Source organism: Amblyomma mixtum, chromosome 2 (assembly GCF_055824585.1).
Source record: "Amblyomma mixtum isolate Tamu chromosome 2, ASM5582458v1, whole genome shotgun sequence".
Taxonomy (NCBI): Eukaryota; Metazoa; Arthropoda; class Arachnida; order Ixodida; family Ixodidae; genus Amblyomma; species Amblyomma mixtum.
Window position 1 is genome coordinate 122572162 of NC_143013.1, and position 71620 is coordinate 122643781.

The 71620-nt window shown below is 49.7% G+C and overlaps 2 protein-coding genes across 2 annotated transcripts; both read right to left on the reverse strand.

The window, feature by feature from the left end:
* Window positions 1-12199: 12199 nt before the first annotated feature.
* On the reverse strand, window positions 12200-21352 carry LOC149360754 (uncharacterized). Its single transcript, XM_089567911.1, has 3 exons — window positions 20942-21352; window positions 12315-12924; window positions 12200-12270 (listed from the first exon to the last, which is right to left on the reverse strand). The coding sequence occupies exons 1-3, from the start codon at window positions 21350-21352 to the stop codon at window positions 12200-12202; spliced, it is 1092 nt and encodes a 363-aa protein (XP_089424037.1).
* A 22850-nt stretch (window positions 21353-44202) lies between these two features.
* LOC149360755 (uncharacterized) lies at window positions 44203-60624 on the reverse strand. The gene is made up of 5 exons (XM_089567912.1): window positions 60606-60624; window positions 56999-57102; window positions 56332-56517; window positions 50709-50795; window positions 44203-44289 (listed from the first exon to the last, which is right to left on the reverse strand). The coding sequence occupies exons 1-5, from the start codon at window positions 60622-60624 to the stop codon at window positions 44203-44205; spliced, it is 483 nt and encodes a 160-aa protein (XP_089424038.1).
* Window positions 60625-71620: the final 10996 nt, after the last annotated feature.

Below are 71620 nucleotides of genomic sequence, written 5' to 3' on the forward strand. Positions count from 1 at the left end.
CGGCCGCTGCTGCTAAACGAGCAGCGCCGTCGTCGGCGGAATTCAGAGGTTTGTACTTCCGTCAGCGTCGTCGAAATGATCCAGGAGTGCGCTTCGCTGAGGCACAGGTTAAGCGCCGCCGCCGAGAAGACCCTGCCTTTCACGCCGCCGAAGTGGGGCATTAATGTAGATATAAAGACAAGCGGGAATTTCTTATCACTTATGCGGAAGAACATCCTGTTCCTCTCGCTCTTAACGGCTCCCACAGCTGTGACAACCTCGCGAAATACTTACGCTGACCTCATTTTTGAGAACAAGGTATCGGCGCAGCAAGTCGAGCTATACCCATCTACTTCTCCGTCCTTAAAGCTTCCTTCATAACAATCAAAAATTGTTAGCGGAGTGTTTCTTAAGGAAGGAATATGAACGAAAGATGACAAGTTGTCTGAAATTGTACATGCATGTCTTGCTCAAAACCTTTGCCTCAATCTATAAAAAAGGTGAAACAGCTGATGAGCTGCACTCAAAGTTCGCATTAGGAAGTAACGTAATCATCGGCAATTTTTTCCTATATCCTGCGCCAAACCGCCGCCGGAAAACCCGGTACTCTACCAACCTCACAGCGTCTCTGCAGATCCTGTCCAACCTACTGAAGAAAACCAGTAATCAGCCGGCTTCCCTTGATATTGGGTATCTACATAATTCGGCTACTGCCGCAGGGCACTGCATAACATTTCAGTGGGTACCACCACCCTGTGGCATCCTGGCCAATGAAAAATCAGATGAAGCTGCCCGTAAAAGCCACCGACATCGGAGCTCCATTCGAAGTTTCTTCACGAAATTTGATGCATCCCAAATGGATAGAAGATTTGCTTCCGAAGAAACATATCAGCTATGGAGCTTGCTGACACATCACTACCAATTTCTTTCTTTCATCATTACCAATTTGATACATACGGAAAGCAACAGCCACCGAAACAAAAAGCATAGAGCATGTTTTTTTTTCCAATTTGTGGCGTTATGTCACTGGAGATTAAAAGTGCAAATATTCAATAACATTAAGACAATGCATAAGAAAGCCGAAGAAAAAGCAACCATATGCCACCGGTGGGTCCAAAAACACGACCTCCGAATTTCGCGTCCGCTGTTCTACCAACTGAGCTACGTTGATGGCTGTTCAATCTTCTGCTTCGGGTATTTATGTGAAGTGTAAGTGAACGTTGAGAGTGTTCACCAGTGCCACACTCGTCCATAGCGGCGGACGTAGTGTGTCCTGTATTACGGCGAGTGACGCGTGGCAACGTGGTGGAACGGTTAGGTTAGCTGTGCGAGCTCTCTCTTATGCTACCTATGGCATCTAGGCTCGCAGGCTCGAGGCCCTCGTTAAACTGTTAAGCCTACAATTCAAGGGAAAAGAGATGCTCGTTATGACATACATGATGGAAGCCAACAGCCACCGAAACCATGAAGCATAGGGGATGTTTTTTACACTTCGCATTAATTAATTGGATAGCTATAGTGTCAATATTCAGTCCCTTAAAGGAAACTACTAAGAAAGCAGAAGAAAAAACAACGACATACCGCCGCTGGGATCCGAACCCACGACTTCCGAAGTTTCTCTGTAGGTAGTCAAGTGCGCCCGGAGCTGAGGTTGTAGTACCACTATTTGATTTGCACAGAGCAAACAGGAAGCCGTACGATAGCAGCTAAAAGCGGAAATTGAGTTTCCGTTGAGAGGTCAAATATTTTAGTACTATTGATGCTTTCTGTAGAAAGGAAGAAGGAATTTTCTTTTTTACTTAATTTTCAGGAATAGCTGTTCTTACCCAGCTACCCAGGTCGTCGCATTCTGTGCGTCAGCGTACGCTGCGGTTGGCGTTGAAAAACAAGTACCGTGCGCTGACCCCTATACAATACGAGGCATAATCAGTGTAAGCTGGCTCGTGGCGTGTTTAATGCAGTGACGACGTCGTGCATATTGGTATAAAAATTCTGTTTCTGTTACTGGACGGCTACAAAAAGCGCTCTATGGTCTGAGAGATATCTGTGCACGAACTGCCACAGCTTGTCTCGTTTCGCGTTCGCGGGCAGTGTCCCGAATGTGCACCCTGCGTCTGACCCGGCGCACGTTTGCGTGCTCTTGTCTCCTGCTTACATGTAGCGTCTCGAAAACCACTCTACGCCACAACATTTAGTGCATGCTTTCCCCTCCTCGCTAAGCAGCTTAAAGTCCCACGCAGCCAGTGGCGTAGCCAGAAATTTTGTTCGGGGGGGTCTCATGCTGTAGCGTGGCCTCCTCATAGAATTTGTGGAGGGATCAAACAGAAGAATGGTAACTGCATTGCCATTGCCACTGACAAAGCCACTGTGTATTAGATAACGCTACGCACTGTCTAGAAAAGTGTAATATGCATTTTTTAAATAAAAGAATATGTTCGTATGCCATAAAAACCTCGGCAACATAACTGATACCAATGCTTCCATATTTTTGCGCATTTAATAACTAAAGAAAACATCACACGAAGTCTAGAACTTTCTCAGTTTGAAACCAGCAGAGCAGTGTATGCCGCTGATATGAAAACGTATTAAAGGCCATGAAATGAGCAAATAGAGGATAAATATATTAAAGAATCTTTATCGTTCAAGAACCTTAACATTTTTGTACATACATATGCAACGGCCAGGGAAAAACTCAACGACTCTGTCCTTTGTTTCAGTGTACTGCGCAGAAGCAGTTGCTACCGGTCATGTATTGCGAGTAACCGCACCGCAAGTTTAGTCGCAACAGCGATCAGTTGTATAAACGTGGAGTTCTGCAAAATATACCTTGGAAGTGCGAAGATACAACTTGATAAAAGACAGAAAAGCGTCACTGGAAACAAAGCAACTGCATGTATATACAAAACGTCGCAACAAGAAATTTAAATACACGTATGTCTCCATTAATGTACAGTCTTTGTCAAAAGTAACCACGCTACATCGTTTGCGTCTAGCTTGTACAGTAGAGCCCTTACAGCTTCCCTGAAGCTGAAATGGTAGTTTATTTATTTATTTATTTATTTATTTATTTATTTATTTATTTATTTATTTATTTATTTATTTATTTATTGTACCCTCAGGGCCCGAAGGCATTACAGAGGGGAGTGGGAATACAAAAAATTTCAGTCTAAACAGCAACACAAGAGAAAACAAAAATAAACCAGGAATACATGACAAATTGAAAACACAGGAAGGCAATAAAATTAGAATGCAGTAGGGATATTAAAACAGTGTGTAGACAGTGAAAGGCAATTTTTATACAGTAATAAACGACACATACTCAGAAAGAAACATTAAGGACTTGACGAAATGCATTGTTATCAGAAATACCTGCGATGTCGTGGGGAAGGTGATTCCAGCTGGCACAAGTTCGAGGTATGAATGAGTCATGAAAACATTTGGTGTGACAAGATGGAATTCCAACTTTATGACGGTGATCAACGCGTGCTGATATGTAACATGGTCTTGACAGTAACTTAGGATTGAGAAAGCTGTTGTGGTAAATTTTATGAAAAAGACACAATGAGGCTATTGATCTGCGGTGGGAAAGAAGTGGTAGGGACAAACTTGATTTCATGGCGGTTACACTGCTTGTTCGGTGATAATTAGAAAGAATGAAACGGCATGCGCGGTTCTGCACAGCTTCCAAATCTGAAACAAGTGAATCGATGCCAGGGCTCCAGACAGATGCAGCATATTCTAACTTGGACCGTACCAATGTTTTATAAAATGAAGAGGGGTTTATTGGCAAGTTCGAAGGACTGGCAGCGAAACGATGGCACAGGCTGTTCGAGTAGCGGCGGCACCAGAACAGAACCAAGAGCGAGCTCGAGCTCTCCACGCGCGCGGCCGCCGGAATCGGAGGACGCACAAATCGCTTCGTCGTCGTTGGTGCTGGCGCTCTGCCTTCTTCATTGCAACTGCCCCGGCGAAAACAGGGAGCCATCCTGGCGACTCAGGGCGAGCAGATGACGACAGGGTCGTAGTATGGTTTTAGCCGGCTCACGTGAACAATTTCGCGGCCGCGACGGCGGTGGTCCGAGGAAGGCGTGACCGGTTCGACTATGTAGTTCACAGGTGAAGTGCGCTGCACGACACGGTAGGGACCGAGGTACTTAGCCGCAAACTTGGATGCAGCCGGCACAGACAGCCAGACGAGCGAGTCAGTTGGAAAGTCATGGGTGGGCTTGCCTTGGTCAGTCTCATATTTGCGGAGGCTTTGAGTGGCGGATGTCAACGAGCGAGCCAGCTGGCGGCACTGCTCGGCATGACGGGCAGCGTCGGAGAAAAAGGTGCATTCAGAACTGTCGGGGTTGTAAGGAAGGATAGTATCCAGAAGACAGGAAGGTTCACGGCCGTATAAAAGAAAGTAAGGGGAAAATCCGGTGGTGGCCTGGGAAGCAGTATTGTATGCATGAGTTACGAATGGTAGGACTTGATCCCAATTAGTGGCGTCAGAGGAAATATACATGGCGAGCATGTCACCAAGAGTCCGGTTGAATCTTTCAGTGAGGCCGTTCGTTTGTGGATGATAGGCGGTGGTCGTGCGATGAACTGTGTGGCACGCATCCAGAACCTCGTGAACGACTTCGGATAAGAAAACGCGGCCGCGATCGCTGAGTAGTTCCCGAGGGGCCCCGTGGCGTAGGACGAAGTGATGAAGGAAAAAGGATGCGACGTCGCGAGCAGTAGCCGAGGGCAGGGCGGCCGTCTCCGCGTATCTTGTGAGGTGGTCCACGGCTACGATAATCCAGCGATTCCCGGCAGGCGTGCACGGGAGCGGACCATACAGGTCGATGCCCACGCGATCGAAGGGACGAGCTGGGCAAGGCAATGGCTGTAACGGGCCGGCGGAAAGACGAGGTGGTGACTTCCGCTGCTGACAGGCGGTGCACGAGCGTATATAGCGGCGGACAAAAGTGTACATTCCGCGCCAGTAGTATCGCTGACGCAGACGCTCGTAGGTTTTCAGCAATCCAGCATGTGCACATTGTGGGTCGGCATGGTGATGCATACAAACATCAGAGCGAAGGTGGCGAGGGATGACCAAGAGCCATTTGCGGCCATCCGGGCGATAGTTGCGGCGATACAGTACAGAGTCTCGAATTGTGAAATGGCAAGCTTGACGACGAAGTGACCGAGGGAACGATGCCGTAGACGGTGCGCTGAGGAGGTCGAGGAGCGAAGAAATCCATGGGTCTCGTCGTTGTTCGAAAGGGAGATCCGTGGCGGTGAGAGCGGCCAGCGTCGAGTCGGATATGGACGAAACGGGCGCAGGAGATGGCAAAGGTGAGCGCGACAAGGCGTCAGCGTCGGAATGTTTGCGGCCCGACCGATACACAACGTTAATGGCATATTCCTGCAGACGAAGGGCCCAGCGGCCGAGGCGTCCAGAAGGGTCTTTCAGTGTAGCCAACCAGCAGAGGGCATGGTGATCAGTAACAACGTCCAGGGGGCGGCCGTATAAGTAGGGACGAAATTTTGTTAACGCCCACACTATGGCGAGGCACTCCTTTTCTGTAACAGTGTAATTGGCTTCCGCTTTGGTGAGGGCACGGCTGGCGTAAGCAACAACGTATTCGGAAAAGCCCGGTTTACGCTGCGCAAGGACTGCCCCGAGGCCGATGCCGCTGGCGTCGGTGTGGAGCTCAGTAGGCGCGCTGGGGTCGTAATGGCGAAGGATCGGTGGTGAAGTCAGAAGACGACGGAGTGTATTGAAAGCATCGTCGCAGGTTGAGTTCCAAGCAGATAGCTTGGTGGGACCATTCAAAAGCTTTGTAAGCGGCGCAATGATAGAGGCGAAGTTGCGCACAAAACGGCGGAAATACGAGCACAGGCCCACGAAGCTTCGCAGCTCTTTAACAGAAGTCGGCTTGGGAAAGTGCGTGACAGCACGTAGCTTCTCTGGATCGGGCAGGACGCCATCCTTGGAGACAACGTGGCCGAGTATGGTCAGCTGGCGGGCGCCAAATCGGCATTTCTTTAGGTTCAGTTGGAGACCGGCGCCGGTGAGACAGGTCAGTACCTTGTGCAACCGCGTGAGATGAGTCGGAAAATCGGGCGAAAAAACGACAACATCGTCTAGGTAGCATAGGCAAATATTCCACTTTAGTCCACGCAAGATATTGTCCATCATTCTCTCAAACGTAGCGGGAGCGTTGCAGAGTCCGAATGGCATGACGGTAAACTCATAAAGGCCGTCAGGTGTGACGAAACCGGTTTTAGGGCGGTCCGACTCAGCCATGGGCACTTGCCAATAGCCGGATCGGAGATCCAAGGAAGAGAAGAACTCGGCTCCTTGCAAACAGTCGAGGGCGTCGTCAATACGTGGTAGCGGGTAGACGTCCTTGCGCGTAATTTTGTTCAGGCGGCGGTAGTCAACGCAAAATCGAATCGAACCATCCTTCTTTTTGACCAGCACGACGGGAGACGACCACGGACTAGAAGAGGGCTGAATAACGCCGCGCTGCAGCATGTCGTCAACCTGCTCAGCGATGACGCGGCGCTCCGGAGGCGACACACGATAGGGCCGCTGGCGTAGAGGGGCATGAGTTCCGGTGTCGATGTGGTGGACAATAGTGGTCGCGCGGCCCAGGGAAGTTGTCTGGTGGTCGAATGATGAGCGGAACTTGTTAAGCAGGGCGAGGAGCTGCTCGCGGTGAGGTGGGTCGAGGTCGCTGGCAACTGAGCGGTGAAAAATCGCCGAGGACAGCGGGTCGCAGGTAGCGTTAGGCAGCGTGAGGGCGGCGATTGGTGTACTTTCGGAAAGAGCATCATCGTCGAAGGGTGCGATCAGGTCAACGGGTTCAACATGTCCAAGGCACTCTCCACGGAGCAACCTGAACCCAGAGGGTGAGGGATTCGAGACGACGATCGCGGCGGCACCGTGGCGCATGTCGACGACGGCAAACGGAAGAGGAAGGTGTCGGCGAGAAGCAAAGATAGGCGAAGGGGCGAAGAGTACAGGCTCGCAGGAACCAGAAATTGAGGAAACGGGAACGAGCACGGCACTGCCGGGGGGAACATCGGTGTCGGCGGCGACAACGCATTTGGCACCAGAGCAAGGCGGCTCTTCGTCGACGGGCGCATCGCAGAGCATGGAAAAGGAGACGTGAGCACGGGCACAGTCTATGACGGCATGGTGGCGCGATAGAAAATCCCAGCCAAGGATGAGGTCATGGGAGCAAGAGCTGAGCACTAAAAATTCGACGACATATAAAACGTCCGCGATGACGACACGTGCCGTGCAAGCGGCAGAAGGATGAATGGGCTCGGCGCTAGCGGTGCAAAGAGAGAGTCCAGAAGTAGAAGTGGTGACTTTACGAAGTGAACGGCAGAAGCTTTCGTCTATCACGGAAACGGCAGCACCAGTGTCCACAAGCGCAAGTGCTCGAATGCCGTCAACTAACACGTCTAAAAAGTTCGGTGGTGAAAGGCGAGGTCTTGAGCAGGTCGAAGTGTGCGCAGTTCGTGCCCCCAGAACTGCGGCTCCTAGTTTTCCGGGTTGTCAGTCATGTTACGACGCCGCATAGGTGACAAAGACCGACGACGAGGGGAAGGTGACCGATCAGAAGGGACGTGGGGCCGGCGTGGCAAGTGGTCAGCAAAAGCCTCCCCAGGCAGCCCTGAAGGTGTGCGAGCGGCGCGAGACGGGTAGTAGTTCGGCACAGCGGGCACAGGCGCAGCCAGAACCTGACGACAGTGGCGGGCGACGTGGCCTGGTAGACCGCACGTGTAACAAATCGGCCGGTTGTCAGCAGTGCGCCAAGAACTGTAGGAAGCAGGCGCCGGTCGGAGCCGGGGAGCACGAGGTGTAGGCGGCGTTGTCCGGACGTATGGAAAAGCCAGTGGTTGCGGTGGTAGGGCGACGGCTTCGGCATACGTGAGAGGCGCACGCATAGGGGCAGGCGGCGTAGCAATAGGAGTGCCGTAGCTCAAAGGTGCAGCGACGGGGGCCCCAGGTAGCACACGGCAGCGGGCCAATATTGGAAATCCACTGGCAAAGCGTGGCCCTAACTAGGCCCAGAGTTGCCAGTGAGCATCCGATATTGGTTGTGCCACTCCTTAGCACATCCAACAATGGCCCTGGTTGTCCATCGCTTTACCAGTATTGGCTGAGCCATAATTAGATCCTGGCTATCATGGGCCAGGTTAGCCAGGATTGCCCCACTGTTTGCCATTGCTGGCTGTGCCATCATCGAATCCTGGCTATCATGGGCCATGTTAGCCAGTGTTGTTCCACTCTTTGCCAGAATTGGCTATGCCATTTCCGGGAGCTGGCTATATTGGCCTAGGATTGCCACCGCTTATCCAGTGTTCAAAGTATACTGGCAAACGTTGGTAAACATTGTGTCATCCATTAAAATGGGTTCAAAATTATTTTTATTGTCGAGTACCATATCGGCAGTTCATAATTTTCGAACGCGCTAAAACATGCGAGTTCAAAGATTTGGTTTTATTTATTATTATATTTTAACCGAACACTTTTGCACTTTGTGAGCAAAGCTACCCATGATTCCGTTGGAAAAGCTGCACTCTGGTTGCGCAGTGAGCAGCAATAATACGTTTAGGAGAATTGCGATCGAAGTCCTGTTGATCAGAATTAACGTTCTGATTACACCCGACACGCCTTCAACAAAAATTGTCAACAGGTGCCTTCAACAAAAATCAAATAAGTTTCATTTGATTAAATTTTTGGAATAAAAAAATCACTTTTTTTTGTTCGCTCTAGGAATTCACTGCCGCAGTACGCAGCTGGTGTCTGCTTCAGGGAGATCGCGATACAAACGTAATAGATTAGAGCAAGTGCATTCGCTAAACCGAAATTGTGCTCAGTTTTGGCAACGTCCAGAAACGAAGCAGTCGCCTCGTAATTTCGAATTATGCGTTGCGCTCGTGAAATATTAGGCGGATGCTTCATAAACGCACGCGGACACGTGCTAAGCGATTCCTACGCTTCCCTACGTCTTGCCCTGTGATCGCGCCTTTCCCGTGTTTTCTGATTTGCTATTTCCTTCCTTTTCTGCAAATCGTTGTATTGGAAATTTTTGTTTTTGACTATTTTATTCTTCTGTTGCGTAATTTGCATTGGGGGCTATATAGCTCTTGCTCACGTCTTTGCATATTTACTCGCAGGTTCTTTTTTTCTTTCGAACATCACCTTTATTGATGAAAACCATCGAAAGTAGTTGCGAACCACAATTCAACATGCCTTTGTTTGTTTTTGCTTTTTTTGCGCGAAACTTCCACCCCAACAAACAATTTGAGGATTCTTCGACGACCACTGAATAAATGGACTGACAACTGGCGTTAGACGTATCTTAACCTAGCTTGTTTGGCGCATGTACGGTACATGAAACTATGAAAGAGCGCGCATTCTGCTTGGATATTTTTTTTGCTTTATATTTTTGTTATGTGGTAACATTTTAAGCTATCTTGAACTGACAGAAGCCACATCATACGGCCCCACAAAATACGCGAGTGTCTCAAGTCGTTTTGGCGAAATGCATCTTGAAGCTCCAAGTTTTTCACTTCAAAATTTTCAGGCTTTTGCTGCAGCTTTGTAGCAATACTTTGACGCTTCCGTGTTTCCCATCCACTTCTCTCTTGTAGATATTGCTTTCTGTACTGCCTGTGGCCATGTGACTCATTCTCCAAAAATTCCAAACCCTTTTCACGTGTTCTGGCCTCTTTCCCTCTCTCTTTCAAGTCTTCAAGTCCAATATCTCCCCACCTGTTCTCCCGGCCGTGCCCTTTTCCAGGGAGCGGGCTAACCCCCCACCCCGCGAAGCGCTATTTTTTCTTTTTGGTTGTCACTTTCTCAAACCTGTTTTCCCTCGCACGCAGCTACGCGCTTCGCTGTTCCTCCACCTCCCTGTCTCCACCTTTCAGCTCGAGGACTTTTCTCGGAACCACAAAACCTGTTTAAAGGAAAATTACTCTCTCCCCTCCAGCCAACCCCCCCCCCCCCCACACACACACCATCGTCTCCACTGCTCGTCTTGGAACCGCGCGACTCATCACAATAAGACATTCTTGACTGCACGGCGGAGCTCAACCACGTGCACAACCAACGCGACGAAAATGCATGCACACTCGAGCTAGTACCGTTCATAGTCTGTGCACGCGAAAAGCCACACTCATATATTAGGAGAGCTCCGACGCTGTTCGTACCGCCTGCAAGATCTTTTGTAAGTACTAAAACTCTTTTACCTTGATATACGCCTGGAAGTTAAAGTGGTTTTTGTAGTAAATGTTGCTTCGACTACATGCGCCTTTATTTTTTAGGCAGGAGAAGAGAGCGAGTCAAAAAGCACGAGGACGACTTCTGTGTACCCACTCTCATTGCGAAATGGCTTGCTTGACGTCGTGCGCAGTGGAATTGTGGCCGAATGGTGAGAATTTAATTTTTCGTCTTTGGTGAGATGAACTCACTAAAGATTCACTACTTTGGCTAACAGCGGGTTTGAACTCATATGACTTGAGATAGGATGCATTCGGGAATATGTCCTTTACCGCTTATGCACGACGGAAATCAGAACCGCTTAATTAATTTTCCACTGCAGACTAGTTGGTAAGGATATGTGTAATACTTTCGTAGTGTTTCTTTTTGCCTTCTACTCTTGCAGACTCAATAGAAAATCCGCAATTACTGGTTAAAGCTTTTGCCCAAGTTCTCTCGCAATGAGAAAGGGCATTACTCTGGACTATAAGACTAGTATTTTTGTGTGGTTTTCAAGTTGCAGTTTCGAATCCAACTATAGCATGCATGCGAAGCAACTAAGGTAAAACAAAGGTGCCCTGAGTTCCTCGCGTTCAGCGTATTTCGTCAAAAATCGCAAGCCGCATTTTTAACCCCATTAAATAAAACTAATCAAAAATGTTGTTTTGACGTCCATGTGGAAGAGACGCTACAACCTGTGCATGTTTACTGGAATAAAAAATTACTTCGCAATTTAGAGATACGAGTTATATTAAAACAAAATAATACATTAATCTGTTTTCAATATCACATTAATTTGCTTATCTCGCATTGAATATATTTACTGGGAGTGCGACACGACGCATTAAACTAAATTAAACCATTTGGTATAAGGGAAGTTTAGTAAATTAAATTCCACTTTGCGCAACTAATGTGGTGCTGGTTCTTAAGAATAAATTAAAAATTATCCTGTAAAATATGTTGCTAGTGTCTTCACGATGACTGTGTTTCACAAAATTCGGTGTTATTTAATCATTTTTGTTTTTGTTCTGTTATGGCCATAATTCAACTTACCATGACATCATGCATCTCTTTGCAGGCTTGGCGCTTCGTGAGGCCATCGTGCAAGAACTGGACAGGAATTTCTTTGAATGCAGTCCAGCAGTCCCCATGCAAGTGGAGTGCAACGATTACTTTGGATATGACTGATCAGTTCAATGGAGGACAGCTCCGTTGAGCGCTTTATGGATGCCTTAGCCGTGCCGCAGCAGCTTGCCGAGATGCTTTGTCCAACCTGATCGGCACGCACCAAACTTGAAAATAAATTGTTTTCCCACAGCCTCTGCCACCATGCTCTTGGGCCCCTTTTCTTTACTCCCCACGGTGGCTGGTGGTAGCGCAAACCATCCTGTGTGCGCTAGAAGCGTGATTCTTGTAACTCAAAGCAATAAACGGGTCTTTTTTCTGGAATTCTTTCGCAACCTCATTTATGAATATTTGCTAGGTAGAATGGTATGTATGTACATCCATCCACAGTGCCGGTCATTGCCGAGTGGGTTAATTGCATGTGCCAGCGTTCGAAAGCTGGATGCCATTATTCGAAAGCTGGAAACCATTATTCGAAAGCTGGAAACCATTATTCGAAAGCTGGATGCCAATATTCGAAAGCTGGAAACCATTATTCGAAAGCTGGCTACCAATGTTTGAAAGTTGGCTACCAATGTTTCAAAATTGGATGCCAGTATGAGACCTTTGCTGGTCCATGCTGCAGAACGAACATCGGGACTGCGTTGGCCGCTTGATCGGCCGAGCGTTGGCCCAAAACTGGCATGAAAGTAAGGCCAATGTGTGAAGTGGTAGCGCTCGGCACAAATGCCAGTGTAGGACCGATGTTCGTGCCAAGTTTTGCCAACACTTGCGCGACGTTCGGCCAATGTTGTTGTGCTGCCTGGGGCGGTCTGCATCGAGAGGAGGTTGACTTCAGGAGCCAGTGGAGCCGGAGCCGGCTGCCGACGAACGGGAAGCGCATCGGCTACCTCCTGTGCTATAGTCTGCCGTATCTCAGGGGTCAGGGTATGGGGCGTAGAGTGCGCGCCAGAGAGTAGCGAAAGCTGCCGGGCCACGTCATGACGCACGAAGTCTTTGATGTGATCCAAAAGGTCACTATTGACGGCCAGGCCGGAGATGGACTCAGCAGGTGCGGGCGGGCGACGAGCGTTAAGTCGCTGCTTGCGCAACTCGTCGAAGCTCTGGCACAGGTTGTACACGGAGGCGACGGTTGTGGGACTTTTGGCCACCAGCATATGGAAAGCGTCGTCGTCGATGCCCTTCATAATATGGTTGATCTTGTCGGCCTCAAGCATAGACGGGTCGACACGCTTGCATAGATCGACCACATCTTCGATGTAGGCGGTGAAACTTTCACCCGCACACTGAACACGAGCGCGCAAGCATTGCTCAGCGCTAAGTTTACGCACGGCGGGACGGCCAAAAACTTCGGCAAACGTTGTCTTGAAAGTAGGCCATGTTGGAATATCAGCCTCGTGATTGCGAAACCAGAGATTCGCGACGTCGCTCAGGTAAAATATTACGTTGTTTAGTTTCATGCGGTCATCCCAATTGTTGTGACGGCTCACCCGCTCATACGAAGCCAGCCAATCCTCGACATCCTGGTCGCAGTGCCCGTTGAAAACGACGGGGTCTCTCTGCCGGACGGCACCGGAGCAAATGACGGGCTGCGATGGGACTGCTGGCTGCTGGCTTTCGTTGGTCGTCGCCATCGGAATTGTGCGGCTGCGGAGCTCCACGTTGGTAGTGTACTAGGCGAACCCGCACGCTCCACCAAATGAAGAGGGGTTTATTGGCAAGTTCGAAGGACTGGCAGCGAAACGATGGCACAGGCTGTTCGAGTAGCGGCGGCACCAGAACAGAACCAAGAGCGAGCTCGAGCTCTCCACGCGCGCGGCCGCCGGAATCGGAGGACGCACAAATCGCTTCGTCGTCGTTGGTGCTGGCGCTCTGCCTTCTTCATTGCAAAAGTAATAATTTTATTGAACTAGATGAACGTGAGAAATTTCTGCGAAGGTACCCAAGCATGCGATCAGCGTTATTTATTATGTATTCAACGTGAGTTTTCCAAGACAGGTTACAAGAAACGTAAACACCCAGATATTTATAACATGACACGGTTTCGAGAGACACGTTGTTAATGTGATAAGAGGAAGGGGCATTAGAGAGACGAGAAATGCGTACATGTTTACACTTATTAATGTTTAGTTGCATGTTCCAAATAAAACACAAGTCAAGAATCTTGTTAATATCGGATTGAAGACAAGAGACATCATTATCATCTTTAATTTCGCGGTAAATAACACAATCATCGGCAAAAAGATTAATTGAAGAAGAAATGTTAGCCGGTAAGTCATTTATATAGATGAGAAAGAGGAGGGGCCCAAGAACTGACCCCTGAGGCACTCCGGAACGGACAGGCAAAGAATGCGAGTTTATATTGTTCGCTGTTACGAATTGTGAACGGTTAGAAAGAAAGCATTGTAGCCATGCAAGGACATTAGGGTCTATGTTAAGATTGCTTAATTTAAGAAAGAGAAGCTCATGCGAAACAGTGTCAAACGCTTTCGAGAAGTCCAAAAATATGCAGTCTGCCTGAGACCCGTGGTCAAGGATGCAATGAAGGTCATGTGTGAAACATATTAGCTGAGTTTCGCATGAAAAAGACTTACGAAAACCATGCTGGGCAATGCTGAAAAAGGAGTTAGATTCTAAAAAAGAGATGAGATGAGAATATATGACGTGTTCCATGATCTTGCACGGAATACTAGTGAGCGATATAGGTCTAAAGTTATCAGGAGAATGTTTATTTCCGGACTTATGCAGTGGAATCACCTTCCCAATTTTCCAATCATTGGGAATACAACCTGTTATAAGAGACTGGTCAAACAATTTAGTAAGAATTATGGAACAATAGAACTTTGTATTAATTAAGAACTTCGAATTAATATTGTCAACACCGCAGGAAGAGGAAACCTTAAGATTTTCTATGATGCACTGGATGCCTGACGCGTCGAATATAACTGGATCCATAGGAAGAGCATCAAAAACAGGGCACACGCGATGAACAAGAGAAACAGTGCTAGAAAATGCCGCAGCAAATGTATTGTTTAGAACAGAAGAACATTCGTATGGAGGAAAGGCAACACCATCAGAAGAAGTAAGTAGAATTGTGGAAGCGTCTTTCTTATTAACTACATTCCAAAATTGTTTAGGATTATTGACCAGCATAGCAGGCAGGGTGTGGTTAAAAAATGTGTCCTTTGCGTTTTTTAGCGCACCTTTGTACTCTGCAGCTGCGGAAAAGTAGGCCTCCCATCGTTGTTTAGAATTAAACAACTTCGCAGAGCGGAACAAGCGCTTCTTTTTATTGCAGAGTCTTTTTAAAACATTATTAAACCAGGGTGATTCGCGATCGCACTTCAGAGATCTTAATGGTACAAAAGTGTTAATGAGATGTTCAACGATATCCTTGAACAAATCCCAGTTAGTGTAAACAGAACGCTGTGAAAAGCCTGGTAAGTAATCGTCCAAAAAACGAGCTAGTTCGCAGTTAATAGCGTTAAAGTCAGCCCGTTTATAATCTCTAATTTGTTTAGTCTGACTAACTCGGATAGATACAGGAATTTGTACATCAAAATGGAGCAAAGAATGATCACTGAGACCTGGTAGGTAAAAAATCGAAGGGATAAGATCAGGCACGTTAGTTAGAACAAGATCTAAAACATTCGATGAGGATAAAGTAGTTCGAGTAGGTTTAGAGACTAACTGCGAAAGATTGAAATCCATACAAGTTGACAAAAACTTTTTACACTCCGTAGAAAAAGAGCTGAGATAAGGTGATGTATTAGTCCACACGATACTAGGGTAGTTAAAGTCGCCAGCTAAGACAATAGGTGTACTCGGAAATCGTACAGTGATCATGTTAAGGGAATCATGCAGTTCATCAACGAATGTTGGGCTCGAGGACGGGGGACGGTAACATATACCCAAAATCATTCTCTTAAAACGTACACTAAGTTCCACCCAAACCAGTTCCAGGTTAGTTGGAATATTAATAGGCGTTGCTACAAAGTTTTCCGCGACAGCTATTAAAACACCTCCTCCAGATCTCTCACTTCTGTCAGATCTAAACACGTTATAGCGTTTTTTACAGTCAAATAGTTCAATGTCCGCTATCTTGGAAGAAAGCCATGTTTCGGTTAGTAAGACATCAGCATCACACGAATCAATGATAGGATTAAGTTCATCCCGCTTGGGTAGTAAGCTTCGTATGTTGGAAAAAAGAAAAGAAAGCGAGTTGCCAGTATCGGACACCGGCCCACTGCCCCTCGCGCAGCCCTACGGCGCGTAGGTCGAGCCAGAGGTACCGTGATTTGACTGCTGATTGTGGACTGGCGAAGGAGACAATCGATCAGTCTGCTCAGCATGTGACGAAGCAGCGCTACCGTGACTCGAGTTACTATCAAGAAAAGTTGCTGATGCCCGAAGATTAGCCTCCATGAAAACGCAGTCGCGAGCAGGGTTATAACTGTAGCATTTCTTCTTAATGTACAGTTTGTTGTACCTAAGCTTGTAAAATGAGTCCTGACCCTTAGCGAACTGAAGCAGCTTTTTCCTGGCCTGACGCGTTTCTAACGAGTAATCTTCACTTACGGTGATACCTTCATCTTTAAGTTTGGCTGACTGGGATAGAATTTGTTGCTTTGTTTTAAAGGAGCAGAACTTCACGATGACCGGGCGACATTTATCATCCCTAAATGTACCAATCCTATGAGTACGTTCAAACGCATCCTTCGTAAGCGCCGGACTGAAGCAGTTAGAGATAACGCTCAAAAGCTTGTCTTCCGTTCCTTCCCATGTTTCCGTTGGACTGTCACGTAAGCCAAAAAACAATAGATTGTCTCTTCGCTGCCTGTCTTCAAGCTGTGACTGACTAAGCCGCAATTTGGCATTCTCGCTAATCAGGTTATCAGCGAGTTCGCGCAGGGTCAGCAGCTCTTGTTGAGCCTCGTCAGAAGCAGACGCTTGAAGTTCAACTGCCGACAGCCTCGCATCGATATCGGAGATATTCTTTTTCATAGATTCCTGATTTTCTTTTATTTCAGATATGGAAGCAATTAATCGTGGCTGTTCGGTTTCCATTCTAGCAGTGCGTGAGTTAACGTTCTGTAATAAAGTTAACACGTCATTAAGCTTTTCCTGTACAGAGTCATCCGTTTCACTGTTCTTAGAACGCGTACCAAGGCCAGGGTTAAGTTCGACATCACCCGACTGCAGAACCAGCTGAGCACACACATCAAATGACTGCACAAGCAAACCTAATAGCACTTGTGGGCGTGGGAACAGCACAAGACAAACATTGCTAGATTTCTTTGCAAACATAGGAACGTCATTACTAACCTGCATGAACAAACGCATGCTGTCAAGCAACCGTGCCACGATGCTGTTCACACGCCCACTGGAAGGCGCGGGCCGCTGGCGTTCGTTTATATCCACAGGAAATGGTGATGTCGTTGGCGATGAGCTGAACTTCTGCGAAGGAGCCACGGTCCAAGAGGGTTGCCAGGACGGGTCATATGAAGCCAGGTCAGCATAACAGCAGTACGGAGCAGGTGCAATCCAAGTGATGTCTGTTGGAGCGGTAGATGCCACGTAGATCTGAAGATATCCCGCTATCTGCATGAACAAACGCATGCTGTCAAGCAACCGTGCCACGATGCTGTTCACACGCCCACTGGAAGGCGCGGGCCGCTGGCGTTCGTTTATATCCACAGGAAATGGTGATGTCGTTGGCGATGAGCTGAACTTCTGCGAAGGAGCCACGGTCCAAGAGGGTTGCCAGGACGGGTCATATGAAGCCAGGTCAGCATAACAGCAGTACGGAGCAGGTGCAATCCAAGTGATGTCTGTTGGAGCGGTAGATGCCACGTAGATCTGAAGATATCCCGCTATCTGCATGAACAAACGCATGCTGTCAAGCAACCGTGCCACGATGCTGTTCACACGCCCAAAGGTAAGAAGTGGTAAGAAGTGGTAAAGGTAAGAAGTGGGGGTCTTCTTCTCACACCTTTCAATCTTTAGGAAAGCCACAAGGGCTCCACTATACAAATTAGAAGCAAACCATGCAGCCTGGTTACTCTTGACAAAGACGGTACGTATCCAATCAAAAGTCACTCTATATAACTCGTCAAACAAGGCAAATAAACATCTTGCGCAATCACAGATATTAAACTTTGCACACGGAAGGACAGACGATCCAGGCAAGAACAAAACTATGATAGCAGAAGTCGCGATATGTACGTGGGCCACGCTGGGGTAGGCGACAGTTTGAAAATATTTCGAAGGGGTGGGGGCTGAAGCCCCATAAGCCCCCTCCCCCCCCCCCCCCCCCCGTCACAGCGGTCTGAAGAAAAAGGGCTCTCAGTCCATGACCTCGTTAGTCGCCGCTATCTTCTCGGCACGATCGATAAGCCGGCGCGGTATGGTCGGCTCCGTGCTTAAAGGGAATCTTCCCAAGGGGAAGGGGTGCGGAGGGTTATGGGTGGGATGCAGCCGAATGGGCTAATGCAGGCCCAAACGATACGATACAATGTAGGTCGGTGTTCTTGGCAGCTCGGGCGTTAGTACGGGTTGATGGTGGGGAAGAACTAGTTTTTTATATAGGTTGGGATACGTGTGAATTTGAAGTTAACGCCATGCCACAGCTTCGACCTTGGTCTGTGTTGGGTGCGGTGGTGGCACTGTTTTTTGCGTGCGATAATATTCGGTGATGTAAGTGTGAGTGTGCAGAGCCGCGAAGGTGCCCTCTGTGTCTGCTCTCACCTCCGCTTCACCCTACAGCGCCCGGAAGGTTTCTGCGCGGGTGAGTGCGTTAGCACTCTCTTTGCCGGGAAGGGAGGCTTGACCAGGGGTCCAAACGATGCGCACGGAGGGGAATATATCGGGATTGACTATTGAGAGCGTGCGCGCAGCCCGAAAAGATAAAGTACTTTTCGCGAAGGTGCGGCACGCAGTCTGTGAGTCTGTAATTATTGTGTATGTCGGACAGGCGTGGTGTTCCTCATGTGTGGCCATGTGGTGAATGGAAGCCAGTGCTACCACTATGGCGTCTTCTCAGCCGTCCAGTTCTAGCTCATGCCCCGAACGGGGCCCGTAGTCTGAATTGAGCCAGTGGCGTTTGCAACCGCTAGTCTCTTAGCGTCTACACCGGGCGGGTATTTCGCCGCATAGGCACCTTCATATGCTCGCCCGAAACGTAACTGTACGGATGTGGTCTACCCCTGGAGTTTGGACACCCCGCTCTCACCACTTCGACCTCTTGCTTCAACTTCATGTACCATTCGGCCTCCCCCGCGGTGATACCTGTAGCAACGGAGTTGTCCGTTCGGCGTTTTAATCACTCGCCACCACACACATTCTTTTTCTACAACACAACAACCACCATTTATTTACATGGATGAGAAAAGGCGGCACACTACATCACCGACCACGGCTAGTCCACAACACCACACACACTCCTAACACACACCTAACCCACACTGACAACCCATCTCCGTCCCCACCGCGACCGTCCCGACCCTTTCCCAGAAAGGGCATATAATTCCTCCGAGGTTGTTGTGCGGGGAGGTTAGGCGCGTTCGGCGCCCACTGGTCTCAAGGTAAGGGGGCTACCACCGTCCGATCTAACACTCCCCCCCCCCCCAGAATGCGTGGAGCGCATTCTGTGTGTGTGTTCTGTGTGTGTGTGTGTGAGCGCAGGAATGTGTGTTATTCTCCCTGCCGTTGAACACCTTCTCCCCTCTCCCGAGCTTCCACAGCAGGCGGGGAAGGGGTTCTCTAACTAGCACCAGCTGGCCGACTTTAGGCGAAGGAGCCTGCGCTTGGTGCGTCGCGTAAGCCGATCTCAACTCACGGAGGTATTCCGCTCTCCAGGCCTCCCAGAATCGGTACTAGAACATTTTTCTCTGCCGCCCTAACGAACGAAGCATCTCAGGGGTCTAAGCGGGCGGCTCCCCATCCGCCGTCGGCAGAGTCGTTAGCCCTCTCCCAAGGAGAAAGCTTGATGGGGCTAGGGGGTCGCCCTCTCCGACCTCATTGTACACATAAGTCAATGGCCGAGAATTTACCACGGCTTCAATTCGCCAAGGATGGTGGCTAAGCGTTCAGCTTCTAGGCATTTCTTTCCAATAACTTTTCTTAATGCCATCTTCACTGAGCACACCATCCTTCTATAGAAACCACCCCACCATGGCACCCGGCCAACAATAAAGCGCCACTCAACTTCTGCACATGCACATGCAATATGATCCACGACATCTGGGTGGCTCAGCGTATTCCACAGTTCGGTCAGTTCCTTTGCTGCTCGCTTGAAGGTCTGCTCGTTGTCCGAATAAATGGTACGGTCCCGTCGGAGCTCTCAGTGGCGGAGCACTGAACCGCTGACAAGAGGCACAAGCACAAAGCACCGTTTTCACGGGATCTCCGCCGCGCAGTTGCACGGGTGTGTCCCTCTCTGCGACGTGCAGCATTTTGCGGTGTCCGTCGATTGACAGGAGAGCGGAACACCGATGGTCCTTCAGCAGGACGATGGGGTTCTTTTCGTGGCTTCCATGGTAGGCCAACTTCACACCTGTCATTGTGTGCAGTGATGCCGTTCTCAAACCTTCGTACCACTTCGTTCTCGCTTGGGTTTTCTGCGGGTTTGTCGTTTTCCTCTAATGTGGCCCGCAGAACGGTCGCCTGGGCGCAACTCAGTACCGCGGAAGACGAACTGCTCTTTCCGTGCACCGCCCATCCGAACATCGTCTCCGACGCGGTCAGGCTGCCTTTTAGACGACGAGTTTGGCCTGTCACCGCTCCCTAGTAATGGTCCGATACGATCAGAATATTAACTGAGCGGTGTTCTAGCTCGTTCAGGTCGTCGCCTAAACTGCATCCAAGGTAGTCTAATTCTTCCATGATGCTTTCATCTGGGCTTGGGAGATCCTGTTGACAGATAGTCGGTGTTTCGAGAGCGTCGATCTCGTACCTTCTGTTGTTTCGCCTGCTTCGCAAAGTCAGCCGAACCCTTCGAGAGGTACGTTCTTCTTTACCGCCTCCAAACACGCCGACTGTTAAGATTTCGGTACCGAGCAGCTTGCAGTTCAGCTCCTTTGATAGCTGTTCAGTAATAAAGGAGCGCTGGCTACCAGTGTCAAACATCATTCTAGTCAGTTTTCTCTTCTTCTGACTATCGGCCCATGCTGTCACAGTTTGGAGCAGAACCGCTGGTGTCGCGCCACACTGCGTTGCTAGTAGGCTCACTGGACTAGAGCTTTCGTTTACGTCCTTCTGTGTCTCATGCGATCGAGCGTCTCGCCGGTCGGGAATGAAGCTCGGGTCGCACATCGTTGAGGCATGCCTGCCGCGACACTTGCTGCAAGATAGCGTGCTCTTGCACATCCTTGCTGTATGTTTTGGCCTCGTACATCGGAAACGTCGGCCGTGCTCCCGTAGCATGCGTTTCTTCTCCGACAGCTCCTTTGCGGTGGTGCAATTCTCCGTTGCATGCTGTTTTGACTTGCACAGGAAGCATTCCACGTCCTTCATTGCGCCATGCATGCCTGCCGCCGACGAGTGTCGATGCTTGCCAGGACAATCTGCACTCCTCACCAGTTCATGCGCATGATTGCGGGACATGGACTTACCAGTTGCGTCGTTGTGTTGCTCATTGCCTGCCTTTTCTCGGCACTCAACTTCGATCCGAAGGAATTCCAGAAGTGCGCGCAGCTCTTTCTCATGCACCGACTCTGTTCTTGTCTCGGAGCTAGTGTCGGTGTTTGAGGTGTTGCCGTTGCTGGAGCCCTCTGCGTCCTTCGAAGCCATCATCCTGTTGTACAGCAGGCTCAGGTCGGTCGGAAGCGCCCGGAGCACAAGAGGGTAGAGCATCGCGCAGTACGATTCTTCGCCCACATCCAGTGCCTTGAGGCCTGGCATGTGACCCTGAAGGCTGTCGTACCAACGCCGCAGAGTGTGGGCACTGCCTGTCGATGACACCTGTGCGGCAGCCATGAGGTCTTCCATCTGGTCCTGGATGAGGATGGCTTGATTAGCGAATCGCTGCTTCAGGATGTCAATGGCGTGGTTGTAGCACTCCGCCGTCAGTTGTAACCCCTCGATGGAAGACGTTCCGTCTGCTGTCAGGGCAGATCGCAAATACTGGAATTTCTCTGCTGGTGATAGGTCCGAATTCTTGTGGATCGATGTTTCAAATGGCTCCAAAATGGCTGCCAATTCCTTCTTTCGCCGTTAAATTTCAGGAGTTCCAATTTGGGGAGTCTTGTCTTGGCAGCCGTTCTTGTCGTGCTTCGATCTTCGTTCAAGTTGCTGCCCACGTTCGTTCCGTCTGTGCTGTGTTTCGCTGCAGACTTCAGCTTGGCTAGAGAAGTCACGATCTTGTCGCCGTATTCGATGATGGTTGCAAACTCTGCGTCGGCTTCCTGTTCGGTGATCAGAGGCTCGATCGCGGTGTCTACATCGTTCAGTTGACGTTGAGTCAATTGCAGACGCTCGATAGTAACCTACAGGTCCTCGGCATTCGGCGCGGTAGACTTCAGCAGTGCTTCTGCCTCACCAACCAGACGCGTTGCTTGAGTTGGCAGGGCCTTCCTCTTTCTCTTCGAGATCTCCATGTCTTTCGAGGAGTCGATCTTGGTGATCCGTTGATGTTGCAGAATCGTTCTCCCGGGTTTGGGCACCAGAAATTAATGTAGCAACGGAGTTGTCCGTTCGGCGCTTTAATCACTCGCCACCACACACATTCTTTTTCTACAACACAACAACCACCATTCATTTACATGGATGAGAAAAGGCGGCACACTACATCACCGACCACGGCAAGTCCACAACACCACACACACTCCTAACACACACCTAACCCACACTGACAACCCCATCTCCGTCCCCACCACGACCGTCCCGACCCTTTCCCAGAAAGGGCATATAATCCCTCCGAGGTCGTTGTGCGGGGGGGTTCGGCGCGTTCAGCGCCCACTGGTCTGAAGGTAAGGGGGTAATGCCCTGTGCGGCTACCAACGTCCGTTCTAACAATACTATGCTGTTGTGCCGCCTGTGGCTGCGAGTGGCGTTCACAAACGCCTATTCCAATCTCATCGCAATGGCAGACTCTCCAGCGTGTGAGCAGTGCGGTTGTGATGAAACGATCGGACACCTCCTCTGTGACTGCCCTCGTTTTGAGCGAGCGCGGTTTCCTGACTGCTGCTCTGTACCGCTTGGACTCGCGTCCTCTAACAGGGTACAACATTCTGTGGCCTTGGACACAACCTTCCTCACAAAGAAAAGCGGTGAAGGCGCTCCTGAGATTCTTAAGGGACTCGGGGTTGTATTCCCGTCTATAATCTTTAAGTTTTCAGTGCGCGCCCTCTGTCCCCATGACATAGTGGTCGCTGGACACTTGGAAAACTGATTTCCTTGCCGTTCTTTTTCCCTTTTCCCCTTTGTTCCCCACCCCAAGTGTAGGGTAGCCTACTGGGGATCGCCTGGTTAACTTCCCTGCCTTTCCGTTCATTTCCCTCTCTCCCTCTCTCTTGGTCAGAGCCGTATTGAATAATGATTGAGTTGACTGTGGCTGTCCACCGGCTGGCGTTGAGCTCGAGGTGCATGTTTGTTGTGACTGGCGTGACTGTGTTGTTAGCTGCGAGTTAGGTCAGGATGGCGCGGTACCTCTGCGGCAACGGAGTCGTAGCGTCCGGGTAGCCGAGTAGGCGCAGGACGGCCCGGCCTATTCTCGCGTCTCGAAGACGCGTGAGCTGGCCGATCCTTTGGGCTTCCACCAGCTCTTCTGCCGAGTTGTGTATGCCCGACTGGAGAAGGCAGTGTGTCAAAATTTACGGGGGAGTGTGAGGGCTGTCGACCGCCGATCGCAGCAGGAAATTCAGGCGATTCAGCTCGCTTCAAATTAGTCTTTGATAAGGTGCGTTGAATGTAACAGAGCTATTTAGCAACGCCTGCTAGGTTCGCATGGTGTCACTTCACTTGAGCCCCCAGCGTCTGCTGCAGATGCGGTGGATCAAGTGTGTACATTGATCCACCGATCCACCGAAAAGATGCGATGGGTCAAGCTGTATATTGTAGGCCACCCAGCCGCAAGGCTGTAGGTACAGGTCCAGCACCGGCAGTCGGTCTACTCTAAAGATGGGAGTTCCTTCGAGGTGGACGTCGATATCGGGGCCGACTATCGAAGACCGTCAATATCGGTGCCGACTACGTGGGTCCTCGAGCGCGCACGGATAATAAGCAGTTTTGACTTTTAAGGTGCGCACATAAGCCGCCTCTCAGTAGCGTAGTTTTGCGTCACCTCTATGGCTTCTTGAAGGCTATCTTGGATGTGTTCATCCAAGTCCCTTCATCCATATCTGATGTTGTCGGCGTAAAGGGCATGCTGCAGATCAGGTTTCTAGAGAGCAGGGGGGGGGGAGGCCAGCCATCGCAGCGTAAAACAAAGTGGGCAATTGCCTCGAGGCCTGCGGGGTGCCCAGACCTGAGAGGCGGATATGCTCTTAGCGGTTCCTTGCCACCAAAGCAAGGAAGCTTCGGACGCCAGTGGAAGGCGAAGGACAGGAGACGGCTTTTCACAGCAATTTTTTTCACAGCTAAAATTAGCCTGTGCCGTTTGTTGCAGCGTCACATGCGAAAGAACGCAGGCCTCTCCACTCAAAGATCCCTCTCTCGCTCCTCAGACAGACAGACAGACAGATAGACAGCAAAATGGAGCCTGAGCAGACAGACCTCCATACTCACCATAGCTATAAAGCGGTATCACTGGCTCAGAAAAAAGAATACGCCTATGCTCGTTCCTTCGGGAGATGCTATATGCGAATGCAATGGCTGTACCAAAGAGGCGTGCGTAACTCTCGCCCACGGAAAACGTGGCGGACACTTCAGCTCCGCCTCTGAGGGTACGACGCGATAGAGTTAATGGGCCCCGTCGCCGGCTCCTCCTGCCTGCGATGGCACGACACTGTTTCCATATTATGTAGGAACAAAAACAGGACGTACTCATAAAACCTCACTTTAACCAAGCCGTACAAAAGTCGCTGCAAAACAAGTGCACTGGATTCCTCCCCAGATCCCCGAAGAAGTGCTGATACCCCAATTACAGCGCTTGGGGAGCGTTAAAAAGGTGCTCCGTGAAAAGTGGAGCCCGGTGTGTGAGCGCTCGGGCGGCTCTCCTGGCTCAGAAGCTCATAAACCGCTTCTGCGGTTCCGCGAAATCCTAATTCATTATTGCGACAGCCACCGTCTCTACCCAGTGCCTGCCAAGGGGCTGAGTAAGGCGGAGGAGCGAACTCTGCGGCGCCTGCAGACAGGAACTCTTCTCTGTCCTGCCATAGCAAAACACTTCGATCCGAACACAGATGGGCGCTGCCCGCACTGTGGAGAGATCTGCGATATCTTACACATGGTGTGGGCATGTACTCAGAATCCCCACCCTCCCCCCACCCCCACCCCCACCCGAGAGGCATGGGAGACTGCCTTCCTCAACTGCTCCACACTGGAGTCTCAAAGGGCTCTAGTAAAGCGGGCGCGAGACGGGGCCTCGTCGTGCGGTGTCCTGGACTAAGGATACCGACCATGTAGCAGGGTTTTTTGACCCTCAAACTCTCTTTGCATATTAATGTTTATCACCACCACCACCGTGAAAAGTGGCATCGCCCGGGCCACAAACATATTGGTTCACGTACGCGATTAGTACAGATCACACCGCAGGAACCGACATAGCTTGATGGGATTCCCCGCTAGGTCACCATCATGGCTGCCTTGTCCTAATCGCAGTGCCGGCAGAGCACCACTTTGTCTTTAATGTCGGGAAACTAGACATCTACGCCGGCAATGTTCAGCCTCTTGGTGGGATGCTTGTCGCGCTATCGGTCACCAGGAAGGGGTTTGCGTCCAGTTGTCCGCTGCCAGAAATAGGCAGAACGCTGCCAAGCAACCTTTAGAGGATAATTTCGATGCAGAAGACATGAAACTCATGGCACTGCCCCAAGGCTTTCCAGCAGACAGCCGCCATTACTCCTGTGATGATTTAGCTCTACAGCATACCGAGAACGCCGCTTCCTTCCTACAGGAAACAGGACAGCGACTCGTCGTAATAGCTGGACCCCCACACTCTCTAACTTAGATGGTTGGTGTTTGTGTAATCAGAGACGAGAAGCATGTGCAGCACACGCCGAAGTGGTGGATGTGGCGCTTCAGACAGCAAGCACCCCAACAGCCCCAGTTAGTGGTGTCGACGAACCTGCGGTCCTTTCAACAATCACGGAAGCGAAAACTCCGAAAAACCGAGAACAGGAAGGGACACTTAAGCTCCACCGTAGGGTATGACGCGGTAGCGTAGTGGGTTAATTCCCATACATGCAAAAAGTCGTTCTCTACCTTTCATTCATATGCATCTGGGAGTCCTCATACCACTCCTTGCGCAGTGGTGCAGCGGTCGAACAATGTGCCACTGGCGTGCCACGACAGGCAGTCCCAGTGGTGGGCCTTGTGCAGTCCAGGATGCTCTTCTCGAGGACCAGTCATTAATTTAACTGCCACCTCCCACGGTGCCAGTTTGATCACCATCCCGTGGACAGGTTGTGCGCTGGCACAAAATGACGTGACCTAGGTGTTCCACCAGCAGCCTATGTTTATCTCTGGGGGCAACCGTCAGAGATGGGCCCGGGATTTTTCGGTCACAGAGCCGACGCAGGCGACGCCGGCACCGCACTTTCTGCGTAACGGTGGTCTTTAGCGCTATCGCGTTAAAAACCAGCCTCTGACCAACAGAAAGGGCTGCGGCTAGCGAGGGCAGAAAAAAGGCTGCCGGAGGGAGCGACCGGAAATGGCTCTGCCGACCAAAAGGACGACAGCGACAGCAGGTCAGGCAGCGCAAACCTTACTTACTCCATCTATGCCAATGGCGCACCCAGCTTTACGGAGGGGAAGAGAGAAGGCCTCCACGCTGTAAGCCGAGAAAAGCCCTTGCTGCAGCCAGCGAGCCGGGTAAGGTAGGGAGGGGCACCGCTCTTGTAGTGACAGGGTGCGTTAGTAGTCCGTTAAGTTCCTCCACACAATGGCTGCTTCTCTGAAGTCTCTCAAAACTGGTCACCTTTAGCGTGGTGAGCCTCATCAAAACAAAAAGGAAATGATGGCTCCTGGATCTAATTAACCAAAAATATGGATGTCGCCCTGCTACAGGCGACAAAAATTTAAACGCCGGATGACGCAAAATTTTTCGTCGGTTGCTTCGGAGCGAGCATTTCTGCCTTGTCTACACTCTTTTGGGAGGCGAGCTATCGCGTTTTGTGGTATTCACGCTCCAAATGAGGCTGCGGCATATTCCGAGCTCTTTGGAACTCTCCGCCATTTTCTTACCCGGAGCCGCATACTTTGGGGTGGGGTGGGGGGGGGGGGGGACTTCAAGCGCGTCCTCAACGTGACCGATAATGCGGGTGGGTGAGGCGGAATGCATGCGTCGGCGCGGCTGCTCAGAAACGTCTTGAGTGACTGCGGTCTGTCAGACGTGGCATTACGACAAGCGTGGTCAACGGCGCACTGTACCTGCTGGGGAGCCATGTTTCAGGGTTTCTTCGATCGCATTTACGCCTCCTCTGACGGGGGGAACGCTGCGTTCGCCGAAGAGTTCGGACGTGCCTCACATGTGCTCCGTGATTTTGGGGTCCTTTGACCCGGTTAATCCCATCGGACTATCGAAATTTTGGTCGGAATCGACGTCGGAAGTGAAGAGGACCACGAGGATACCAATTTCAAGCCGGTGGGTCCATTTTTTCGGATTTTATCCGCATTTGAAGTTCCCACGTGGTCGGCAAGGCGTTAAGTACGGGGCTCCGCGGCCTTCCCGGCTTCGGCCCGCGGTGAAGACGCATCGGAGCGATGTCCCGAACGAGAAATCCGAGCTACGACCAACCCGTGACCTTAGGACCGACAAGATTTTCGGCTGAATCCCAGGAAAACATGGAAGAAGACTTCCACGACACCATCGAAGTGGCCCACATGCAGCAAGACCGAGACGGCCTCGCTGCAGCAGGGATCCAAGCCCCGGGAAGCAGCACCTCACCGATCCAACGCTCACAAGTAAGCGGAATCGACAGAGAAAAAGAAGACGACTGGATAGTCGCCATGTCGAAGAAACAAAGGAAACGCCAAGATGGCGGCGGCAAGCAGCAAGTTTTGGCGGGAAACGGCCTAGATTGCGCGCCTTTTTCAGGGGCGACGAAGAACGCAGCTGGCGCGCCAGCTGCGGCGGAGAAGAACGAGAGGGAGGGAGCGCCGAGGCGACGCCTGCCTCCGCTCCCCAGAGACGACTTTAAAATCGTCCTCCGGCCGAGAGGACTCGCAGTCAGAGACTTGCACCAACACCACGTGGCGCGGGCGGTAGTCGCGGCTACCGAGCGGGGATGTAAGGAAGAAGACCTGATCATCCGGCTGCGCAATGGATCGAACATCATAATTGTGAGCACCAGCAACGAAGAAGCGGCCAAGAAGATTATGCGCATCAAGCAGCTGAGCTTCGGAGGCAAGAACTACGCCGTAAACGCACACGTGGCGGCGCCGGAAGGCACGCTACGCGGGGTGATCCACGGAGTGGATCCGGAGACTTCGACCGAGGAACTCAAGGCAAGCCTCAGAGTTCGCACGCAAGGCGTGAAGATCCTAACAGCCAGAATGCTCGGGAGATCCAGCACGGCCGTCATCACCTTCGACGGCCCCACCCTCCCGAAGCAAGTTCTCTACCACAGCGGAGAATTTTGGTGCTACCCGTACCGGCCCACGAGGCAGGTATGCTACACCTGCGGCCAACAAGGGCACCGAATGGACGTCTGCCCGAATCCGGAGACTAGGGCCTGCAGACAGTGCGGACTCCAGAACCCGGCGGCAGACCACCAATGCACACCCAAATGCCTGCTGTGTGGCGGCGACCACGTGGCGGGCACGAGAGACTGCAAACAGCGACTCAAGTCGGCGAGCGAGCTGCGGTGGGGCCCCCTGCAGCAGCAACGCCGTAGCCGGGGCCGCAGCCGGGGAAGAAAACCAAGATGGTTTCGTGACGAGAGTCAGGAGTCGGGCCGGAGCAGCCGCGGGGGCAGCCGGAACCGGAGCCAGAGCCGGGGATCCGCAAGGGACGAGTCCTTCCCACCCTTGGGCGGCAACGGCAAGCAACAGCAGAAGCAGACGCAAGGGCAGCAACAGCAAAAGAAGAAGAGCGGCGGCGTTAAGGTGAGCTGGGGAGACGGCCCTCCTAAATCACTCTTTGCTCCGCACTCGAACACAAACAACACACAAACCGCACGCGAGAAACAGCTAGCGGAGGAAAATAAGACACTTAAATGTGAACTTGAGCAGCTTAGGAAGCAGCTAAGCGAGGTTATCAGAGAACTACGTGAATCGAGGACAGGCTATGCACCGCCTAGGACTCAGACCCCACCGCCTAGGGCGATGGAGACGGGGCAACAACACCACGAGGAAGGGACCTACAACGATGAGCTTAAAACCTTCATGATGAACATGCAGAGGCAGATGCAAGAGCAGATGCAGCAGTTAAAAAGCGAAATGCAGCAGGGACAACAAAAGTTTGCCCTGTTAGAACAGAATGTCAGGACGCACATCAAGAGCCAAAACACACAGAGAAAAACCAATGATGCTAGAGACAGACTACTTAACGAACGCAGGTTCGGCACAGAAACCCCCAACGCAAACAATGGTAACCCATCATGGCAGAACGCCTCCAACAATTAGAGATGTGGCAGTGGAACTGCAGGGGGTACAGGCAAAAACAAGGCCTCCTGCAGCAATTCATCTATGCCAGAGGAACCCCACCAGACGTAATTATGCTACAGGAAACAAACTGCACCCCTACGCTTAGGGGCTACACGTGTCAGGAAAATGGCCGTACGGCAACTCTCATTAGCAAACAAGTAGTAGCCATAGCACATAACGAAATAGAGGACACCCGGATCGAACACGTGATCACGGAGATAATCCCCAAAAAGAAAGCACGATCTAAAAGCACTTATATTATAAATCTATACAGCCCGCCAAGACAGAAAGATGGGGACTTTATTAGGCTCTTTACGGAGGCGAAAAAGTTAGCGGGGAACAACACCCTAGTAATAGCAGGTGATTTCAACGCCAAGAGCTCGAGGTGGGGCTACCATAAAGACGACAAGAAGGGACGTGGCATTTGCGCTGCAGCAGAACAGGCAGAGTGCGAATTGCTAACCGACGAACACCACCCAACTAGACAGGGGAACAGCGTCAGTCCAGACACGTGCCCTGACTTAACCTTCGTAAGGGGCGCCAGACAAGCAGAATGGGAGAACCTGCTCGAGAACCTTGGAAGCGACCACCACATAATAAGGATCAGCACAACCGCAAACAATATCAAGCGGAAAATAGGCAAGGTCCGCCTAACGGACTGGGACGCCTTCAGAGCACACTGCAAGCAGATCAAGGGCGACATTGTATCTGCGGAGGAGTGGAGCCAGCAACTCAGACAGATCCAAGAACTCTATACTAAAGAGGTGGATAGAACCGAACAAACTCCGGAGGTGGACAAGCGGCTCCTCAAGCTATGGGAGGCGAGACGCGGGCTCACCAAGCATTGGAAAAGACAGAAGTTCAATAGGAAGCTAAAGATTAAAATAGCCGAAATAACTAAACAAGCGGAGGAGTATGCAACGCAGCTGGCTAGGCAAGGATGGCAGCAATTCAGCAACGCGCTGAACGGCACCCTCAGCACGGCCAGGACGTGGCAGATCATCAAGTCCCTCATGGACCCGAGCAAGAACAAATCAGAAAGCGGCAAATCGATTCAGAGGCTGGTGCACCAGTACACGGGCACGGACGAACAGCTACTCGAGGAAGTCCGGGTCAAATGCTACGGCAGAGACCAGGTCGAAAGCTACCAAGAAGAGTACCAGGGCGAAGAGAATCCAACCATGGATCGGCCCATAACGAGAGAGGAAGTCGTCGAGGCGATCAGGTCGGCAACAAAAAACACAGCAGCGGGGGCGGACAGAATCAAGAACTCGCTCATAAGAAACCTCAGCGATGGAGCCATAGATCAGCTCACAGCCTACTTCAACAAGCTCTGGCAAGAAGGAACAGTGCCGGCCGAGTGGAAACACGCGGTAGTGGTAATGATCCCGAAGCCAGGCAAGAAACTCCAGGTCGAGAACCTCAGGCCGATCTCCCTCACGTCGTGCCTGGGCAAGATGTACGAGAAAGTAATCACAAAAAGGATCCAGTCGCACCTAGAGAAGAACCAACTGTACCCAGACAGCATGTACGGGTTCAGAGCCCACCTGTCTACGCAGGACGTACTACTCCAACTCAAGGAGGAAGTACTCGAGAAAATGCCGAGAAGTGGCGAAAACGTTGTCATGGCCCTCGACATAAAGGGAGCCTTCGACAACGTGAGCCACGCCGCCATCATGGAAGGCATCAACAACACCAACTGCGGGGGAAGAACCCACGACTACATCAGGGCCTTCCTGAGCGACAGAACAGCGACCGTGGGACTAGGCGAGCTGAGAAGCGACGTCTTCACCACGCCTTGCAAAGGAACACCCCAAGGCTCCGTGATATCGCCCGTCCTGTTCAATATGGCGATGCTCGGGCTAGCAAGACGACTCAAGGAAATCCCGGGCATCCAACACGCGATGTATGCCGACGACATCACGGTGTGGGTCACCCAAGGATCGTTAGGGGAGAAGCAAGACAGACTACAAGAAGCTGCGACCTGCGTAGAGACCTACGTCAGGGAGAGAGGCCTGAGATGTTCGACGGAGAAGTCGGAAATCATCAGGATCGGAAGAAATCCTACCAAAGCCTCGCTGGAAGTAGTTATAGAGGGGCAACTGATCCAAGAACAGAACATGGTACGAATCCTAGGCATGTGGCTGCAGAGCAGCCGAAAATGCAGCCATACCATCAGCCTGCTGAGAAGAGCCGCGGAGCAGGTTGGCAGAATGATCAGTAGAGTCTCGCAGAGAAGGTACGGGATGAAAGAAGAAGATACCCTCAAACTCGTCAACAGCCTAATCGTTAGCAGAGTTATGTACTCCTTGCCCTACCACGCAACAACAAAGGCGGAGCGAGAGCAAGCCGACTGTATTCTCAGGAAGGCATACAAGATTGCTCTACACCTGCCCAGAAACGCATCAAACGAGAAGCTACTCCAACTCGGGATCAGCAATACCTTCGATGAGCTTGCCGAGGCTCAATTGGGGGCACAACTCATCAGACTCAGAGGCTCCTCTACGGGAAGGGCGCTCCTGAGAAGGTTGGGTCGGAACACGTGCGGACTGGTAGACAGATACGCGGACGTACCGGACGACCTTAGAAAGACCTTTAATGTAGGACCCCTGCCTAAAAACATGGATCCTAACCTACACGAGGACAGACGAAAAGCAAGGGCCGAGCAGATAGAAAGGAGGCTAGGCCGATCAGAGAACACAGTCTATACGGACGCCTCCATGTACGTACATGCAGGGAAGCGCTTAGCCGCTACGGTGGTAGTTAATAGCACAGGAGACATGGCCACATGCACCTCAGTGGAGGTCGTGGGCATAACGGAGGCCGAGGAAATTGCCGTCGCGCTGGCGGTAGCAGAAGGCTATAGGAAAGGCCGATCCCTAAACATCTTAACAGACTCGAAAGACACGTGTAAAAACTATACGAAGGGCAGAATTAGCGGCATGGCCCTCAGGATAATCAGTGGGGCAGCAGTCTCTGCTGAGAAGACACCCATACAACACATAATCTGGGTCCCAGGCCACGCAGGCGTAGCGGGGAACGAAAGAGCAGACAGCCTAGCTCGAGGGCTTACATACCGAGCAGGCATGTCAGATGTTCTGGAGCTTCAGCTACTAGCATGCGAGGGGGGATACACAGAGACATTACAACTATACAGGGGGACTAGATTCAAGTACCCACCACCACACAAAGCCCTCACGAGGGAGGAAGCAGTCGGCTGGCGTAGGCTACAAACAAACTCCTTCCCCAACTTGTACATCTATAACAAGATGTCACCAACACAATACAGAGCAAACTGCCCCTGGTGCGGCGACACACCCACACTATACCACATCACATGGGAGTGCGAACGAAATAAAGCATTCCACCAACACGAATTCCCGAGTTCGGAGCAATGGGAGAGCCGGCTCACCAGCAGCGAGCTCGCGGCCCAAAGGGCCTTAGTGCGGCACGCTACTGATGCAGCGCGACTCAGTGGAGCCCTGGACTAGGGGCCCAACCTTGCTGAAGAGAAGCCTCAAGTCGCCGGCGCCACGAAAGACGACGGAGGCTTCGAATCCGCGAATCTCTTAAAAGATCTCAATAAAAGTTTTCTACTACTACTACTACTACTCCTCTGACGTGCTCGTGCGTGTTCACCACTAAGTCGCCGCAACCATAAGTTTCTCTGGCCACGGTGTTGTTTCATGCTCGTTAGATACTGATACATGTCGCTGAGAGCCGTGTTTAGAAGGACGCTTTTTATGAACAGTACTATTCTTTGTAATTACAGGTTTAAAGACAAATTCAACAAAGTTTAAAAGGAAAGGACGAGACGGCTAGGCTTACTTCTAGGCTTAGTTACGGTGCAGTGGCATTTGTTTAAAAGAAAAGTCGAAAGTATCGCCGCAGAGATGGGCTCGAAAATAGTCGCTTCCGATAAAAGTAAACATCGGCAGCTCAAATGCACGCTTGAATGCCTCGTCGAGGCCAACGAGTAGAGGCCCGGGGAATAGGCCCAGGGAATGTCGTGAGGAAGTTCGGAAAGTTAAGAAGGAAATCCATGCCGAGTTTGTATCGCGGTACTGAATAGCACGATTCGCAGTCGGGAGCAAAATGTGCAGTACAGGGTGCAGGCCATCGGCACTTTGAATAGGAGGATGCCGCTCGGAAGAAAATTTGGAGGCGGCCTTAGTAGCACGCTCAAGGGTACGCTCTCTCCGTCGGCAATGAGCAAAATTTACCCACACCCAAACACATTCCGTTTGGCGCCGCGCCAGCGAGCGATGTGGAGAGGGCAGCAACACACACAAGGTTAGGCGCTCTCTGGGGTTTCTTTTTCCCGTGTTCTAGCAGTGCGCGCTGGCGAGATTTCTTCAGCGCGCCCCCGGTTTTTTTAATATGCACCGAATTTTCTGACACTGCCTCTTCCCTTAAGATTATTGTGAAACAATATTCGCAAAGCAAAAAATTAACGCGCACATGCATGCACTCACAAACTCAATGGCGAATGCCAAAATACATACATCACTACAATGATGTTTTCGTTTAAGACACTTGACAGCTGCCAAAACGCACTTAAATACACGCCGCAATTCCGCAAAACATTAACAGAGCTCTCAACCCGGAGCACACAAATTGAAGGCATGCTTGCACAAATATTCCCTACTTGGACTTCCGTAATGATGAGGATCTTTACACCGGCTCCTGGTCGCAACATGGGTTTCTTCGACTCGCGACTCATTTACCATGTAAATGTGGGCTTCTGCCCTTTCCCCTTCGGAAATTTCCAGTATATACCCTTCATACAACAAGGATTCGGCCCGGCATGCACATGTGAAGAGGACAATAGACAGGTCCCAGGGCACATGCAACAAAATATATAAGCTCACAATAAGGACCGGCGTGAACACACTTTTGGTCACATTTCGGAATTTGCCATTAGGACTGAAGGATGGCTGACGCAATGTTCAGTAGCGTGAGGAACATGTCTACAACCTGCCCTGAGCTGAGCTTGGCAGGAATTCTGGGCACCTTGTCTTCATGGGCGCTTGATGTAAAAAATAGCGCACAGGGAACACACGGCACGGAAAGTAAACTCTCTTTCTTTCGCTTTTCCTTACTTCCCTCTGCGCTTTGATTCGCTGTGGTCAATCGCTGTCCTTTCCGTGCACTTCTTGCGGCTTTCTATTTGAATGCCACACCTTAGATGCAAAAAAGGTTTTCTCTTCCGCGCAGCATTTGTCTGATTTTACCTTTCTTCCTTCTTTGGTGCTTCTTTTATTGCTTGTGTGCTTGAGCTAGCACGCCCGCGCCTCCCTCGCCACTTCCTTTTCCACGGCGATCACTGCCACGTTCCAACTCACAGGATGCGGATTTCTCTGCCTCGTGGCTACCTCTTTACGGGTGCTTATGAAACTTTGCTCTCTTTATATTACCCAGGATAAGGTCGTAAATAGGCCGCTCCATTCACAGTGCAGTCAGTTTGCCGCTGTAGTACAGAGTCGGCGCGTGTACTCTAGCTTCCGGCAAACGCTGAAATGAGCCGTCCACTAGCCGCACAAGGTTCTTCGTTCCAGTGAGGTCCTTGTCCCGTACCAAGCTGCGTTTTATAATTAGAGCGCTGCTTCCTATGTCCCGCAAGACTGGCATTGATTATTTTTCCTACCTTCTCTTCTAGGACCTGCATCCTGCTCATTACGGCTACAGACCACACGTTCACTACGGCATTCAGGACTTGAACCTTTATGCCGTCCTTCAGTTCCACGAAGCCGTTCTCATCTTCTTCCCCCAGGTGGTCACCTGAGGAGGTCCGTATGCACGATACCTGAGGAACGGACTTGCCTGCGATCAGACAAGCCGCGGCTTTGTGCCCCTTCTGGCCGCACTTACAACACACTGCTGGGGTACTATTCGTAGCGCTGTGGCGGCAATTAGGTGCGCAGCGGCCTGACCTGTTGCACAGGTAGCATTTCGGTGAAGGCTTTGGGCTAAACCAGACGTCCCGGTCTTCGAATTTTTCGCCATTCTCTGGATTTGCATTCTTAATTTCCCTCAGATTTGCTTCTCGCTGAGCTTCAAGAAATTGATCGGCAAGTTTTAGCATATTGGAGAGAGTACTGGCCGATCTCTCCTTCAGGTACAGCGACAATTTTGGGTGACAGCTGCTCAGAAATTCTTGCTTGATGAGCACCTCATGGAGTGCACTGTACTCCTGTGTAATTTCTGAAAGTTCCGTCCATCCTTCAAAATAATTAGGAGACACTTTGGCGACTAAAGTGGTGCAAGGCGGAAAGCCTGAGTAATGCATTCTGTCACGAATGTGGTTGTGAATGATGATTCGAGTAAAGTGCCGCCAGCGAATGACGCGTCCATTGGTTGTCTGCTTGTGTCACTGATTTGTGATTGAGATGTTAAGCTTCGCCTGAAAGAGTGGAACGCGACAGCGTCTTGCAACGCTGCCAAGGAGTCCACAGAACGCCATCGCCCGTTCGGCTCTACGCCTTGCTCGACGGTAAATTTGTTTTTGAGGAAAGGAAAGGTATCTCTCTCGCATATCTCGGTGGACACCTGAACCTCGCCGTAAGGGAAGGGAGGAAGATGGGAGTGAACTAAGACGCCGTATTAGCTAGACGCGCCTTTGTTCATTCAAGACCATTAAGCTGTCATGGCGGAGTGGTTAGCGTGCTCGTGTCGCACTCTGGAGACCCTGGTTCGAGTCCCCAACTGGACGAATTTCGTACACGGTTTTATTGATTTATATGGTCTGACTTGAAAGGCTAATTAGGCTAATTGATATTTCGATTATTGCAATTCCATCCATCGCCTTCTGTAATTCACCTGTCAAATGTTGGAACTGTCTAGAATGTTCGACACAATGTATATGAAACGTGTAGAAACGTATATATATCTGTGGCATCCGGTTAGCAGCCTTCCGGCTGCGGCCGTGTATCTGTATTTTTCAGCCAGCGTCCGTTCCGGCGGACGCGGTTGTTGCGACGCGCGTCTTTACTGTCTTTTACTCTGCCTTCTTATCTTTCAACTCTCTTCTATCTGCACGTGGCAGCGGTGGTGGCTCGGCTTGAGCCAGTTGGCAGGCCCGTGCACTTTCCTTTTCATCCTTCTCTCAGTCGCAACCAACCAACCAACGTCTAAATCTGTTTTTTCAGCCAGCGTCCGGACGCGGTTGTTGCGACGCACGTCTTTTTCTCTCTCTTTTTATCTTTCGTCATATCTTTCAACTCTCTTCAATCTGCACGTGGCAGCGGTGGTGGCTCTGCTGAGCCAGTAGGTAGGCCCGTGCAATTTCCTTTTCATTCTGCTCTCAGTCGCACCCACCGTCTAAATGGGTTACCTGTTCTTCCAGCCACCGTCCTGTTCGGCGGACGCGGTTGTTGCGACGCGCTTCTCTTGTTTTCTTTTTTTTCCTGTCATCTTCTAAGGCATCTCTGTTTGAACGCGGCGGCGGCTCGCCTCGAGCTAGTCGGCAGGCACGTGCACCTTCCCTTCCTCAAAACGACGTCCAACTATTTGTAGTAGGTAAGCATGACTTTCACATTTCATGATACTAGTTAATGCATGGTTATGTGATAGTTAACGTGACCTTAACTAGTACACTGATTAATTAGTGTTAGGGTACACCCGCAGTGCACAATCCCACATGCTACTTCTTAACGTCACGACCATTTCGACCAATCTGAAACGAGGACAAATTTGCTAACAGGTCTTGGTCACGACAGCATGAGCCATTAAAGGCTTTCGCCTTAATAGTGGCTGAATCCCGCCATATACTGGGTTGCCGTTTCCTCAGCTATGGGCTTCCCGGTCCTGAATTTATCTCGAAATCCCTCGGAGGTGCCTGGCAATCTTTTAAGCAAAGCGGCCTTTACCTTGCTGTAGCTTGCTGCGTCTTCAGGAGACAGTCGCCCGAATGCACTTAGGGCTTCACCGCGAAGACACGTGCTAAGAACGCTAGCGCGTTTACTGCGTCTGACCAATTCTTCCTTCCCGCGACCCTTTCGGAAGTTCTAATCGCATCGAAAGAATGCGAAGCCCAAGTTAGCAGCAGTATAAGTAATGATCCGCTGGGGATGGATCGTCTGATTTCAATATACATACTTCTAACTGAGCAATGCCACGTGCCTTCAGGATTAGCGATATAAGTCCTACGTACTACTCTTACATCGGATTAAGCCAAGATCTACCTCGAGCCGCCCGAACCCACTCGCGCGAATCTTGGAACCAAGCTGTATCGGTGACCGCTAAAACTGTACGGTGCGCGCCAGCCAGTCTGGCAACGTGCTCGGGCACTTCCGGTGAGCGGGCAATAAACGTCAGTTGTTTCATGGCTACCGCACGTGTCGGTCTCTTGTATACATGGTGTCAGAAGTGACCAGTTCCCGCGCCAAAAAATGACGGAGCCTCCGGCTCCAGAGCCGTTACGTTTCGGGGATTATGTGGCGGTCAACTGGACTCGATTCAGGCAGCGGGTAGAGCTCTACTTCATCGCCACTGAGTCAACAGAACCAGGAAGACAACGCAGCAACGCCCAGAAAGCCGCCAATTTGCTTCACCTCGCCGGTCAAGACGCAATAGATGTTTACAACACCTTCGATCTTACCGCTGAAGACAAGAAGGACTACGACAAGCTAGTGCAAGCTTTTGAAGCCTACTGCCTACCGCAGAGCAATGAGACGTTCGAGCGCTGCGTGTTCCGGAACCGCACGCAAGCCGAAGGTGAGCCGTTCGAGCACTTCAATCGAGACTTGCAACTGAAATAGAAGACCTGCAATTTTGACACCCTTTGGGAATCTATGCTGCGTGACCAAATAGTGTACGGCACATCTAGTAGCACGCTGAGGGAAAAGCTTCTAGCCAAAATGACTTGACGCTCACCGCAGCCGTCGAGTGGGCAAAGGCTGAGGAAATCGCTGCCGCACAAAGCAAAGTGTGGAGTGAAGACAAAAGCGTCGACGCAGTGGGTGAGGAGAAAAACAAGCATCAGCAGCACAGGAACGACGCGCTGGGTTGCGGCAAAGAGAGACACCAAGAAAAGAAATGCGGCTACTGCAACCGCTCGCATAGGCCTCGCGAGTGTCCAGCATATGGGGAAAAATGTGCTAGGTGCGGAAAGCAGAATCATTTCGCAGTTTGCTGCAGAGCAAGAGCAGCGGATGTTAACGAGGTTGCCGAGCGGCCAGACGACGACGACGGCTTTACCGTGCTGCACGTATCTACAGCTTGCAAGAAAGCGAGCGCTGCTGATGCGCGCGACAGGGAGGTAGCGACTCGTATTTCGGGACGGGAAGTGCGGCTGAAAGTCGACACCGGCGCGCAGGCCAACCTGCTGCCGCGCGGCTTGTTTGAAGCCCTGGGAACCAAGCAGCAGCCAGAGCCAGCCAGGGCCGTACTACGCAGCTACGGCGGGAATGAAATCGTGCACATGGGAAAGGTATGACTCCCGGTTCGGATTGGCGCCGACACTCGACTAGTGGAATTCTTTGTTGTGAAGAAGGGCCGTCAGGCGATCTTGGGACTGCAGGCTTGTGAGCAGTTTGGTCTTGTCAACAGAATCAGAGCAGTAAAAAAAGATGAGGCTTTGTCCGAGTGCGTTCGCCGGCAGTATCCCAAGTTGTTCACGGGCATCGGAAAACTGAAGCGGGAATACAGCATGACTCTTCAAGATTGCGCCCGTCCAGTCGCCGAGCCAGCGTGGCGGGTACCTCACGCAATTCGATCGCGGCTGAAAGAGGAGCTTGATCGCCTGGAGGCTGCAGGCATCATTGCTAAGGTGCGAGAGCCATCTGACTGGGTAAGCCCACTTGTTATTGTTCGAAAGAAGAACGGCCAACTTCGCGTTTGCATGGACCCCAAAAAAGTGGACGAGGCTTTGAAGTGGGAACACTTTCAGCTTCCGCGCAGGGAAGAGATAGAAAGTGAACTGGCAGGAGCGAAATATTTCAGCACGCTTGACGCCAATAGTGGATTCCACCAAATCCCGCTTGATGACATGTCCTCGAGAATTTGCACATTTAGCAGTCCATTTGGTCGTTACCGGTTCCTAAGGCTGCCTTTTGGTATTTCATCGGCTCCAGAGATATTTCAAAGGACAATGACAGAGATTTTCGACGAACTACCAGGGGTACGCATCTACATCGATGACATTTTGGTTTGGTGTGCCTCATGGGAAGAGCACCAGGAAAGACTGTACAGAGCCTTGGAAACGGCCAGTGCTGCTGGCCTAACTCTTAATTGGGACAAATGTAGGTTCGGAGTGAAACAGATCGACTTCCTTGGAGACAGAATAAGTGAACAAGGCATCAAACCAAACCCAGAACTGATAGAGTGTCTAGCCCATTGCCAGAAGCCAGCTACGAAAAAGGAAGTCCAGAGGCTACTTGGAGCAGTCAACTATTTCAGCAAGTACTTGCCGAACTTAGCAAGTTATACAGAATCACTTCGTGGTCGGTTGCGGGAGGACTGTCTTTGAATGGACTAGAGCGCACGACATCGAGTGGACCCGTCTAAACGAAATGCTCACGCAAGCTCCTGTACTTGCTATATTTGATCCATCTTTACCTACAAAGCTGTCCACTGACGCATCCGCCTTTGCATTGGGCGCAGCCCTTTCCCAGCAGCATGGTAGCGACTGACGGCCTGTGGGCTATGCGTCAAAGGTCCTGACAGAGACTAGCGCAGATACGCACAGACTGAAAAGGAAGCCCTTGGAATAATGTTTGGCTGTGAGAAGTTTAATGAGTTTGTCTTGGGCCAAAGAATAACTATAGAGACCGATCACAGTCCATTGATATCTATCTCGAAGAAGGGACTCGGAGACATCCCGCCTCGACTTCAAAGGCTTTTCCTGCGACTGCTGAAATACGACTACCTGTTGCAATTTGTTCCTGGGAAGAAACTGGTTAATGCTGACACTCTTTCCAGGATGAAAGGGAAACGCTTGTCAGATAACTTCTCAGATGACCTAGAAGTACACGCCATAAGTGTCTTGGAGGACCGGGTGAGCAAGAGAACAATGGACAAATTGAAAGATGCCACGGCTAGGGACCCGGAGCTGCAGCAAATCATGGCAAAATTGCAGGCGTCACAGTCTTTGAACGGGGAGTGGAAAACGCACACCAGTGAACTCTCGGTGGTAGAAGGTGTGTTGTTGAAAGGTACCAAAGTTGTCATTCCTTCTGAGCTTCGAAAGGAAATGCTTTGTCGGTTTCATTGAGGGCATCTGGGCATAGCGAAATGCACATCACGAGCACGCAGCCTCATGTACTGGCCCAGGATGGCAGCTGAAATAAGAGAAATGGCCCTGCGGTGTCCGACTTGTCACACACTTGCTTACAAACAGCCTGCTGAACCTCTGCTGTTAGGGGATACGCCCAGTCGCCCCTGGTACAGGGTGGGAGCTGACTTGTGCGAGCATGCTGGGAAGCATTACCTTGTTGTGTACGATGCCTACTCTAACTATCCGGAGGTGGAGGAGTTGAACGGCACCACAACTACTGAGGTCATAAACAAACTATCTCGGATATTTGCACGTTATGACATTCCCCACGAAGTCTGCACTGATGGAGGTCCCCAATTCACAGCCAAGGAATTTAAAGACTTTGCAGTGATGTTTGACTTTGAACACATCATTTCCAGCCCTTATTATCCGAAATCGAATGGACTCGCGGAGAAAGGCGTACAAATAATCAAGAGGCTACTCAAGAAGGCAGGATCATCAAAGGAGGAGTTTTGGCTTGGCCTCCTCAACTATCGTGCGTCTCCGCTGGAAGACTGTGTCTCACCATCCAAGTATCTCATGGGTCGCGACAGCAGAACGCCGCTCCCGGACCCCTGCTCGGATTCAGCTCAGCAGCTCTCAAAACCTCGAAAACATAAGCAGGATACGAACAAAGGACAGCAGCTCCCGCCATTGCAGCCTGGAGACAGCGTTCGGATTAGGTCTGGAAGCAAGTGGGGCACAAAAGCTATAGTTTTAGATCTTGTGGCCTCCCGATCATACAGAGTAATAACAGAGGATGGAAGCGAATTTAGAAGGAACCGTCAAGACTTGCGAAAAACGAGAGAGGTTTGCAACCCAACATCACAACAGCTTCATCCTACAGGACGCAACGCTCGAGACGTAGAAAGTCGCCCAGTGTTGCAGAGAGCGACAAGATCCCAACAGGCCCTCATGCTTGTTGACACTCCGTTATCGAATGCAAGATCAACAGCCCCAGCAAGGGAGCAGTGTACACCATCTAGACTACTAAGACCGCCTACAGCACACTCGCCAGCAGCAGGAGAAAGGGGTTCCGCAGAGTTTGCTCCTCTCCCACCCCCTAGGCCAGCTGGAGTGCTGGGTGCAGCCGAACCAAGCGTGTCGCCCAAGCAACAAACACGGGAGCAGCCAGCGGTGCAACCTCGAGGGGGAGCAGCAGAGACTGCTACAGAACAACTACATCCTCTGGACCGACTAGAGTGGTTGGTGCAGAACTAAGACGGTCCTCAAGACTCAGAAGGCCTCCCCGCCGGTTGGCCTACCAGAATTAAGGCGCCCCGTCCTGCATATCACCCGTTCCCTATTGTGAAGGACTGACTCTATAGTCACCTTCTCAATGTTTAAACAAAGGAGGATGTATCGGTGACCGCTAAAACTGTACGGTGCGCGCCAGCCAGTCTGGCAACGTGCTCGGGCACTTCCGGTGAGCGGGAAATAAACGTCAGTTGGTTCATGGCTACCGCACGAGTCGGTCTCTTGTATACACAAGCACAACGCGAAGCTTTGTCTTGGCGCACGAAAGGCGCGAAGCGAGTGATGTTGTTACAAAGCACGGATGAGAGCGCTGTAATCGCGGCGCATCCGGGCGCACGGAGCGCGCTGTCACGTGGCATTTTTAAAACTCCGCAGGTTTTCATTTTTCCCGAATAAAAACGGCCACGCTAAGTCTATCTTGTTGGAAGTGCCTGGATTGGACAATATTTGTGGAGCTCCACAACTTTCCTGTTGACGACTGAATGTTTCAAGCTATATCGAAAAAGTTTATTTATCTCGACTAATTATTCAAATAGGACGAGCAAAGAAAATGGTAGTGTAACATTAGATAAACCCTAACAACACACATGCAATTTCAGTTCTGAAGAACGCTTAGGTTTTTTTAAAAAACCTTGGTCCAAGTTAGCTGGGGCACCCTGTATCTGGGACTGTACGGCTGGTGAGGCCGAGGAAGTACCCGTTGCTCTAGCGGTGGCGGAGGGCTATACAACCGGGAGGTCGGTAACTATACTCTCGGATTTTCAGAGAGTCTGCCGAGATTACAAGAATGGCAGGATAGGTTGCCACACGCTCCGTATACTCCTCGCATCGAAGGACATAATTAAAAACCACGAAGAAAACGACAAGATCACACACAAAAATGTGTGGGTACCGGGACAAACTTCCATGGCAGGGAACCAAGAGGCCGACAGGATAGCTCGAGGATACATTACTTTCCGAGCATCCGAGCCAGCACCCAAGAATTGCTCGGCCACGCTAGAAAACTATAGAGGCAGAAGAATGCGATATCCCTTGCCGCACAAATTTCTCAAGAGAGAGGAAGCTGTCACTTGGAGACAATTACAGACAGACTCTTACCGCATCCTACATATAAAAAAATGCACCCTACGATATACGCGGACAAATTTCCCTGGTGCGACGAAAAACCCACTATATATCACATCACATGTGCCTGCCAAAACATAGAAGTGGTCCTCAATATTGTAGTGCCGGCGCCCACATTTCGCTGGCTGGCCTCTCTGGAAACAAGCGCTGCGCGCCCGCCGTCGCTCAAAGCAGGCCCAGACTCTCTCGGACATGTCGCGACGTGCAGCGTGACTCATCCCGCCACGCCGGCGCCGACACGGACCCTTCCTCCTCCCCTCCTCTCCGTCGGTGCGGGCTCCTCCGACGCGTCGCCGGCCGTCGCCTCTCGACCATTGGTCTAATTTGAACGGTGGTCAGTGCCGTGACCTGATTGGAGGATTTCAACTGCTGGCTGCCGCAACCGACAGCGGTGGCTTTAAAAACGGAGCCGCGCTGAGCCCGCGCAGCAGACGGGCAGCAGAAGAGCCATCACGCCGGAGCTACGCTCGCCGCCGGGGCCGCTCTTCTTCTTTGTGCTAGCCCGTGGTGCTCTTGGCCCTTGTATCATGTAAAAGCCCTTGTACATATTGTACATAAAAGTGATTTTACTCACCGTCGCCTCGACCGTTTCCTGGCTCGGACACCCAGTCCCAACAGTGGTGGCAGCGGTGGGATGCCCCAGACCCAACGATATACAAAACCAGAGTGCGGAACAATGGGAAACTCTTCTCTCCAGCTGTGAATAAAAAAACTGCTGTGAAGACCAAAAAGTTCTGGTACAGCGAGCTCATTGGGCGTCAGGCCAGTGGAGCCCTGGAATGAGGGCAACCGACCATCCGCTAGAGGTGGAGAACGTCGACAGAGAAGACTCCTGGGAATAACACTAAGGAGAAAACGTCTATGAAGATGCTACAAAACCGCAGAAAAAACACAAGAGTGCAATAAAGTTTTCCCTTCCTGCCCTTTTAGGTAAGCTTTTGTAACAATCTTCGCTCCCCGCGGTCCATATATAGGGTTCCAAATTTTTGGCTGTACAGGCTTCCTTATGTGAAAGTCTTTTGCAAGTTTTCACTTCAGTCAATCGGTGTATAGGTACATAAATTCGTTGCCCTGCCAGTTGCTGCGTTTCACTCCTCTCAATATACGGTAGTGCAGCTCTCAGCGAAGCCATTGAACATGACTTCTATTTCTGAGCAAAACATTCTCAGGTAATATGATGGTGACTGAAATCACCATTGAACTATTGAAATTAAGAACGGTAAAAATGCGAATGCCGGTCATTACTACATATTTTATTACGGTGTTCTTGTTACAATGCTCTAAGATACTGAACTGCTCTATACTGAACTGCACGAACAAAATCGCTCGAGATATATTTCGAAATAAGATCAAATATGGAAAATATCAAGAAAAGACAAACTATTCGTCGCGCATTGTGTGATCACTGCTGTATGGTGTTCATGTTAGACCAGCGGATATCTTCTCGGCCAGCCCCTCAGTATCCCCTGGACCTGAAGTAGTGGTCGTTGACGGTGAAACACAGGTGCGCTGCGTGTATGGCGCCGGTGACTGCAGCCACAGTCTGCGGAGAAAAAAAGCGGACAGCGGTTTGCACGGCTCACGTATTCACAAAAATAGCAGTGCATTTCGACCATTTGCTTTGTAGTACTTACATTATTGTCGCAACAATAGACACAACCATCTTTGTCCTAAAGTTATATTACGAATTCCTTCAATGGGTGACAGTCTGTTCCTAGTTGGGACAGCAACGAACCCCAAGCGTTCAAGGGAGCCACAGTGTGCTCCGCAATTGAATGCGCGGCGTAGAATCTATCTCACGTCTAAACCGGTGAATTGTTAGACCTCCAATTTCGCGCACAAATAGAATTTCTTGGGCAGAATTGTTCTGTGCCCCATTTGTTCGGGGTACTTGCCGGAATCAATATGAAAAAGTCGGATATTCGCATGGACTGTGGCGATGATGAAATGAAAATGGGCGCTTTCACAGCACTTGCACCGGTGGCGCCATCTCGTTTGTAGGCCGTGAAGATTCAGCAAATGAGGTGGGAGAATGTTTTGCGGGAGGTATGACGATGCTGTACGACGAAAGTGTTCAAACTTAGTGCAATTTTGGGCAAACTGAGCTTTCTGTAATCGTTGGTAAAGAACTTGCTGAAGAGTCTTCAAGGCTCCCGCAAAATACCCCCAAGAAAAACTTTCGTTTCGGCGAGTTGGTTCATCTTTGAACGGGTACGTGCTTGCGCGAAGAAGACGGGCAACAAAGAAACACACACGACTTATAAAGAGCGCAACTTCCAACTGGTTTATTTTCTTAGAAGGCAAAAGCGTTTATACCGGCGCTGAGCAGTCACAAGATTAACAGCAAATATACGCACTGTTCATGTCAGCACCCGCCGCCAAATGTGCCACCAGATAGCAAAACGTGTAAAATTGATATCCTTCAATACAATAAACAAATAAAAGAAAAGACCATGACACATACAAAAGGAAAGATGAAGCATGAGGTGAACGATGAATATAGCATAAAAAACATCTCTTAGCAAAAGCAGTGTCAAAGTAAATAAAAACAATAAAGCGGTCCATGCGTAAAAATTTGCTAATCGTAGCAAAAGAAGTGTCAGAAAGTAAAAAACAACTATGACCGTGGGTTGTATTTGTAGCACAGATGGCATTCGGAATCACCAAAGATGATCTGTATATCCAAGAACTGGATGCAGTTGCCTTGAGGGAATTCCCAGGTGAACTTCCCTAGGGAATTTCCTCAAGGCAACTGCATCCAGTTCTTGGATATACAGATCATCTTTGGTGATTCCGAATGCCATCTGTGCTACAAATACAACCCACGGTCAAAGAAGAGTCTCCTTCCGTATCAGAGTGTCCACTCTAAATTGATAAAACGTGGCATAGTCACGGCTCTTCCTCGAGCAGCGCTCTTCAAAAGTTTTCCGCACCTCATAAAAAACAGCTTCGAAAATCAGGTCGCCCGTCTCGAGAAAGCAGGTTACCCTTACGACGTCATCAGGAGTGTTACTGTGAGTCTTCTACAGAAGATAAAAGAAAGAACCAAGAAGCCTTCGAGTCCCACAGTCCCCAGACAACGCATGAAGGTTATTCCGTATATTCACAAAATCTCCCACAACTTAAAGAAGATAGGCCAGAGACATGACGCGAAGGTTCTTTTCTCAGCTCCCAATCGTCTGCCTAGTATTTCCACTGTCATGTCCAGGAAGTGGGAGTCATGTGAAAAAAAAGCATGAAAAAAGGTATGTAGGGTGCGCCACCAACGTAGTGTACAGCATTCCTCTAACTTGTGGTTGTGTATACTTTGGAAAAACGGAAAAATGCGTCAACGACAGACTGCGCGAACATGAAAGGACAGTACAAAACAGTGAAAGACGCCGCCTGCCAGAGCATGTCGTGACTCATAAATGCAAGCCTTTGTTCAGCAGTACCTCGATCCTGGCACATGCAAAAACTAAACTTAGGAGAGAAATAATAGAAGCCTTTCATATTACTAACACTGGTGACAAATGAATTAGCACTCCTTCTGTCGTACTGCTGGGCAAAGAGATAACAATCTTAGATGGACAGCGTGATTTCCTTTTCTTGATTGCCTTACCTTAGTTTTTCTTGGTGGTTTTTGTTGGCCTAGCCTTCGATTGGTGTTTCGTCAAATCAGCCCTTCTCCACCGGTTTTATCACGTTACAGGCCCGTTCGGCTTCTAGCTGTTTTTTACTTTTTGACACTGCTTTTGCTAGGGTGAGCAAATGTTTACGCATTGACCGCTTTACTGTTTTTATTTACTTTGACACTGCTTTTGCTAAGAGATGTTTTTTATGCTATGTTCATCGTTCAGCTCATGCTTTATCTTCCCTTTTGTATGTGTTATGGTCTTTTCTTGTATTTGTTTATTGTATTCAAGGATATCAATTTTACACGTTTCGCTATCTGGTGGCACACTTGGCGGCGGGTGCTGACATGAACAGTGCGTATATTTGCTGTTAATCTTGTCATACGAAAATAAACCAGTTGGAAGTTGCGCTCTGTATATGTTGTGTGTGTTTCTTTGTTGTCCAGTCTTCTTCTCGCAAGCACGTACCCGTTCAAAAATACCCCTGTCCTTCGCCTAATCTCCACGATCGACCAATGAGATGGCGCCATCGATGCAATCGCTGAGAGAGCTGCCTCTTTCGTTTCGTTGCCGCCACAGACAATGCGAACATCCGACTTTTTCTGGTTGATTCAGGAAAGTACCCCGCACAAATGTGCTGTTAAAGAATTCTGCAGACCAAATGCCATTTCTGTGCGATATTGGAGCTCGAACAATTGAACGGTTCAGCTGTGAAGTGCATTCTATGGCGCGAGTTTAATTTTTGAACAGTGTGTGCGGGGTCTGAGCATGCTATTTCGGGATGTCGTCCCTTTTGCTTGTTTTAACGAGACACTAAAGAAACTGCACCATACTTTTTTCTTAATTAAACCAGATATTTGGCATTTTATCCTTTGTTGACGCTTGGTATCTAGAAAAGGTACTTTGGCTGCTAACAAATGTTTTAAAAGATAGAAAAATAATTTTCCCAACCATGCCCTTTACAGGAGCACCGAGTACAAATTCATGGATGTTGAAAGGTATACAGTTTGAACTTTTGCGGCTGTGTTGATGTTTGTTCGCCAGCAAGATGCACTTCTTGCCACGAAAATTCGATGTTAAAAAAAAAATTGCCCAGCTTGACTGACTGAACATCGAGAACGCTTATATTAATAGCGAAGCTGCATGCTTGGCGAGTGGCTTCTCTCTCACGAGGCTCGAAATCTTACCCCCCACTACGCTTGCGCATGACTTCGGTATCTCTATCGCGGGCATCTGGACTTGATCGACGACGCCGTGACCGTTCGCGCGCCAGCTGTCGCTCCAATCGGGCGGCTTCTTCCGGAGAGCGCGCGACTTTTTCCATTTTCGAAGTATTCTAGAAACGAGCGCCAAGCGCACTCGTGTATATAAGCGCGCTCCTTCGAACCATCTCTAGGGTGCGCGCTCTCCAATTGGCCGAGTCTTCTCCTCTCCTTGACTGCACCCACCTGCGCCTAGCGCCAGTTCCTTCTCCCCATTACGCTGCACCTGTGTTTGGCACTTGCTCTCTCTCCTCCCAGTAATCTTTACTTGTGCTTGGCTCTTGCTCTCTCTCTCGCTAAGCTGCCTTCTCTTCACATCGCTGCGCCTGGGTTACCACGCCTTGTCCCATGAAAGCCTTGACCAAGGACAGCTTCGCTGTTAACATTTTAGAGCGCAGCTCGTTAGTGCCAATTCAGTGTTGAGCGACATGCCTTGGCGTAACCTATCGAAAAAAAAGCACAGCCCTAGGTGAAGAGAGCGAACGCAGAGTGCAGCGAAGGGGAAAAAATTGGCAGTGGTTTAGCTCTGGTTAAACCTGGAGGTTGACGAAAGCAACGAGGAGAGAGAGAGAGGCGATGGAGAGCGCGCGGCAGCGGCGGCGGCCCCGGCACGCTAGCTATGCGCCACTGCTGCGCATGCGCAACTGGCGAGCGCGGCGGCGGCACCTCTGAGTCACCCGCGCAGCGACGGCGGCGGCGCACCAGCTGCGCGCCTTGTGTCGTCGCTGCTCCTCGCGCATGCGCAGTACAGCCTTTCGTGAGCTCCGCGAAATGGCTAAGCGACTAGCGTAGTGTCGCTTTCGCAACAAAAAGCGATAGCGAAAAGGGCGAGAGGAGGAGGCGGATGAGGTGGGTAGAGCGTTAGCATGAGCAGGAAAGCGGAGGTGAAGGGTACGGCGAAAGGTATGCAGCGAGCGCGTCACGAGGAGTGCAAGTTTCTGCTGCCGCTAGCTCAGTGGTGGCTCCCTAGTGGCCCGTTGCTTGATCCTATATCTGTCTGCGGCGACTGCTGTGAAAACCTGCTAGTCCTCAGGCGCTGGCTCCCGTGATCACATGATTTGCGAGGCAGTCGTGGCACGCTTTTCGTGCCAGCCGGGGCGCTCCTCTTCCACATATCATTGCCACAACACATATCATTGCCACTTATCCTCTTCCATAACCTCCTCTTCCACATATCATTGCCTTATTATATCGCCAAATTAAAATACCTCAAGAGCTGCGCTCAAGTTTCGCGTTAGGGCGCATCGTAATTGCTGGTGAATTCCTTTTCCCGCCACCGGATTCAAACACGCTATGGTTTGGTTTATTGGGGTTTAACGTCCCAAAGCAACTCAGGCTATGAGGGTCGCCGTAGTGAAGGGCTCCTGAAATTTCGACCACCTGGGGTTCTTTAACGTGTACTGACATCGCACAGTACGCGAGCCTCTAGAATTTCGCCTCCATTAAAATGCAGCCGCCGCGGCCGGGATCGAACCCGCGTCTTTCGGCTCAGCAGCCGAGCGCCGTAATCACTGAGCCACCACGGCGGGGCACACACGCTATGTGAAAAATGGAAAGGACAGTATGATCACTGGCTGGAAGTCAACCATATTGTGCAGTAGCCTGAGAGATCTGAAGAAAGACGGATATTCATCACTGCCAATGGGAAAAACGGCACGTGGCTGCGATACCCGTTTTCCATGTTTAGCATTTTTTAGCTAACAAAAGCTCTGTTTCGAAAAGAACGTACACTTTTTGTCGTTAGAAGAAATTAACTAATCGATACAGCTCAATTTCAGTTTGTTATCATATGAAAAACGTAGAAGTAATGTTATTACGGAATAAGATGACTTACAACACCATAATAAGATGACAAAACAAAGTGAAATGGACGCAGATATGCAAGGCGTATGTCACCCCCTGCCACTCATGCCCAAAAATTGTGGACAGAAGCAGTTTTCAACGGAAAAAAACTTATGAACGCCAAGCTATTTTATATACTGTAAGATTTCACGATAACAATCAATATATCCGTAGATCTCCCGTCGGCAGGTTTTGATTTGTTTTTGCTATCCTGAAAAGCTTTCCCCAATAGTTTTTCATGGTAGTCTTAACTCCTAAATGTGAGGAATGGAAAAGCTTTACAAGAAAGATTTGCGACATGATGGAAGAATCGACCATTACCTTCAATATGTTTACAACTGTACCTACAATTTTATAACATTCAAATTTTTTTTCAAGAATGTTGGACATGTTAAGAATATTGAAGTTCTACATTATTCTTATCTTGCCAGATAATGCACACAGTGCGGGGTATTCCTATCAGAGTTGGGCGACTACACAGCACTCTAGCTGCAGCATTTGGTAAAAAATTTGCAGAGCTCGGCATACCGATATTATAGCCCTGTATTCTTCGCCCCGCCGCCGTGGCTCAGTGGTTACGGCGCTCGGCTGCTGACCCGAAAGACACGGGTTAGATCCCTGTCGCGGCGGCTGAATTTCGATGAAGGCGAAATTCTAGAGGCCCGTGTGCTGTGCGATGTCAGTGCACGTTAAAGAACCCCGGGTGGTGGAAATTTCCGAAGCCCTTCACTACGGCGTCCCTCATAGCTTGAGTCGCTTTGGGACGATAAACCCCAATCAACCAGTGAACCAATAGCCCTGTATTCTCCCGTTGAAGAAGCCGCAGGATGCGAATTCCTCTGCACTCGTCAGAACTTCCCAAGCCGTAGGCCACCCGTCGCCACCAACCTTCTCTCTCCTTCCTCTGCCCTAAACGTGCAGGAGGAGATTAGCCTCCCTCCACTTCGTCGCCGGCAAATAGCGGAAGGTGGCCGCCACGTACAACAGTTTGCTGTTGGTAACTAAGTACAAATAAATTGAAGTAGTTTAATTTGAATCAATTAAAATAACCTAATTTCCCGCCTGCCCCACTATGTAAGGTGGAAATAAATTAGTTCACTTACTAATTAAGATCTTACGGATGAGGTCACAGAGGTTCCGTGCTAAAATGCAGGGCTAAATGACTAAACCAATTGTATACATTAGCTTTGTATGCAAAGCGTACTGAGCGAAGGTCAAAGGGGGGCACACATCCGAATACTCACGCCCGCGAACTTATTCGCGTGGTTGCCAAGTATGTAGATGCCGCTGCCGAGCACGAGGAGCGTGGCTGTGGCTTCAAAAAGCAGGAACTGCATGCGCGTGAGAAAAGCAGAAGAAATCAGTCGCACTAGGAGGATAGGAAAATGCGATAGCTAGGTTCTAGTGTCGGAGAGTTCTAATGCTCCTCCTGCTGAATAAAATTTCATGTACTGCATTAACAAAGAGCGCTTGTATTCTCGGGAAAAGTCGTTAACCTGCGCAATAGTTAACGAAAGTATAACTGCCGCTATTTTACTCTTCGCAGCGTGCTTTGAGTTCGTATGTTTTGCGTGTGGCATTCTTCTTGTAAACAGGTGAGGAGCTAAGTATATGCAGAAGCAGTGATAGAGCCTCTAACCTCCGCCATGCGCACCATGTGGGGAGTTCTCAGAGGTGTCTAAATCACCCATTTAATATATTGAATAAGGCTTTAATGACATCGGGCAGGAAGGCTACGATAGCCTTTGCGTTAGTGAAGTCTGGAAAAACTGTTCACAAAGAACAGCTCTTACTTTCAATGAGTGTACCTTAGTGAAAAGTTTGATGCAGGTGTATCTAAAAATTACAACTTCTTTCCTTTCTATGCAGTTGCAGAATAAGCGCCAGGAAATGGAGCCCACCAACTGATCGGGTAGACGTGCAGACTTGTAAGAGATACAATAGCAACGAAGATGTGTGAGCGATATTTATGTACCACTGCTTATACCGTAACCATCCGTAACCTTTCCTCCAGTCACTGGCATGCTCATGGGCGCTCAGAAAGATAAGCTCTTACGTTGGTTATGGACCAACGAGATAATTGTGCCACGGGAAGTTAGTTGTTTTCTTGGGTTGTCACGAGACTGGACCTATATAAGTCAGTTCAAAGGCAATAAACCACAATGCCAGTCAGCGCCTGTGTTTGTGTCAATCTTTATTGCCCGTGTCCGACTGCGCTGTTGTTGTCAAGATGTGTTACCAACAAGCCATCCACTATATATCGTTGCCGGTGAACTGGTTTCTGAATAAGTGAACGAATCGTGAACGACAAAGTGGCTGTGCGCTGGACGACGACGACGCTGACAGTGTGAAGCTGGGCCCTTGGAGTCTGAGCTGAGTGCTGGCCATCTCAGTGCAGCAGTCAGTACAGGCTTACCTTAACCGTAATACCGTAACATCCCCGTAACATCCCTTGGTAGAGGTCACGGGCTCGAGCCGACATGCTGGCGACCCGATGAGCCGACCCGTCGAGATGGCTACCGACCCGGCTCCCCCGTCTGCGCCTGCCACGCTTAACTGTCGTCGTAGCCCACCCTCGCGACCCGGGCACATTCTGCGGTACAGATAGCGTGGACGTCGAGGACTGGCTCTCGATTTATGAGCGTGTTAGCCAGCACAACAGGTGGGACGCCACGCTGATGCTGGCCAATGTGATTTTTTATCTTGCGGGCACCGCACGCGTCTGGTTCGAAACCCACGAAGAAGAAATTGCCACGTGGGATGTGTGCAAACAGAAGCTCCGCGACCTGTTTGGGAAACCAGTTTGCCGTCAGCTTGCTGCCAAAAAAAGAACTTGCCACTAGCGCCCAAACGGCGACTGAATCATAAATTACCTACATCCAAGACGTCTTTGCACTGTGCCGAAAGGTCGATAACATGAGCGAGGACGATAAGGTAGGCCACATTCTCAAAGGCATTGCCAACGATGCCTTCCATCTTCTACAATGCCGGGACTGCTCTACGGTTGACTCCGCTCTGCAGGTGTGTCGACGCTTTGAGCAGGCCAAGCGCCGGCGCATTGCACACCGCTTTGACCGCCTGCCTAACACAGCTGCCAGTTCCACGTTCTAGTTCCACAGCGTAACTCGCATCGTACTCCGTGAACTGGAGGCCCTGGCTCCTGTTACGACCAACGCGCCCTTGTCGGACAAAACCCTCGCCACGATATCACTTATTCCAGCTCTCGTCCGCCAGGAGGTCGCCAACTTTGGCATGATCGCTAGCCACCCCGACGAACCTCGGAGTGCGAGCCCCATCTCTCCCGTGGTCGCTACAGCTACGACCCGCAACACCTTCGTCCCAAGATACCGATACCGCAATTCAGGTGCGTGGCGTACCCCTGATGACCGGCCGATGTGTTTCACGTGCTCGCGCGTAGGCCACATCTCACGCCACTGCCGCAGCCGTTGGTCCGCACCACCCCGACCTTTGCCCTACGTTGACCGCCGCTAAGACTATGGACCCCGTCGCTTTATGCCTCGGAATGACCCACCCAGCGCCGAGTTCACATCGCCTCCTCGTAGATCCAGCCATTCTCCCTCCCTGACAGCCCACCTCTTCCGGACCGCTGTTACTCACCGTGCTCTGCAGGCCGCCTCGCGGGAAACCAGCCAGCGCAGCTCCCGGAGGTGATGCTGCATTGGTGCCCCGACCTGCAAATCCTCTACTGCCCTAGCCTTCGCCCAGTTATCTCCTCGATGTCTTTGTGGATGGTTTTCTTGTTTCTGCCCTCATTGACACTGGTGCCCAAGTCTTGGTTCTCAGCTCATCTTTTTGCTGTCGCCTCAAAAAAGTCCAGACCCCTGCCGCTTCGCCCACTGTTCGCGTTGCCGATGGCAGCCCTGCTGCCGTCACTGGCCTATGCACTGTCCGTGTCACTGTTGCCGATCATCACATCGCAGTTATGTTCACCGTCCTAGAACGCTGCCCTCACAATGTGATCATTGGTATTGACTTTCTAACGGCTCACCTTGCCCTTATCGTCTGCCCCAGCAGCCTTCTTCGATTCGACCTGCCTCTCTGCTCAGCTGACGCACCCTCAAGCTCCGCGCCCCGCCTTCGCTCCACCAAGTACGTTCGCCTGCCCCCGACTCTGCCGTTTACCTGCCTATGTCACCGTTTCCTGCTGTTCCTGATGGTGATTATCTTGCCTGCCCACTCGCCGATGTCGTTCTCTCCCGCAATGTTGTTCTTCCGCACCTCATTGTGGGTGTCACCAAGAATAGCACCTACCTTCCTGTCCTCAACTTCAGCTTGTCAGCACAAGTTCTTCCTGCAGGCATATCGCTTGCTACTTTGTCTTCTGTCACCGACTGTACCATCACTGCTCTCTCATCTGGACCGCCTTTTACTGTCTCGCAAGCGCCCGACATCGCGGTCGACGTTCCGCAATCCATTTCTGCGATGATTGCTTCTGACCCTAGCACCGAGCACGCACAGGATCTTCAAAACGTTTTGGTGTCCTACACTGACATTTTTGACTTTGCTCCTGCTCCTCTGGGTCAAACATCGGTAGTGACTCACCGCATTGACACCGACGGTGCCAGACCTATACACCGCAGGCCTTATCGCGTGTTGCTACCAGAGCGCCAGGTCATCCAGCGGGAGGTCAATAAGATGTTGGCCAACGACATAATCGAGTCTTCCCACAGCCCTTGGGCATCTCCTGTCATGCTCGTGAAAAAGAAAGACCAGGGTTGGCGCTTTTGCGTCGACTATCAGCATCTAAACAAGGTCACGAAAAGACGTCTATCCCCTTCCGCGCATAGATGATGCCCTGGACAGTTTACATGGCGCCCGCTACTTTTCTTCCATCGACCTTCGTAGCGGGTATTGTCAGATCTGTGTTGACTCAAGAGACCGCGAGAAAACAGCTTTCGTCACCCCTGGTGGGTTTACCAATTTAATGTCATGCCTTTCGGACTCTGTAACGCGCCTGCCACAATTGAACGGATGATGGACTCGTTACTCCGCGGCTTCAAGTAGGCGACCTGTCTTTGTTACTTAGATGATGTAATTGTTTTCTCGCCCTCCTTTGAAACCCACCTGCTTCGCCTTTCGTCCATCTTGGCACTTTTCCGCCGAGCAGATCTTCAACTCAACTAAAAGAATGCTCTTTAGGCCACCGCGAGCTTAAAGTCCTCGGCCATTTGGTGAATGCAAGTGGCATAAACCCAACCCTGGTAAAGTTCGTGCCGTCAGTGCTTTTTCCTGTCCCCGCTCGCCCAGCGATGTCCGCAGTTCCATCGGTCTCTGCTCCTACTTTCGCCGGTTCGTCCCGAACTTCGCAGGCGTCGCTCGCCCTCTCACCGATCTGTTGCAGAAAGGAATTCTTTTTTTCTGGGGACTAGAGCAGGCTACTGAATTCTCTAGCCTTATCGCAGTCCTCACCAACCCACCTGTCTTGGCCCATTTCAACCCGTCTGCCCCGACTGAACTTCGCACCGATGCAAGTGGTCAGGGAATTGGCGCCATCCTTGCTCAGCCACAACGCGGCCAGCACTGCGGGATTGAGTACGCAAGCCGTCTTCTGTCTTCCGCAGAGAAGAATTACTCCATCACAGAACGCGAGTGCCTGGCTCTTGTTTAGGCCATTGGAGAATTCCGCACATACTTGTTTGGTCGACCATTCACTGTTATAACCGACCACCACGCCCTGTGGTGGCTCTCCTCTCTCAAGGACGCTACTGGCCGTCTTGGCCGGTGGCCACTGAGATTGCAATGATAGACCTTTTCCGTGGTTCACAAGTCCTGTCGCCCCCATCAAGATGCAGCTTGCCTGTCATGCTATCCCGTCAATCCCCTTGCTCTACAGACTGAGTCGGACGCCTGTGTCCTCTCCGTCTCCGAGCTCCCCCACATTGCCGACGAACAGCGTTTGGATCCCACCATCGCCCGAGCAGATGCCGCCCGCCAGGTTGCTAGTCACCAGCTCTCCGCCCCTCAAGAGGCTCAAAAACACCGCTACGATGGCGTGCACGGTGATGTGCGCTACCCTGCCAGATCTCTCGTCTTGCTGTGGCTCCCATCTCGTCGTGTGGGGTTATGTGAAAAACTTCAGCCGCGCTACATAGGTGCTTATCGTGTATCACGGGCAGGGACCTACGTAACCTATGAGATCACCCCGCTCCACCCAAAGTCCCCGTCCGCTCCACTGACATCCGAAGTCGTTCACGTGGCTCGCCTAAAGCCCTGTCACCCACCCTCGACATCGCACGCCTAACACGCACCGGGACGATCCCCTCAGCCGAGGGCGATAGTGTTACCGGTGGACTGTTTACTGAATAAGTGAACGAATCGTGAACGACAAGGTGGCTGTGCGCTGGACGACGACGACGCTGACAGTGTGAAGCTGTGGCCTTGGATTCTGAGCTGAGTGCTGGCCATCGCAGCGCAGCCGTCAATAAAGACTTACCGTAACCGTAATACCGTAACATCCCTGTAACAATATTAGGCTTCTTCCTCTATACATTTATGTGCAGTACAATCGTTCGGGACCCGAACAGAGGCGAGAAGATGGTTATTTTCATTAGTCACTGAAAAAATGTCAGTACCGGCCGATTTTTATGCGTGCAATAAAGCCTGTATTTCCGCCTTGAAGTAATTATTTTTCTCGTCTCATATTTTTCCAGCCCAACCACCACGTGCTACTTCCATCTGTTACGACAACGCTGACAGCCTTGCAAAAGGCGACTGAAGAGTGTTTTTTCCTGACCGTTGTCTCGCCCATTCGACGAAGAAAAGATGGACCGCCTTCGGCTTCATTGTGAAATGCATCTGCGGGTAGCACGAACCTCTAGCTTTCGAAAGGACCGAGTCCCTACTCACGTAGAAGGTGGCGTGCAGCAGGAAGTAGGTGCTGTCGGAGAGCGCGGCCGAGAGAAGCATCTCGGCACAGTGCAGGCTGCTTTGCAACGATGCGCACTGGGCCAGCCACAGTTGCCATGGCTCCGGAGACGGCAGCCGCAGCGACCACGAGCTGTACAGTAGCGACAGTAGCGCCATGTTTCCTGCCTGGGATAAACACCGGGCACAACGGGCCCTTCAGAAGGCATACGCATGATGTTTGGATGCTGAAGAAAGCAAACATAACAAAGGCGGGTCAAAGCACAAGGGGACCAAACAGGCCGCTTAGCCCTGTTATGTCCGTCACATTCTGAAGTATCCCGTCTATGCTCTCTTCAGTTGTTCCGCCACCGGACATGCGCAAGCTTTGCTGCAAACGCTAGCAGGTACAATGTACTTCTTCAGATGATAGATGTCCCATGGATTTTGGCAATACTTTACGCCAATTGATGACAAGAACAAGAGTGTTCTATATCGACTCCAAAGCGCTAGTGTCCCGCCTCTGTTATGTCTCCTTGTAATCGAAAGAAATAAGACCTTTTTACTTCTGGGGTTAAACCAAATAGGCGATATTTGGGCTGAACATATCTCACGGACGTGTAGCGATAGTGGTCCCAGAGAATAACTGAACTCGCTGTGTAATCCTTACCATCTCGAAGCAGAGGAACCAGTTGTGCGTCTTAGGCGCACTGTTTCCAAGGAGAGAGCGCTCCACTTCAGTGACGAAAGCCGACGCATTCTTCACAGCCAGCACTAAGAGAAGAAACACATATACATGTAATGTGATTCGCCCTTCTACCTTTCTATACTTGCAACGCCTGCGGCAATCATGGTCTATTCCATCCTGCGGTTTCATCGGTTAGAGGAAAGTTGGACGCATTACGCCGCGAACATGAAAGCTTATGACCTTATTTTGGGTAGCTACGGCGAAACACCAAGATTTGTAACGCACTGGTAATGCACTCAGTGCATTATCAAAATGTCAAAATGTCCAGTATGCAGTAAACCGTACTGGCGCCCATGAACAGCGGTCGCTACTGACTCTACGGAGTGCGGATAAACTTCCGCGCCTGTAAAATAGTAGAATGCACGGTTGGAGCAACTTTAGCCGCCATTTAAATATACTTAAAAAAAAAACAGCACATTTTTACCGATTCCAGGCGCTGTCGATGCTAAGTTACTAATATACTGAATCATATTGTGCTTCTGTTTTGGGTCAGTCGTCTACACTTCGCACCAATACATACATACAAGCCCCTGTCGCTATCCTGCCATGCCAGGTTCACTGGGATTCTGCGTGTGTAAGTGCTGTCCTGCTACGTGTATCAGCGGATCTTTTGGGAAAAGAGCGTCATGACTGTTGGAAATCTTTCAGTTTTTACCGGGTGAAACGGGCGACTTGACCCTCACCACTATACCAATCTACGACATATTTTCAGCCTCCGGCAAGCAACAGTCTGCCTGAAGCTAAAAAATTATTCCTACTCACACCCTTATTAGGGACCCCTCCACCCCTTCCATCCATACCCAATGCGAACAGAGGCTGATTAACCAGGAATGCTCGTTTAAATAGCGCAGAAGAGGGCACGATAAGCCAGGAAAGAAACATACAACGTAGGGCCACCTGGGTTTTGCAGTACAGCAAAAAGAAATATTAGCCATCAGGCCAAGTTTCTGCACTTGATCTGAAGGGTTAAAACAGCTTGCGTTGAAGGGTCAGTGAATCGTTCCGCCGTCAAACAACGTAATTCTCGTCGTGTAGTAAAGGCCACTTGCAGCCCCTTTTTTTCCTCGGCCACCGATAGCATAGAAGTCGGTAAGGAACGATTTCATGTTTTCTTTATCGGCGAAAACATTTTCCAGGCATTTGCCCCGAACTGACATTTACTATGAACAAACAAAAATCGCGGCTTCTCAGTCAGCGACCGCAAAATATTTACAGCAGCAAGAGCTATAGTTGGTCGACCGGGCGAAGCAGGCAGTTGTGAATGCTGTGGACCAGAAATGGGGCTGCACAAGGGGTACCTGTAACATTCATTTCTTACCAGTCATCTTCCAGTCACATTAGCAGAAAAAATTCGCTCTTTTTCTTGCAACAGGCAGCTAATGTTTCAAGACAGTGTGTATTGCCATGAAAGCCGGTTGAGTCATTGAGGAGCTAAACACTCTAGCGCCTGATGAACAGCCTTTTTGCCAGTGAAAGAAACAAAATTATTACTTTTTTCACAACCACATGGATAACGATTTTAATATGCAGCACCAGTTCGTCTACCAACCATGTTCTATTTTTTCCCTCCAAAAAAAGTAGGAGTTAGTGCTCGGCTTTGAAGGGCGGGCAATCCCTTTTTCATTAAAATTTATTAAAGAGAGAGAGATCGAGCTTTGACTGCTGCACAAAATCCATCCTAGCTGTATGTTTCTTCCGCTATGCGGACTTTAAAGGTGAAGCAAGTAGTCCTCATACCATTACAGCGGATAAGACTGGCTAAGTCACTCTGGCTCACCACTCTTACGCAGCTTTCCAATGGCAGCTTTTAAGATGACCGCGCGAAAGGTTAGTGCCCTTCGCACCTAGTTTTAAACGTAGAAACTGTTCTTGAGATATTCTAGTACTTAACATTGAATCTCTTCTCTGGGGCTTCGAAACCGTCGATAAAATCCCGCCAGTAACGCTGTCATCTTGTTTATAGAAATGATGCTCTCATTACGTGTCGCGACCTCACCACCGTAACACTTCGCCAACATATGCGCTGTCATAATTTTTCCGCCTAGGAGCGAAACGCTCAGCGGGCGAGAGGATATTTGAGGCTGAATTCTCGAAGCAGCTGACAAGTAAGACAGATTAGTGACTCGCCTGCACCCTTTATATCGCCAGTCATGATGACCCAGAACTTCAAATCTAAAGTTGTGGTCAGTCATGCTCCTTTCGAAAATGGTGCCGCCACGTGCAGCTGATGTTGTATTGCAAGCCAATAATGACATAGAATATGGAAAGCTGATCTACCTATTTCGTAGATATACAATTGGCTTCTTCCAAGCTATGGTGCATAGCCGGAAAATCCAAATAGCATCGTACAATCACAGCTGATGGCTGCCCATCGAATGGGTGAAAGAAAAATTCTTTTTGGCCCCTTGTGGAACGCCAAACTCCGGATCGGATCCATATGGGCGTGGCGATTTGTGTTCTTGCTATAAGCAGAAGGTACAGGCTGGCATTGAAAGTGGCGGGACTGAAATGAGCAATGTTATTTCCGTGTCATGGCAGCATGACATTTAACGGTGTCACGTGTGTAATACTTTCGGCACTCTTTGCCTTGTCGTCTCCAGTATCACAGCAGAGAAAGGAAAGGCCTGCTGGCATTGTACAAGCTCATTTAGATGGAAGTCCAGGACCAACCTCCCCGCATGATGGGCTGGCTCTTTCAGAAGTATTTAAATAGTACTAGACTACTCCGGCGAAAGTAACGGAAGCTCCAATTCCAATTGTGCCATTGAGATAAAAGATAGTGATTCAATATTAAAAATGTGCAGTTGATTGAAGATGACACTTTCGTTGTTTATTGGCCTAGGCAATTCACCCTGGCTAGGAGAGAAACGGCGAGCGCATACCAGGTGCAGCAGCTAAACGCTTTTAAAGTAAACAAAAGATGTGCTTTGCATAAAAAAGATAACTTCATGCGGCCTGTACACCTTGAAGGTTTGGTTTGGTTTATGGGGTTTAACGTCCCAAAGCGACTAAGGCTATGAGAGACGCCGTAGTGGAGGGCTCCGGAAATTTCGATCACCTGGGGTTCTTTTACGTGCACTGACATCGCACTGTACACGGGCCTCTAGAATTTCTCCTCCAAAGAAATTCAACCGCCGCGGCCGGGGTCGAACCCGCGGCTTTCGGGTCAGCAGCCGAGCACCATAACCACTGAGCCACCGCGGCGGCGTACACCTTGAAGGTAATTTGGACCTGCTCTGCTCCACGTAAATTGTACCACGACAACCTAATGGAGCCAGGACATTCTCAAGGCTGTTTGGCAATGCTGAGCAAATTAGAGTGCATGTAGAAGGCAATGTCATAACGACAGTCCCGGGGCTGTTCCTTGTACTCTGGCCTGGCATCAACTAGCCACACTTTGAACCGCTGTTTCTTCGAATATGTAAATAATTTGCCAGTATAAGAGCAGGTTATGTCAAAATTCAGGCTTTTTGTGAAATCTGAACGAGTGTAGAGTGGTAGCCTCGGTAAAAGTATAACGGTGTCTTACCTGGAAACGCAGCGTCCATGGTGTTGTTGCTGTAGTGTCTCTTCTTTGTCGTCAGTCCCGCCACGTGCGAGCACCCTGGCCAATCCCCCGCCGTGGGTATGTGCCATTCAGCCCGAGGACATCATCATCATCATCATTTGAGGCGGCGACGCTTCGAGTCTAATGGTTGTTGTTGTTGTTGTCCTCTAGAAAATGGCGCATACCCACTGCGGGGGATTGGCCAAGACACAGGCGGCAACTGATAGGTGTACAAAATGTTAAACAAGAAAATAATGGTGGGGAAAAATAAAATAGGTGGCACAAAGGCTGCCTTGCAAATTCCTCTTTTTGCCTTTATATTTCATGTGGCCTCACTTTTGCCTGACCAGGCTTTCTTTTATTTTCACTAACTACTCGGCTGTAGAAGGCAGCACCGAAGTTTACTGATGCCGAAATGCATTCGAGGGCTGGCTCTCGGGATTTCATCGAATAGACTTTTGCATAGGCGGCGCACATATCATGAAATCGACAACAAAAAATTTAATGTATGGATAAATTTTTCGTCAAGGTCTCCTCTATAATAATACACAGTACCCACGTCTTCGAACCGGGACTCTGCATGTAAACATGGGCCTGCAGTAAGGAGGATAGGTTTTCCTATGATATCCATGTGCATGCTTGGTAGAAGAGGTAGACGTAGATGAGAAAGAACATTGCCTCGCCTCAATACTGTCGCTGGTGTGGCAGTTCTAGTGAGAAGAATAGTAGTGGGTTGGGGCGGTAATCTTCCACAAATCACCACAGCACTCGGAGGTCTCGGGAATAATTTCGACCATCTGGGGCTCTTTAACGTGCACCGACATCGCACAGCACACGGGCGCCTCTTGCGTCCCGTGTGCTTTATTTCGCCTTCCGGAAATAAATGACACACGGGTTCTTACCCTGTTCCCGCACTTTAAAATTCCCTGTAAATGAACCAAGTATTCATTAGGTTCTTTAACGAGAGGTAGAGACTGTGCTGGGTTTTCGTTTAAAATGTCGTTCTTGAGCTCCATTAAGGAAGTGCAACCACCATCTTTACTCGGATAATCAATGAACGTTTTGAAAGCATTTCCTGGAAAATTTTAATAGTGCGTTCATTACGTGGGGTTAAATATTGAGAGCAAAATTAGAAGCGCCAAGAACGGTACAAGACGTATACTGGCGGAAAACATTTTTCATCAGATACGACCCTCGTCCTGAATATAGGAAAACCAGTCTGCATCCCAGTTTTCGTGCTAGAGATGATAGCCAAAACTTTTTTATCTTAAATCTGCACTTACAACCCGCGAACCGGCGCATAGTGCTCAGAAAACGCATCAGTTTTTGTGGCAAGTCTTCCAGCACTTAGCGCGAAGCCCAAAAGCAAGATGCTACTGAAAACCTTAATATGGCATGTTGAGCAGAGAAACTGTCTTTGATCAGACGTAGTTTCTATTGTTTCTCGGATTCTTTGCGGAACATTCTCATTCGGTGTTGCTGCTTTCTGGTCAAGTATTGTGCTGTAGGCAATGAACAGATTACGCTTCTGCTCTTCCGCAGTTACATAGCTGTTCAAAAAACTGTGCAGGCCAGGGTCATGTTACAACCGGCCGACCTCTCTTCCTTTTCTCTCATTAAAATTCCTTCTCTCTCTGTGCTTGGTAGCATTCAACCTCACAACGAGCAGTCTGTGCGCCAGAATATGGACGTGGCTCTATTACGCGAAGAGAACGTCTTTACTTTTTAAGAACTCTAGAGAGGGCATGCCTATTATGGAAGGAAACACGATGCTCACCTCTTTGAACACACTTCGAATTGGGAGAGAGGATGGTTTTCGGCCCGAGAAACTCGCGGATTGTAATAAGATGTATAGCTTCGTATACGCGGTGGAACCGCAATTAGGAACGTCGGCACCAATGAAGTCCCTTTCTTGGCGCTCTTCCTGCTGCTTTCTCCAAGGATACAGGGGTGCGCATCGCATAAATAGACACCTTTAGCATACCGTGTACCTTGTTACCGTTAGCGGAATAAAGGGAGCCCGGCTACCGCCGGTGAGCAGGCGCTGATTGGTCCCGATGGTGCAGGCGCGCGCGTAGCTGCCGGGTACGTGGCGCCATCTGACGATGACAAGGATATTTGTGCATGCCTTGGCTGCGCCTCAGTGATTCGCAGCTTCTCGTGTTTCAGTGTTACTAGAACCATTGGATCCAGCAACACTGTTTTGTCCTATGACGTCATCACGCTTGTACTTGCGAGTTTGGCAAGTACACGCGTTTATCGGAAGGATAACAAGGCAGGAAGACGCAATGCCTAAACATCATGGATAGACACGTTCAAAAGAAAGTTTCAACAGTGTGGCAGTGGAACTGCCGCGGCTTCCAACGCAAACGAGCGCTCGTGCAACAGCACCTAGAGCACAGTAATGAAAAAGCTCTAGCCATAGCCCTCAAAGAAACGGGAAAGGGCATGACTAAAATGACGGGATATCAGGGGTTTCACAGTGACCGAGGAGAAAGATCCCGAGTTACTTTACCCGAGTTCGGTTTAAAGAAACGTTGCGGCAATTGAACACGAAATAAAGTGCCGTGATATCGAGGCCGTTTTAATCGAAATACTCACCGGTCGCAAGGGAGAACCCAGTATTGTCTTCCTAAATTTATAGAGCACCCCGCAGCAGAAAAAAGTCCGTTTTCACGCACTATTCCGCAAAGCCATAAAGGCAGCAGGAACTAACCCCCTGGTGATAGTTGGAGATTTTAATGCGGCCCACCAAGAATGGGGCTACAACAGACAGGACCCAAAAGGAAGGCGATTATGGGAGGACGTAGAGGAACTAGGTCTTACTCTACAAACAGACCCTTGCTGTCCGTCCAGAGTGAGAAATAGCGTCTGTAGACACCACCCCAGACCTCACCCTTAGCAAAAACGTGAGAGAAATGAACTGGAAAAACACAGAACTCAACTTAAGCAGTGATCACTTCGTCTTAGCGCTAGCTCTCGGCAAGGGCGTTAAGACGCGTCGCCTAAAGAAACCCATAATCACTGAATGTTACAAATTTAAGAAAATTAGAGAGGAAAATGAAAAAAGGAGAACAGATCCGAAACATAGACGAATGTGCTGAGGCGCTAAAGAAACACGCCGATAAAGCTACCACAGTCCTACAAGAGGATGATGCGCCAGTGATAGCCGACAACAAACACCTTCATATGTGGGAAGCAAAGCGTAGCATGGAAAAACCACTGCGCTCGCAAAGATGGAATAGAAACCTTCGACGTAGGATAGCTAGACATAACAAAGAGATTGAGGACTACGCAATCAAGCTTTGTGAACAGTATTGGTGCAGCAGATGTGATGAAATGGAGGGTGGCATGAGTCTCTCCAAGACGTGGAATCTACTAAGACATCTGCTAGATCCAGATAATTTGAAAAACCAAGCATGAATAAGGCAAGCGAAGGCCAGGCATGCGTTCGAAGGGACAGACACAGAACTCATGGCAAAGTTAGTGGACCTTTACACTGGTAACAAGCAAACCTCCCCTCTCCCGGGCTACGACGGTCCTTCAAACGAGGTCCTAGACGCACCGATCTCGGAAGCGGAGGTGCGCGCCGAAATAGTCTAAAAACCAAATCGGCTCCGGGACCGGACGGGATTACCAACAAAATCCTGAGAAACTTAGACGACGAATCTGTAAAAGGTCTCACACAGTATATGCAGGGAGTATGGGACAAAGGTTGCCTCCCGCACCAGTGGAAAACGCCAAATATAGTCCTTATCCTCAAGCCAGGCAAACCCCCGAAATTTGAGACCCATCTCCTTAACATCATGTATAGGGAAACTAATGGAACGCGTAATCCAAACTAGGCTAACACGCTTAATGGAGCAAAACGACTTGTGGCCGCACGAAATGGTTAAGTTTCGGCCCGGCCTGCGTACACAGGACGTGATGCTCCGTCTAAAACACGACATCATAGAATCTAGAACCAAAGATGCAAAGGTGATATTAGGCCTAGATCTGACCAAGGCCTTCGATAATGTGACTCACGCAGCGATTCGCGCTGGCCTCCAAGAAATTGGGGTTGGTAAGAAAACATATGATTACATAAAGGACTTTCTATCAGACAGAACAGTCAAAATGAAATTTCATGACTTAGACTCCCCCACCATCCGACTGGGGAGCAGGGGTACGCCGCAGGGATCGGTGGAAAATTTGAAATTCAGCATGTACGCGGATGACGTCAATCTCTGGATCAACCAGGGCAGCGACGCGAGCATAGAGGAACGCTTGCAGGCAGCAGCGGACATTGTCGTGTCCTATGCGGCCGAGAGGGGCCCCTCATGCTCTCCGCAGAAATCTGAACTCCTTATATACAATCCAAAAGCGCTCAGGTGCAAGCGAGAAATAAATCTCAGTATCAAAGTCGACGGCCAAACGGTGCCAAGGGGCGAACAGATTATAATCCTGGGGCTTTTCCTACAAGCCGACGGATACAATGATACAACAATTAAGCAGCTAGACAATTACACCGCACATGTAACTAGGATATGCAGAAGAGTCACGCTCAAAGGTCGGGGCCTAAAAGAGCGTAGCCTCCTGAAACTGATGCAGGCCTACATTATCAGCCGCATATGCTATACTACTCCATACCTGAACATTAGGACAGATGAAAAACACAGAATAGACGCACTTATCAGGCGATGCGTGAAGAGGGCGCTGGGGCTTCCCATTACGACTTCGACGGGCCGCCTCCTGGAAGTGGAGGTGCATAATAATTGGACTGAATTGGCGGAAGCAGTGCATATGGCGCAGCTAGAAAGACTGAGCCGAAATAACACGGGCAGAACCATTCTGGGCTGAGTGGGGCTGCAATCAGACAGGGGTGCGAGTGACAAAACAGATATTCCCCTAAAATGTCGCGAAAACATACTCGCACCCCCTCTTCCCAAAAACATGAACCCGACCTATAACAAGGAACGCAGACCATAAAGTGCGGAAGCGCTTACGAAGCCAATGGAAAATAAGAAACCTGAGGAAGTCGCCTATATAGACGCGTCTAGCGGAAAGTCGGGGACGGCAGTCTCCACGGTGGTCAACGGCCGTGGCGCACCAGTCACCGCCGCATGCATTAGAAGCCGAAACATAGATACAGCTGAGGAAGTTGCAATAGCGCTCGCATGCGTTGGAACGAAAGCAAACATCATAATTAGCGACAGGAAAACGGCTGTCTGGAATTTTGGCAAAGGAAGGGTCTCGAAAGAGGCAAACAAAATTTTAGCAAGTTCGGAATTACACCGTAAAATTACGATAATCTTGACCGCCGCACACGAATCAGTCCCAGGCAATGAGGCTACACACGAGTTAGCCCGAGCTCTCTACTTCCGGGTAACCGTAGAGCCGCCCGGCAGTCGGGAACTGGATGAGCGCGCGCCACCACCGGACCGAACTTTAAGCAACAGAGAGGCTGTCGCTTGGCGACGCTTGCAAGCTGGGAATTTCCCAAATCCCGTCTGGTTGTTCCTCACGCGAATAGACGATAGACCTGATGATAAGTGTAAAATCTGCGGAGATAGGGGCACTCTTGATCATATAATCTGGCAATGTCCTGACTCCCCAGGCGTTAGGAAGAACATTAAAAGTAGAGATGCCTGGGAGGCCTTGCTGCGAAGCGAGTCCCCCGCCGACCAGCAACAAGTCATCCGCCTCGCGACGGAAGCCGCGAAGAAACACTGCAACTTCGCCTGTCTTTAGTCGCGGAGGCCCCGGCCCCCGCCCCTTGAGCCTGCGTGCCAGGGGCGGGGAGTAGGGGGCCTCCTACATCGGTGGAAAATAAAGTTCTACTACTATTACTACTACTTGCGAGTTTGGCCTGTGGCGGCGATACCTGCATTTTGGTTCTTGCTCTTTTCTATATTACAAGAGCTTTGTTGTCAGTATGAGTGGGGTTTTTGTAATCAGGAGCTGGCATTCTGTCGATACAAGCCAACTTCAATTTCTTCTCAGTGTCCCATTAATATGATTATATTAAGTTAAAATGATTGTTAGTATCACTGATAATATCAGTGTAGCAATAGCTCTTATCCTGGTGCATTGTGTTGTAGTTTTGTGTGGCTAAAACAGTGCTGCATTTTTAATGTCATTTTCTCCGCGTCTGTCGCAGGCGTGTTTTTCTTTCTGCAAGGTTTTTTTTTATTTTTTTGCCTTTCCTCCTATAGTTCATGGGTTTTCTGAGTATATTGCATCATTTGCCTCAATTACTGTATTTCATCTCTTGGTTTTAAGATGTTTCCATTATTTCTGGGATTCTTTACGGAACATTCTTATTGAATATTGTTACTTTCGGGTCAAGTATTGTGCGGTAGGCAATCAAGAGATTGCTCTTTTGTTATTCCTTCATTGCATAGCTGTTCAAAAAGAGTGGTTGGTAGTGTTCAAGGAGAAGGACGTGGCTCTATTACGCAAAAAGACCATTTCTACTTTTTAAGAAATCTAAAGCGGGTATGCCCATTATGAAAGTAAATACGATACTGTCCTCTTTGAGCGCACTACGCATTGGAAGGTAGGATGGCTTTCGGCCCGAGAAACACGCGGTTTGTTACAAGATGCACATCTTCGGATGTGAGTTGGAACCGCAATTAGGAAAGTCGGCACCAATGAAATCTTCTTCTTGGCGCTCTTGCTGCTGCTTTCTCCAAGGCCAGAGGGGCAGGCATCTCATAAATTAGTGTCATCAAGCTCGAATACAAACTACAGTTTTTTATTAAAGCAAAGGTGGAAAACAAGCACTGCAACATTACTTTATTTGCGACGCTCATACCAAACCAATGATACGTTTTCCGACCCGGAAAGGATTGTTACTTCTACCGCAAGCAGTTCCCGTGGCGTATAAACATTCGTATCCTCTAATATCGTGCGCTGATGAAAGTGGCTGCAGCCACATAAGTGCACATGGCTTGCGTCCAGGGTTACTGCAAATTGCAGTAAGTTATGAATTGTTTTAAAACAGCTTTCGAGTTAATGTTGCTCAAGCACGCCTTGTATTTATGCTGTGTTTTTGTTGCGCACCGTCCTTTAAATATCCTAGAACGCTTGAATAAACTGCACATGGCCTGGAATGTTTTCCAGCAGTTTGTTTCGTACTTAGCGTTACGCACCGTCGTTTAAATATCCTAGAACGCTGGAATAAACTGCACATGGCCTGGAATGTTTACCAGCAGTTTGTTTCGTACTTAGCGTTCATGTGTTGCAGGAAATAAACGATCCAATTCACCTGTTCCAATCCGGCTGAAGGATTAAAACAAAGTAGCGACCACAGCACTTCCATTATATCATTATGCGCAGTTTTAATCGTCAGTCTGCTAACGTAGCCCGTATATTAGGGACAGAAACTAAGAGCTAAGTTTTATATTTCGAACTTTTTCGCCGCAACGAGGGGGTTGCGAATCAGCAGTGGTCCTCTTTCACCGGGCCCCTTTTCCTTCTCCTATTTTCTCGTTTTCTTTTTGCCGATATTAAACGGTAGTTTTTATGGGGGCTTAATGAAACTTGTTTCCGGGGCTAGTTGGTGATGCATTTATTTTTTCTTGAAATTGAAAGAGCTGCGCCGGTCCCGTCATGCCTATCTGCGTAGTCGTCTAAAAATGTAGCGCTCTTACGAGACATTGGTCAAATGCTAGTGGAACCCGCAAAGGTGCAGTAGATTTGTGATAAGAGTGCAATTGCTCATTGACATCCACTCAAGCACAGCCATACGGCTACAAGGAAAGCTTTGCAGATTCCACATACAGATTTTTTGTTAAAAAATCTCTGCCCGGTCCAGGGTTCGAGCCCGGGACCACACGAAGGGTGAACGCGAGATTCCGCTGCAGGTATCTGACCTCCTGAATGCGGTGTTCGCTGCGCCAAATGCCGCGCCCTCTCTGCAGTGAAGATCGTACAGCGCAAGTACTAGTCGGCGCAACTGTATCAAGAGGACGTGAAGGCTCTGCGGTGAGTAGCACGACGGGGCGTGCGGCGCCGCGTCATTCCACTCTCTTCTTCGTTCTACCTTTCTCTACGCCGACGACGCCGCTGAACCGAATAACATACCCTCAAGAGCTAGCTGCCTCTGTTTAAAAGTGACGTGGTAGTGACGAACCGATCTGGAAGAAAAATTCAGGGGGCACTTTGACTGTCTAAAGTGGGTAGAGGCGGAAGCGTTTTCCGCACCACCTTCGCTGCTTCTGTGGCACCGGTGGCGTCACATATAATTGAGCACTAAGTACTAAGTGATGACAAATCACTAATTAATTGTTAATTACTGATTAATGCCTGAATACTAATTAACTGCTAATTAATGACGCTTAAGCTTCGCCTTTAGGAGTGGAACGCGACAGCGCGTTGTAGCGCTGCCAGGGAGTCCACGGAACACCACCCGTTCAGCGCGATGCCTTGCCCTTTGAACGCAACGCTTTTTGAGGAAAGGAAATGGCGCAGTAATTCTCTGTCATCTCGGTGGACACCTGAACTGCACCGTAGAGGAAGGGAGGAAGTGGGAGTGAAAGAAGATAGATAAAGAGGAGCCGTAATGAAGAAAATGAAAATTGTATTTGAGGAAAGGAAATTACGCAGTAACTGTCTCACAAAATTCAGGGGGGGGGGGGGGGGGCACTTTTTTGACCTAAAGTGTGGTCACTGATGCCCCTAAGAGTGGAACGCGACAGCGTCTTGCCACGCTGCCAAGGAGTCCATAGAACGCCATCGCCCATTCGGTTCTACGCCTCGCTCGTCAGTAAATTGGTTTTTCAGGAAAGGAAATGTATCTGTCTCTCATTTGTCGGTGGACACCTAAGCCTCGCGGGAAGGGAATGGAGGAGGATGAGAGTGAGTGAAGACACGGTATTCACAAGACGCGCCTTTGTTCATTCCAAACCATCGAGCTGGCATGGCCGAGTGGATAGCGTGCTCGTCTCTCACGCCGAAGACCGGGGTTCGATTCCTGAGCTCGACCAATTTCTTAATCGGTTTTATTTATATATATGGCCTGACTAGTAAAGCTAATTAGGCTAACTGGGTAATTAAGCACTTAACTAAGCTCAGTCCCACTTACTTGGAGCATCACTATACGATCCCTTCAATTGGTTGCATGGTTACTAGCCAAAGTACAATTGGCCCCGTTTGAAATTCGCGCACTGTGACGTCACGACCGTTTCCACCAATTGAAAAGCGTGACATTTTCTGTCGACAACTGCTGCTTACAACGATGAGACATTAAAGGCTTCCGCCTTAAAAAAAGAAAGTCATCCCGTATTGCACTTTCCCAATGTGTGTTTCTTGCTAATCGCCCTGTTTCTCGATTTATGTACTTACGCACTGAGTCCTCATAGGTATGTGGTGTTAAAAGCTTCACAGGTGCACAAAGGCTATCGAGACATGGGATATGGGCTATGAGCAATGGTTTGAACAGTTATTGCTTTGGCCGTCAAGGCTCCGATTGTCTATGGCAAGCCCGGGAAGCCTTACATACGCTTAACAACACGGTGAACGGCAGCTAGGCATCATGCTGCTGCCGAAAATTCGCCACGAGACGTACGAATATTGCCGCGAATCTTTGCGCTGTTTGTTTATTCCTCGAAGCTGCCGGCACGCGACTTTATCGGTTTGTTGCTGATGTAAGACATGACCAGATTTATTTCGATAGATCGAATCCAGGCGGAGCTGATTCTATGTTGTTCTAGAATGTTATGGCAACTTTTCACGCCGCATCCCGAAAGTTCGCTATCAGCTATAAAATGAGCACGGCCGAGAGTGGCGGCAGTTCTGTGCGACGACCGCCGAGCACGCTTGTTGCTAAACCGCCGCCAAATAATTCAGTGCTTTGCGGGCGAAACCAGCCCAAATAAAGAGTTTTGTTTGGAAGCCATTTTCGTTGTCTTGCTGTTCGCCGGGCTGCCGTCACCACTACGTGACACTATGACAGCCGACAATCCCTGGCGCACTTTGTACGCGACAAGAACGGTTTGAAAGGCGCGATGTATCAAAAAGATACGCGGAAAGTCACAAAAATCAACGAAAACGTGGCATGTGGCATATATAGGGGGAATTTATATGGTGTAAAGTAATATACGACATTTATATCGGGTAATCAGCAGTGTAATTACTTCTTCGTAGACGAAATATTACTTTGCAGAAAGTACAAAGATATGCCTTCATTGGGTTCTGAACTCACGTCCACCGCATATCATGCATGCTGCTTACGCACCACAGCGAAGAATACAACTGCTTCGTTATTTATATGCATGCTAGCTTTTCTGGGTGCAATGCTGCGCGGAAGGGGATGCTAATAAGAGACTAGCAGAAACTCCTGCAGAATAAAAGTGGAATCAGTGTTGCTGAAAGAGCAAAGAAAACATTCGATGTCTTAAAATACTGCCATTGTATTGAGGTCTAAAGTAAGGTTAATGTAAAGAACACTGTGAAATTCAAGAACCAAATTCCTAACGTGTTGTCGAGCAAGCAGCTAGGCACTTTTCTCAACGTTTCTCATGAGCGAATAAATTGGGTGGCGGACAATATACTAAATGTTGAGAAAAGTGCCTAGCCGCTTGCTCGACAACACATTAGGAATTTGGTTCTTGAATTTCACAGTGTTCCTTACACTAACTTTACTTTAGACCTCAATACAATTTCAGTATTTTAAGGCATCGAATGTTTTCTTTGCTCTTTCAGAAAAACTGATTCTACTTTTACTCTGCAGGAGGTTCTGCTAGTTTTTTATTAGCATCTCCTTACACGCAGCATTGCACCCAAATAAGCTAGCATGCATATAAATAACGAACCAGTTGTGTTCTTCGCTGTGGTGTGTAAGCAGCATGCATGATATGCGGTGGACGTGAGTTCGGAACCCAATGAAGGTATATCTTTCTACTTTCTGCAAAGTGATATTTCGTGTACGAAGAAGTAATTACATGGCTGCTTACCCCAATCAAATGTCATATATTACATTACAGCATACAAATTCCCCCTAGAGATTCCACATG

Bases quoted from the DNA above. Each gene is read 5' to 3' on its own strand.
- LOC149360755 (XM_089567912.1), bottom strand. The intron at 56,518-56,998 runs GTAAGGATTACA...TGTTTATCCCAG, and splicing joins GGTTCCTCTGCTTCGAGATG to GCAGGAAACATGGCGCTACT. The intron at 50,796-56,331 runs GTGAGTAGGGAC...ACGCGCATGCAG, and splicing joins TGCTGCACGCCACCTTCTAC to TTCCTGCTTTTTGAAGCCAC.
- LOC149360754 (XM_089567911.1), bottom strand. From the start codon at position 21,352: ATGGAAGACCTCATGGCTGCCGCACAGGTGTCATCGACAGGCAGTGCC. The intron at 12,925-20,941 runs GTGAGGAGTGCA...GCCGTCCGGCAG, and splicing joins GCAATCATGCGCATGAACTG to AGAGACCCCGTCGTTTTCAA. The intron at 12,271-12,314 runs GCGCGCACTCTA...GAGATACGGCAG, and splicing joins GCAGCTTTCGCTACTCTCTG to ACTATAGCACAGGAGGTAGC.